This window comes from Salmo salar, chromosome ssa05, assembly GCF_905237065.1.
Source record: "Salmo salar chromosome ssa05, Ssal_v3.1, whole genome shotgun sequence".
Classification (NCBI taxonomy): domain Eukaryota; kingdom Metazoa; phylum Chordata; class Actinopteri; order Salmoniformes; family Salmonidae; genus Salmo; species Salmo salar.
The window spans coordinates 48,402,058-48,474,146 of NC_059446.1; the positions used below are offsets into that span (position 1 = coordinate 48,402,058).

General features: G+C 43.6%; 2 protein-coding genes and 1 long non-coding RNA gene across 5 annotated transcripts in view; 2 read left to right on the plus strand and 1 right to left on the minus strand.

The window, feature by feature from the left end:
- The first annotated feature begins 7,789 nt into the window (after positions 1–7,789).
- Positions 7,790–22,046, plus strand: LOC106605018 (RRP15-like protein). 3 transcript variants are annotated; one of them, XM_014200236.2, is made up of 6 exons: positions 7,790–7,908; positions 8,548–8,918; positions 9,180–9,277; positions 11,814–12,003; positions 20,647–20,823; positions 21,598–22,046. In XM_014200236.2, the coding sequence occupies exons 1-5, from the start codon at positions 7,860–7,862 to the stop codon at positions 20,803–20,805; spliced, it is 867 nt and encodes a 288-aa protein (XP_014055711.1). In that variant the 5' UTR covers positions 7,790–7,859; the 3' UTR covers positions 20,806–20,823; positions 21,598–22,046. The 3 variants fall into 3 exon arrangements, with proteins under 3 accessions (XP_014055711.1, XP_014055712.1, XP_014055710.1); XM_014200237.2 differs by lacking the exon at positions 21,598–22,046 and adding an exon at positions 20,964–21,215; XM_014200235.2 differs by having other exon boundaries at positions 20,647–22,046.
- A 1,829-nt stretch (positions 22,047–23,875) lies between these two features.
- On the plus strand, positions 23,876–54,743 carry LOC106605021 (transforming growth factor beta-2 proprotein). The gene is made up of 7 exons (XM_014200238.2): positions 23,876–25,283; positions 47,376–47,539; positions 50,464–50,596; positions 50,712–50,822; positions 51,700–51,868; positions 52,225–52,378; positions 52,662–54,743. The coding sequence occupies exons 1-7, from the start codon at positions 24,938–24,940 to the stop codon at positions 52,818–52,820; spliced, it is 1,236 nt and encodes a 411-aa protein (XP_014055713.1). The 5' UTR covers positions 23,876–24,937; the 3' UTR covers positions 52,821–54,743.
- Positions 54,744–62,826: 8,083 nt separating this feature from the next.
- The window catches only part of LOC123743115 (uncharacterized), a 13,083-nt gene continuing 3,820 nt past the window's right edge, over positions 62,827–72,089 (minus strand). Inside the window, exon 2 of the long non-coding RNA XR_006769889.1 lies at positions 62,827–63,824. This is a non-coding gene — a long non-coding RNA (uncharacterized lncRNA). The remainder of the gene's footprint in view (positions 63,825–72,089) is intronic.

Genomic DNA, 72,089 nt, shown 5'->3' on the forward strand with positions numbered 1-72,089 from the left:
ACCAGGAACAACCCTAAATCCGTAAACATGGGCACCCTCATAAATATTATCCTGACCAACTTGCCCTCCAAACCACTCTACTGTTTTCAATCAGGATCTCAGCAATCACTGCCTCATTGCCTGCATCTGCTATGAGTCCGTGGTCAAACGACCACCCCTCATCATTGTCAAACGCTCCCTGAAACACTTGTGCAAGCAGGCCTTTTAATCGACCTGGCCCGGGTATCCTGGAAGGATATTGACCTCATCCTGTCAGTCGAGGATGCCTGGTCGTTCTTTAAAAGTAATTTCCTCACCATCTTAAATAAGCATGCCCCTTTCAAAAAATGTAGAACTAAGAACAGATATAGCCCTTGGTTCACTCCAGACCTGACTGCCCTCGACCAGCACAAAAACATCCTGTGGCGGACTGCTCTAGCATCGAATAGTCCCCATGATATGCAACTTTTCAGGAAAGCCAGATACCAATACATGCAGTCAGTCAGGAAAGCAAAGACCAGCTTTTTCAAACAGAAATTTGCATCCTGTAGCTCTAACTCCAAAAGGTTTTGCGACACTTTAAAGTCCATGGAGAATAAGAGCACCTCCTCCCAGCTGCCCACTGCACTGAGGCTAGGAAACACTGTCACCACCGATAAATTTACGTTAATCGATCATTTCAATAAGCATTTTTCTACGGCTGGCCATGCTTCCATCTGGCTACCCCTACCTCGGGCCAACATCTCAGCACCCCCTGCAGCAACTTGCCCAAACCCCCACCCCTGCTTCTTCACCCAAATCCAGAAAAAACTGCAAAAGCTGGATCCCTATAAATCAGCTGGGCTAGACAATCTGGACCCTCTCTTTCTAAAATTATCCGCCAAAATTGTTGCAACCCCTATTACTAGCCTATTCAACCTCTCTTTCGTATCGTCTGAGATCCCCAAAGATTGGAAAGCTGCCGTGGTCACCCCCCTCTTCAAAGGGGAAGACACTCTAGACCCAAACTGTTATAGACCTATATCCATCCTGCCCTGCCTTTCTAAAATCTTTGAAAGCCAAGTTAATAAACAGATCACCGACCATTTCGAATCCCACCGTACCTTCTCACTATGCAATCTGGTTTCCGAGCTGGTCATGGGTGCACCTCAGCCACGCTCAAAGTCCTAAATGGTATCATAACTGTCACGGCTCCTCCTCTGCAGTGCAGGGGTGGTTCCCCCTGCAGGCAGAGGAGGGTCGTTAGTGATTGCAGCTGGTGTGATTGGAGCCACCTGGGCTCAGGGTATTTAACCAAGTGCTCCACTAACCTCTCTCTGGTCTGGCTGGTCTGGCTCCTCGCTGAGCTGCTGGCTCGCTCGCTGGGCTGCTGGCTCGCTCGCTGGGCTTTCTCCCTTTCTCCCTTTCTCCCTTTCTCCCTTTCTCCCTGCTCCTCCAGGTATGATCCGGTTTTGTTTGTTCCTTTGTAGATGTATTTAGTTTCCACTCAGTCATGTTTACACATACATATTCACGCATCCATGCACCTTACATACACCTTACATTATGACATTTCCACACCTCATTCCTTTTTCTTTGTTTATAGTTAATAGTTTATTTTTTTATAATAAAGAACGTTTTGAATTGGCCTATACCAGTTGTCGATGTCCTCTCATTTTTGCCACAGGCTATGAGCCGGCCTGTGACAAGTGGGGGCTCATCCACAAGTGGGGGCTCATCCACAAGTGGGGGCTCATCCGCAAGTTGTGACAAGTGGGGGCTCATCCGCAAGTTGTGACAAGTGGGGGCTCATCCGCAAGTTGTGACAAGTGGGGGCTCATCCGCAAGTTAAGGTTAGTTGTACTTATAGTTGGGTTAGTTTAGTTCAGATTGCCAAGTTTTTGTTTGAGGGATGTTTTGGTTGATAAAAGACAGTACTGTGCAGTCGTTTTCATCGACCTGGCCAAGGCTTTCGACTCTGTCAATCACCGTATTCTTATCGACAGACTCAATAGCCTTGGCTTCTCAAATGACTGCCTCGCCTGGTTCACCAACTACTTTTCAGATAGAGTTCAGTGTATCAAATCGGAGGGCCTGTTGTCTGGACCTCTGGCAGTCTCTATGGGGGTGCCACAGGGTTCAATTCTCAGGCCCTTTTCTCTGTATATATCAAACCAAAGTTGTGCCCCTGGTAATAACTGATAACTATACTGAACAAAACTATTAGCGCAACATGCAACAATTTCTATGATTTTACTGAGTAACAGTTCCTATAAGGAAGTTCATTAGGCCCTAATCTATGGATTTCACATGACTGGGCGTAGCCATGGATGGGCCACCCACTACGGAGCCAGGCCCAACCAATCAGAATGAGCTTTCTCCACAAAAGGGCTACATTACAGACAGAAATACTCCTCAGTTTCATCGCCTGTTCGCGTGGCTGGTCTCAGACGATCCCGCAGGTGAATAAGTCAGATGTGGAGGTCCTGGGCTGGCGTGGTTACACGTGCTCTGCGGTTGTGAGGCCGGTTGGACGTACTGCCAAATTCTCTAAAACGTCGTTGGTGTCACGTCCTGACCAGCAGATGGAGCTGTTGTTGTAGTTTTGGGGTCAGGACGTGGCAGTCTTGTGTGTGTGATTGTTCTGTGTTGGTCTTGTGACTCCTGATCAGGAACAGCTGGGGATCGTTGTTCCTGATTGGGAGTCATATATGTAGGAGTATGTTTGTCACTTGGTTTTGTGGGTAGTTGTTTTTGCACTGCATGTTGTGTGCCTGCAAAACTGTTCCTGTCTTATATATTGTTTGAATTGTTAAGTGGATGCTCTACTCCTTTATTTTAATTAAAGATGAGTATTCACATACCTGCTGCGCCTTGGTCCATTTTTACAGAAGACAGCCGTTACAGAACTACCCACCACCAAAGGACCAAGCAGCAGAAGAGGAGGAAGCCACAGGAGAAGAAAATGGAAGAATGGACCTGGCAGGACGAAAGAAAATTCTGGGCGGACAAGTTAAGGGAGCTAAGGGAACCCGAGAGGCAGCCCCAAGATTTTATTTTGGGGGGGCACACGGGTAGTTTGGCCAGGCCAGGGAAGAGCCGTAAGCCAGCTACTCGTGACTACAGGGAGGTGCGTACGAGGTGGAGGGCGTCATGTTACGCTGAGGTGCGCACCATCTCGCCTATACGGACGCACAGCCCACTTCGCCCAGTACCAGCGCCCCGCAGGTGCCAGGGCAAGGGGAGCATCGAGCCGGAAGGGGTGATGCCAACCCTGCACTCAAGACCGCCAGTGCGCCCTTTTGGTCCGGTGTTTCCCGCTAGACACACTAGCATGGAGGTGCGTGTCTCCAGGCTGGTACGTCCAATACCTGCCCCACGCATCAGGAGTCAACAGTCGTCATCAGAGCTGCCCGCCAGTCAACAGTCGTCATCAGAGCTGCCCGCCAGTCAACAGTCACCAGAGCTGCCCGCCAGTCAACAGTCGTCGGAGCTGCCCGCCAGTCAACAGTCGTCGGAGCTGCCCGCCAGTCAACAGTCGTCGGAGCTGCCCGCCAGTCAACAGTCGTCGGAGCTGCCCGCCAGTCAACAGTCGTCGGAGCTGCCCGCCAGTCAACAGTCGTCGGAGCTGCCCGCCAGTCAACAGTCGTCGGAGCTGCCCGCCAGTCAACAGTCGTCGGAGCTGCCCGCCAGTCAACAGTCGTCGGAGCTGCCCGCCAGTCAACAGTCGTCGGAGCTGCCCGGACTGCGCTGAACCAGTCGCCGGAGCTGCGCCGGACTGCGCTGTTCTGCCGGAGTGGCCGGACTGCGCTGTTCTGCCGGAGTGGCGGACTGCCCTGTTCTGCCGGAGTGGCCGGACTGCCCTGTTCTGCCGGAGTGGCCGGACTGCCCTGTTCTGCCGGAGTGGCCGGACTGCCCTGTTCTGCCGGAGTGGCCGGACTGCCCTGTTCTGCCGGAGTGGCCGGACTGCCCTGTTCTGCCGGAGTGGCCGGACTGCCCTGTTCTGCCGGAGTGGCCGGACTGCCCTGTTCTGCCAGAGTGGCCGGACTGCCCTGTTCTGCCAGAGGTGCCCGCCTGCCCTGATCTGCCAGGGTGCCCGGCCTGTCAGGATCAGCCCGAGTGGTCCTCCTGCCCTCCGGTCCAGCCCGAGTGGTCCTCCTGCCCTCCGGCCCAGCCCGAGTGGTCCTCCTGCCCTCCGGCCCAGCCCGAGTGGCCCGCATGCCCTCCGGCCCAGCCCGAGTGGCCCGCATGCCCTCCGGCCCGGCCCGAGTGGCCCGCATGCCCTCCGGCCCGGCCCGAGTGGCCCGCATGCCCTCCGGCCCGGCCCGAGTGGCCCGCATGCCTTCCGGCCCGGCCCGAGTGGCCCGCATGCCTTCCGGCCCGGCCCGAGGGGCCCTCCTGCTCTCCGGCCCGGCCGAGGGGTCCTCCTGTCCCCCGGCCCGGCCCGAGGGGCCCTCCTGTCCTCCGGCCCGGCTCGAGGGGTCCGTCTGCCTGGCGCAGCTATCGGCTCCACCGAAGTGGGCGACGCCGAGGGTGGAGCAGGGTCCACGTCCTGCACCGGAGCCACCTCCAGGATAGGTGGGTTGGGGAGGGAGGGTGTAGCACAGTGCCGTCGTTGACGGCAGCCACCCTCCCTTCCCTCCCTTATTGTTTAGGGGTTATTGTTTATGGGTTTTGTTGGGGATTTTGTTTGTTGGTGTTTTTTCGTTGTTAGGTGCATTCCGGGGTCTGCACCTTGAGGGGGGGGTACTGTCACGTCCTGACCAGCAGATGGAGCTGTTGTTGTAGTTTTGGGGTCAGGACGTGGCAGTCTTGTGTGTGTGATTGTTCTGTGTTGGTCTTGTGACTCCTGATCAGGAACAGCTGGGGATCGTTGTTCCTGATTGGGAGTCATATATGTAGGAGTATGTTTGTCACTTGGTTTTGTGGGTAGTTGTTTTTGCACTGCGTGTTGTGTGCCTGCAAAACTGTTCCTGTCTTATATATTGTTTGAATTGTTAAGTGGATGCTCTACTCCTTTATTTTAATTAAAGATGAGTATTCACATACCTGCTGCGCCTTGGTCCATTTTTACAGAAGACAGCCGTTACAGTTGGAGATGGCTTATGGCAGAGAAATGAACAATAAATTATCTGGCAACATTCCTGCAGTCAGCATGCCAATTGCACACTATCTCAAAATTTGAGACATATATGGTATTGTGTTGTGTGGCACTAACTGCACATTTTAGAGTGTCCTTTTATTGTCCCCAGCACATGGTGCACCTGTGTAATGATAATGCTTTATAATCAGCTTCTTGATATGCCACACCTTTCAAGTGGATGGATTATCAGAAATGCTCACTAACAAGGATGTAAACCATTTCTGGGATCTTTTAATTGAGCTCATGAAACATTGGACCAACACTTTACATGTTGCATTTATATTTTGGTTCAGTAATTATGAGCAGATATTAAATAATGGCTGTTGTCTCCTCCAGTCTCTGCATCTGGGGGCATAGTGTCTATCAACAGGATGCAGATATCATCAGCCTGAAGGAGAAAGAGGAGTTACTGGGTGATAAGGGATGCATGTCAAAATATATTGGGATGGGGATTGTAGTGAGTAGACTACGTCATTGTAAGTCAGACACTTAGTTGTGCAACTAGAAAGATACTATATAAATACATCCACATCTACCATTATGAGCAAAAAAACATATGAGAGCTCTCTTGCTTATGTTGAGAATCATCAGAGAATACTGACCACTTCATTAGAACTTGATCAAGAAGGCCGCAATACCCACGTGCTGTAGAGGAGATATGAGGGGAGAGGTGACAGAGAACAGGCCAGGAGAGAGAGGGAAGGAGTGAGAGATTTAACCTCATCATGACTTGTCCAAAGACTGATAACATCCAAGCTGTTCCATATCTTGGATTTTCACAAGGTCACTTTCATCACAGTGTGGGTGTTTTGACAGAAACCGGTAGTCCAATTCAGAGTTACCAGTTGGATTATTTTCTGTAGGAAAGGGACCAACAACAGTTTTTTTTAAACTTTCAGAAAAGAGTATGTTAGATTTATCGATAGCATTTTCAATAGTTTCTGTATTATACTTCTAAATCCATATGGTTATGCTTCTCATCAAAGCTCAAAATGTTTAAGCTGCACACAAGCACCATTGTCAATCAAAATGTAGAGAGTAGAATATAACATTTAATCTCTGTATTTAACCAAAGTGCTGTACCATTGAGGATCTGCTGCATGGTTTGTCGTATTGGATCCTCTGCTCAGCTGTGGGAACATCGCCTGGTGACGTCATTGGCCTGCAGCTCCACTGTAGTCAGCCAGGTATCTCTCTGGTAGAGAGGCAAGGAATCAGCAACGGTGGCATCATTGCTTAGAGACTGAAACACACAGGAGGACCTCAGGTAAGAGGCATGTGAACACAAATGGTAAATGGCACTCCTGCCAATGAACAGCACACCAGTGGCACACAATATCAGTAACAATGGAGCAGTAATCATAGTTCAATGTTCACAGTTAAATTCACAGTCAATGTACAATAACTACTCACTCAGTAATGTTAAATAGTTAGGTTGCAGCTGTGACAGTGACGACAGTCGCACCTGGATCCAATTTACTGACTGTAAATTGCTCTGAATAAAAGCGTCTGCTAAATTACCAACATGTAAATACAAAAATGAACACTTGCAAAGCACTCTGGGTATTTTTTTAATGCGCTCCAGCCTTAAACAAGACCCAATTTTGTCAGGCCGGACCAAATCGGAACCAACCCTAGGCAAGTCTATGTTTGGGCCAAATCAGGGCCGGTCCAGACCGGATCAAATCTGAACCAAACAACGTCTGTGGTTATAGTCATCTATACATTTTCTCACATATTCACAGAGTCCACCGGTTTAAGAAAGTACAAAACATAATATATGTTTACGTTATTAACCTACAGTGCCTATAGGTATTAACCCCCTTGGACTTTCACATTTCATTGTGTTACAAAGTGGATTCAAATTGATTTCATTTAGATTTTTTTCATGATCTATACAAAATATTCCAAGCAGAAACATTTTAAAGTGGAAAAGTTATTCTAACAGTGAAATTCATAAAAAGATAAAACAATAATACATATTGATTGGATAAATATGCACCCCGAGTCAAAACATGTTATAAACACCTTAATCAGTGATTATAGCTGTAAGTCTTTTTGAGTAAATCCCAAAGAGCTGTGCACATCTGGATTGTGCAATATACTTGACAAAATTGTGTGTGTGGGGGGGCAGTAAAGGACCCTCAGGGTGGCATGCAGGCAGTGTTTTTTTGTGTAGCTAAAAATATCACAGAGTCAGTCAAGTTAGCCCATAATCATTTTCAGTCAAGTTACCCCAAAGGTCGGCAGATGGCGATATTGAAGTATGCATGCAGCGGGCTATACACTAATATCCCTCGTGGACTGGTTTTGTACATAAAACATTCTCCATTCAGGCTGCATACTTTCTTTATGAAACACCATTTTCCACCACCATGCTAGAGTAGCCAATGCTACTTCCTGATGTTGCACCCCTGAACACGCGCAACATCCGGATCTAGCATTCCTAGGCATTAGCCACTAGCAAGGTGGTGGAAATGGTGTTTCATAAAGAAAGTATGTATATTTTACCCCGCTTTTTTCCCATAAAATTTAGTTAAGGAGGAAATCGACACCTTTGTAGCTGGAATGGAGAATGTTTTATGTATGAACCGGTCCACTAAGGATACAACTTTATAGCTGGCTGCATGTGTTCCCTTTGGACGGTAAGATGAAACGGCTCAATATCGCCATCTGCCCACCTTTGGACTAAGTCAAGTGGGAACTTTTTACACGGAACGGAACTTTATTCACGGAGTGGTTTCAGTGCTGCACAATAATGGCATCTGTGGAAAAGGCACATGTGGAGAACTCAGCAGGGATATTAGGTACACTAATTCTTTTTCTTAGAATTGTTCAAAAGAAGTAGCCAACTAGCTAGATGATTAACCTTGTATCGTTGGTCTCTCCCAGACCCAACAGACGGGACTCAAGCTGGTAGCTAGGCTAGCTATAGCATTGGCACTCTAGCATGATCAGATAATATATGGCTGTACGTTAGGTATAGTTGGCTAGCTAGCGTTAGGTATCTAAAAAGTTACATTTACATTAAACCCTATGAAGTTAAGTAGGCAGATCATCTAACTAGTTTAGCTACAGTACTTGCTTTCATTCGTCTTCACTCTGCATTTGAAACGTTAAATGGCATTAACGTTAGCTAGTCTATGCGACGTAACTTGGCTAGCATATGGAGCTAACTTAGATAATTGGCTAGAAAGCTGTCTGTGTAAGCCACACATTTGATCGAATCAATAGTTAATGTAGTTAATAGTTAATGAATCAATAGATTGTAGCTAGTGTTTTATAGAGAAGCATGAATAATGATAACAAAGTGTGTTAATTAAATGTCTATTAGGTTCAGCTAGATATGAAGTGGCAGAGCTAAATTGTTTTGAATTTGCAACCGATTAGGCCTAGCTATTATTTGTATAAGACAATATGATAAATGCCTTGTTTTCAAACATCAGAAGAGGACTTTGAGCCCCAGGAGGACCACAGCGCTGAGAGTGATGATTCTGACAGAGGGAGCGATGGAGAGGGGTCAGAGGATGGCGGAAACGATGGAGAGGGATCAGAGGTTGAAGGAAGTGAAGAGGATGGAGAGAGTGAAGGGGAACAGGCTGCAGATGGAGGGAGCGAAGGAGAGAAAGAAGAGGGTGAAGGCAACAGGGAAGTAGATGATGTAGACACCAACCCCAATGCTGGATGGGCGGAGGCCATGGCCAAGATTCTGCAGAAGAAGACACCGGAGAGCAAACCCAGCATCCTGCTGAAGAACAAACAGCTGGACAAGATGAAGGAGAAGCAGAAGAAGGAGAATCTGGAGAGGAAGAAACAGGTACTGAGTGTTTTTTCATGTCTGTAAATGTTTGTGTGCATAGTCCTACTTGTTTGTTTGCATGTACCTGTATGTCAATTTCTTGCTTTAATGAAAACATGTATTAAACTGATGCTGGTTATTGAAATCAGATAGATGATAGCCTGATAACAGAAATGGCCTAAGATCAGTTCACCTGAAGTTGACTTGCACCCATGACATTTATTCAGTACAGCTTGCCTGTATGTGTGTGCATAATTACTTTTTTTTCCTGGCTGACAGATTGATAAAAAGCGAGCATGGGAGATGATGTGTCGAGAGAAACCAGACTTTGTAAAAGACCGAGAGAATGAGAGGAATCTGCAGAGAGTTGCTACCAGGTACATAAACACTTGTGTGCCGCTTACAAACCAACAGTGCCTTGACTATTCACATCCCTTTACTTTTTCAAAATGTTGTGTTAAAGCCTGAATTTCAAATTGATTACATTGAGATTTTTGGTCTCTACAAAATTAATAGAAAAATGAAATGCTGAAATGTCTTGAATCAATAAGTACAGTGCATTCGGAAAGTATTCAGACACCTTGACCTTTTCCACATTTTGTTACGTTACAGCCGTATTCTAAGATGTATTAAATATAGTTTTTTCCCCCCTCAATCTACACACTACCCCATAATGACAATGCAAAAACAAGGTTTAGAATTTTCTGCTAATTTATAAAAAATAAAATGCAGAAATACCTTATTTACATAAGTATTCAGACTCTTTACTCAGTACTTTGTTGAAGCACCTTTGGCAGCGATTACAGCCTTGAGTCTTCTTTGGTAGAACGCTACAAGCTTGGCGCACCTGTATTTGGGGAGTTTCTCGCATTCTTTTATGCAGATCCTCTCAAACGCTGTCAGGTTGGCTGGGTAGCGTCGCTGCACAGCTATTTTGAAGTCTCTCCAGAGATGTTCGATCTGGTTCAAGTCGGGCTCTGCCTGGGCCACTCAAGGACATTCAGAGACTTGTCCCGAAGCCACTCCTGCGTTGTCTTGGCTGTGTGCTTAGGTTTGTTGTCTTGTTGGAAGATGAACCTTCGTCTGAGATCCTGAGTGCTCTGGAGCAGATTTTCATCAAGGATCTCTGTACTTTGCTCCATTCATCTTTCCCTCAATTCTGACTAGTCTCCCAGTCCCTGCCGCTATTTAACCTTTATTTAACTAGGCAAGTCAGTTAAGAACAAATTCTTATTTACAATGACGGCCTAGGAAAAGTGGGTTAACTGCCTTGTTCAGGGGCAGAACAATTTTTTTTTTAACCTTGTCAGCTCAGCGATTCGATCTAGCAACTTGTCGCTTACTGGCCCAACACTAACCACTAGGCTAGCTGCCGCCCCATGCTTCACCGTAGGGATGGTGCGAGGTTTCCTCCAGACGTGATGCTTGGCATTCAGGCCAAAGAAATAAATATTGGTTTCATCAGACCTTTAGGCGCCTTTTGGCAAACTAAGCGGGCTGTTTGGCCGGGCGGCCAGCTCTAGGAAGAGTCTTGGTGGTTCCAAACTTATTCCATTTAGGAATGATGGAGGCCACTGTGTTCTTGGGGGGGCCTTGAATGCTACAGAAATGTTTTGGTACCCTTCCTCAGATCTGTGCCTCGACATAATCTTCTCTCAGAGCTCTACAGACAATTCCTTCGACCTCATTGCTTGGTTTTTGCTCTGACATGCACCGTCAACTGTGGAACCTTATATAGACGGGTGTGGGCCTTTCCAAATCATGTCCAAACAATTGAATTTCCCACAGGCGGACTCCAATCAATTTGTAGAAACATCTCAAGGATGATAAATGGAAACAGGATGCACCTGAGCTCAATTTGGAGTCTCAGCAAAAGGTCTGAATACTTATCTGAATAAGGTGTTTCTGTTTTTGCTTTGTCATTATGGGGTATTGTGTGTAGATTGAGGAATTTGTATTTATTTAATCGATTTTCAAATAAGGCTGTAACATAACATGGAAAAGGTCTAGGGGTTTGAATACTTTCCGAATGCACTGTATTCAACCCCATTGTTATGGCAAGCCAAAATAAGTTTAGGAGGGAAAATGTGCGTAACGAGTCGCATGATAAGTTGCATGGACTCACTCTGTGCAATAAGTGTTTAACATAATTTTTTAATGACTATCTTATCTCTGTACTGCACACATACAATTATCTATGAGTTCCCTCAGTTGAGCAGTGAATTTCAAACACAGATACTTTTTTTTTTTTTAAGCAGACGTTTAATATCCCTTCTGGATAAAGTCGCTACAAAGATACAGGTTCCAGATTACAGATTCCTAACTCAGTTGCCAGAGAGGAAAGAAACTGCTCAGGGATTGGAGAAAACTGAGGATGGCTCAACAATGTTCAACAATCGTTAAGGACTGGGGAGTTTTTCAGGATTAAAAAATAAACAAGAATGGAGATGAGGACAGGCAAAATCCTTTCCACCAGACACTGGGAGACAAATTCAACTTTCAGCAGGACAATAACCTAAAACACAAGGCCGAATATACACTGAAGTTGCTTACCAAGAAGACAGTGAATGTTCCTGAGTGGCCGAGTTAGTTTTGACTTAAATATGCTTAAATCTATGGCAAGACCTGAAAATGGTTGTCTAGCAATGATCAACAACCACCTTGACAGAGCTTGAAGAATTTAGAAAAGTATAATGGGCAAATATTGTACAATTCATGTGTGCAAAGCTCTTAGAGACTTACACAGACAGGCTCACAGCCACAGATCTAAATTATTAGATCAGGAGAAAATCCCATGCATTATATGATTTATGCTAAATATAAGCGTCACAAAATATTGCAATTAATCTTAGTGAATTGGCTTGAAATTCTACCAGAATAACAGTGTGATGTATGTACCTCTCCTCTCCACAGGGGAGTAGTACAGCTGTTCAACGCTGTGAGGAAGCACCAGAAAACGGTGGATGAGAAGGTGAAGGAGGCGGGTGGCTCGGAGAGGAAGAAGGCCAAGCTCCTCTCCTCTGTCTCCAAGAAAGACTTCATCAACGTACTGCGGGGCACAGAGGGGGGCAGCGAGGTCGTCACCAAGACAGAGAGACAGACGGTGAGTTTCATCCCCCTCTCTCTCCAACTATTGATATGTTGTTTTCCCGAGTTGGTCTTCGGGCAGGGGTTAAAGTCGTCGTGTGTCATCGTCGCCCCCCCCCAAGAACTGTCCACATGTACTTTTTCTCAGCCAACAAGACAAGTAAACCAACATTAAAATCACTAGCCTATGTCAATTTTCTATATCCTATAGTAATAAAGTTAACCTAATCTATTGGTTAGCTTGACGTTCTGTGCGAGAAATAAACATTTGAAACAGACTCTGGGACAGTTGTGGGACAATAGATCCCAAATTCATACAACCACTACACAATTGTTTTTTAAAAAGCAACAGATCAAAAAATTTACCAGAAAATTTCGATAAACAATTTTTTACATTATAAGCAATGCGCACACGGCAGTAGGCTACGTGCGAATGTTCAAATATGTTCCGAATGTTCCAACCCAAACGTAAAGATACCTTCATAAAAAATGACTTGAGTAAAAGTCTAAAGGTTTTTGGTTTTACATCTACTTCAGTATCAAAAGTAAATGTAATTGCTAAAATATACTTAAAAGTAAAACTATGAATTATTTAAAATTCCTTATATTAAACAAACCAGGTGGCAAGATTTTCTTTTTTTTTAAATATTTATGATAGCCAGGAGCACACTCCAACCTACACATCATTTACAAACTCGGCATTTGTGTTTAGTGAATCTGCCAGATCAGAGACAGTATGGATGACCAGGCATGATCTCTTGATAAATTAGTGAATTGGACCATTTTTCTGTCCTGCTAAGCATTCAAAATGTAAGTACTTTTGGGTGTCAGGGAAAATGTATGGAGTAAAAAGTACATTTATTTTCTTTAGGAATGTAGTGAAGTAAAAGTTGTCAAATATAAATATTAAAGTACAGATATACCCCCCCCCAAAAAAAACGATTTAAGTAGTAGTTTAAAGTATTTTTACTTAAATACTTTACACCACTACCAACATGCAATTAGCAGGAAAACACAGTTCTCAACAACACAGGAGAACGGTTTCATGTGACGGAGATAAAAATGTCCGTTACAAATGTAGAAAGCGGGGAGATCTAAACATGCAACAACTTGCATGGGTTGCTAATATGACTAGGATTGTTCCTTTGGCTAATTAATAATGAAAGAAAGTTGATTTGAAAACCAATAGAACATGAGAGAAATGCTGTTTTCTGTGGCGTATGAAGAAGTGGGTCTGATTTTGGCTAGGCTTCTTTGAAACAAGTTAAGACACCTGTTGGGGCTACAGGTTAGCAATGAACCCCGAGTCGGGATTGCTAACAAGGCTGGAAATTCAAAACATCAAAAATCTAATCATTTCAATTTCTCAAACAATCAACTATTTTACACAATTTAAAAGATAAACATCTCCTTAATCTAACCACATTTTCATGTTTCATGTTCGATTTTCAAAGAGGCTTTACGGCAAAAGCATAAAGTTACATTATGTTAGGACAGTACATAGCCACAAAAGTACAAACATCCATTTTCAATTCAAGGTCAGGCGTCACCAAAAGCAGAAACCAGCTAGAATTATGTACTAACCTTTGTCAATCTCCATCAGATGACACTCCTAGGACATTATGTTATACAATACATGCATTTTTTGTTCCATCAAGTTCATATTTATATCCAAAAACAGCATTTTACAGTAGCGTGAAATTCAGATTTTTTTCTTCTCTGAAATGCTTCCGGTGAACATAACAAAATTACTATTCGAAAACATTGGTAAATTATAATATTGTCATTCAAAGAATAATATATTATCATCTCGTAATTGCTACCGAATGGCCAGATCTCAAAATAACTTTACTAGGAAATCACATTTTGCAATAAACGGGGTGTTATGCTAAGAACACTAAGCTATGCTATACAGTTAGCATCATCTAAAATCGATAATAACATTGTAAATATCCCCTTACCTTTGATTATCTCCATCAGAAGGCAGGCATCCCAGGTCCGGAAGGCATCCCAGGTCCGGAACAAATGTGGTTTCTTTTGACAAAGTTCATAATTTATGTCCAAATAACACCAAGTACTTAGCGTTCATTATGCTCCCACAAAACGTGGTGGGGGTGTGTAAAATCACGCCGAAAAGCTAAAAAACCTAGTAAATAATCTATTTATGTTCGTTCAAACATGTCAAATGTTGTTTAGCATTAATCTTTTGGTCCATTTTTAACGTTAAACATCAGTAATATTTTCACACAACCTATCCTATGTCTAGATAAACAATGATGACAAACTCACGCTTCTCAGATTTATGCGCAGGCGCAAAAAAATGAAGTGATGACATGTCAACTTCCTTGGATTCTAATTTGCTCTCTGTTTATCATAGACGCTTCAAACAACTTTATAAAGATCGTTGACATCTAGTGGAAGCCGTAGGTGTTGCGAAATGAATCCTTTCTCACTATGGTATCTATAAAACAATGACACTAAATAGTACAGTCACAAAATTCACATTTTTTTTGATCTATTTTTCACAGGTTTTTGCCTGCAATATGAGTTTTGTTATACTTACAGACACCATTCAAACTGTTTTAGAAAATTCAGAGTGTTTTCTATCCGAATGTGTTAATAATATGCATATCCTAGCTTCTGAGTTGGTGTAGGAGGCAGTTAAAAATGGGCACATATTTTTTTCAAAATGTCTCAATACTGCCCCCGAGCCCCAACAGGTTTAAGACATGCCTCATAAAATGACAAAAAACATCCGGTTTTTAAAACAATTACTTTGATGGTTAAATAGTTTAAAAATGCTAATTGACTGAAACAGTCAATGCACAGAAATTGTGGAAAAAACACTTTTGAAAGCCAAAATTATTATTTTTCAATTTAATTATGAATTATTATTATTATTATTATTATTATTATTATTAATTACAATCAGGATGTGTCCAATGGGGTAAATGCAGAAGGACAAACCCCATTCTTCAGCCTATGTATTTATATCCACTATGCTGCATCAGTTGGGTTACAGGTGATAATGCTTATTGCTAGTAGCACTTCTGATAATATAGACCTCTCATACTCAACTTGGGACCTCAAAGCCAGTTCCACAGCTTTTCTTTCATTGTTCCCCTCTAGTCGAGGACTGATTTTAGACCTGGGACACCAGGTGTGTGCAATTAATTATCAAGTAGAATAGAAAAACAGCAGTCTCTGGACCTCATAGGGTAAGAGTTGAATAACCCTGATGTAGACAATGCATGGTCCAATATAAAAATATTTTTTACTAGTATGTTATTGGGCTCATTTATTGAGGTGGAAATGATATTTTAAATGTGGTCAGCATAATTTTATTTTCATTTGTTTTGGGTAGAATTTAAAAAAGTCACCAGAACTGAGCTTCTGAGTCCTTCTACATAAAAATGATCACGGGTGAGAACACTGGACCCCCTAAACAAGGTGACTGGAATTGGTCAAACTCGCAGTTTAGTACATATACTAAATTATCCTCTTTCCCTAACAGCATGATGGTTATGACTTGTTTTTACATGAAAGGGGAAGTTAACTTGGCCCCGCAGACAATCGAGCTGAGATCGATTTATGTTTCAGTCATGGAATTTATTTTTTTCTTAAACACCTGTCTTCTGGAGTGTTTTTTGCTCTTAATCATCTATTGGTCAGGGGTCCATACTAGATAAGCATTAAAGAGTCAATGTGTCCTTTCAAATGTGTCCTTTCTCTTTCCATTAATTGGATTGCAACTAGGGCAGTCCCCGACTAAAATTAATCTTGGCCGACCAAGACTCGTCTGTTCTTTCACTCCAAATTTTAAAACGTGTATTTTTCCATATATAGTATACACACATCCTATGTGTTTTAATCAAATAAATTATATACACTGAGCTTGTCTGATGCTTTAAGCGAACATGTTTGATGAAATAATTAAAAGACACACATGATTAGAGGGAGTCCGACGGCAATTGATTTGATTGCTGGGCCTGGCTCAGACTTGCTGGACTGTGTTATAATTTTTTTTTAAGGACTGTGACTGCGTGACAAGCACCCGTTGTCTCTCTCTCCTCCCTGCTGCAGCGACCAGCACAGAACATCAATAGTGTGTATCGCACTGTCCGTGTTTCTGAAGCTGCAACATAATTACAGCCATTTCTGACTGAAGTTATGTTACCGACATCCCTAATGTGTTAAGGAAAAACATTCCCTATTCCCTCAACCCTTGCATTCTTTACGTGATACATGTATGCATTGCATGCACATGACCACTAGGGCCTGACCTATAGCGTATCATAGTAACATCAATAAATTGGTTATAACAAGCTCTGAACACCGTAACACGTGACAGCAAAATGGATGCAGAGGATGTGACAAACTCGAAACGGGGGGAATGTTTACTGATTGCTCTGGAGGTAAAAGTGAAGTCAGATGTGCGAAATAAAACCAGTTGTGGAAAATACCGGAGATCAAGCAAAAGAATGTAAGGACCAAGTGCTAGGTGCATTTTATGTGTGCCAAACAGGTGCTGTTAAATTATATTGTAATCTTTCTGACCATTTGGAACAATGTAAACAACACTAAATAAATTATAAGTGCACCAGAGTCTGTTAAGGTTGTGTTTTTTTAAACCCATTATTGCAGCAAAGACTAAAGTCGCATTAATTGTGAATACAATTTCTGAACTGAATGGTTTAGGCCTATTTATTGTTTATGCTAATTATTCAATGGTCGCTTTATTATTTTATTTTAAAACAAATGCTTGATTGCATTTCAAATCATGAATGTCTCGTATGCTGTGTGACGACATGAACGAACAGATGATTGATTGATACAGTAGCCTATATACAGTGCATTCGGAAAGTATTCAGACCCCTTCCCCTTTCCTATATTTTGTTACTTTACAGCCTTATTCTAAAATTGATTGAATTAACTTTTTCCCTCATCAATCTACACACACTACCCCATAAAGACAAGGCGAAAACATGTTTTTGAATTTTTTTGCAAGTTTCTACAAAATAAAAAACAGACCTTATTTACTTAAGTATTCAGACCTTTTGCTATGAAACTCGAAATTGAACTCGGGTGCATTTTGTTTCCGTTGATCATCCTTGAGATGTTTCTACGACTTGATTTGAGTCCACCTGTTTTAAATTCTATTGATCAGACATGATTTGGAAAGGCACACACCTGTCTACATAAGGTCCCACAGTTGACAGTGCAAATCAGTGCAAAAACCAAGCAATGTGGTCGAAGGAATTGTCCGTAGAGCTCTGAGACAAGATTGTGTCGAGGCATAGATGGGGAAGGGTACCAAAAAGGGTACCAAAAATGTCTGCAGCTTTGAAGGGCCTCAAGAACACAGTGGCCTCCATCATTCATAAATGGAAGAAGTTTAGAACCACCAAGACTTCCTAGAGCTGGCCACCCAGCCAAACTGAGTAATCGGCGGGATTGGTCAGGTAACTCGATGGTCCCGATGGAGAACCTTCCAAAAGGATGACCGTCGGACAACCATCGGGGGAACAGCACTCCACCAATCAGGCCTTTATGGTAGAGTGGCCAGACGGAAGCCACTCCTCAGTAAAAGCACATGACAGCCAACTTGGAGTTTGCCAAAAGGCACCAAAAGTACTCTCAGACCATGAGAAACAAGATTCTCTGGTCTGATGAAACCAAGATTGAACTCTTTGGCCTGAATGCCATGCATCATGTCTGTAGGAAACCTGGCAACATGCCTAGGGTGAAGCATGATGCTGGTGGTGGCAGCATCATGCTGTGGGGATGTTTTTCAGTGGCAGGGACTGGGAGACTAGTCAGGATCAAGGGAAAGATGAATGAATCAAAGTACAGAGAGAGCCTTGACGAAAACCTGCTCAGGACCTCAGACTGGGGCGAAGGTTCACCTTCCAACAGGACAACGACCCTAAGCACACAGCCAAGACAATGCCGGATTGGCTTCGGGACAAGTCTCAATGTCCTTGAGTGGCCCAGCCAGAGCCCGCCTTGAACCCGATGGAACATCTCCGGAAAGACCTGAAAATAGCTGTGTAGCTATGCTCCCCAACCAATCTGACAGAGCTTGAGAAGATCTGCAAAGAAGAATGGGAGAAACTCCCCAAATACAGGTGTGCCAAGCTTGTAGCGTCATATCCAAGAGAACTTGAGGCTGCTTCAACAAAGTACTGAATAAAGAGTCTGAATACTTAAATTAAAATTTAAAAAAAGTATTTTTTATAACTAGCAAACATTTCTAAAAACCTGTTTTACTTTGTCATTATGGGGTACTGTGTATAAATTGATGAGGGGAAAAAATGGTCAATTTTGGAATAAAGCTATAACCTAACAAAATGTGAAAAAGGAGGTCTGAATACTTGCCGAATGGCCTGTAATTATTGAAATATAGGCCTACAGTGCCTTCGGGAAGACCCCTTGACTTTATCCACATTTTGTTACGTTACAGCCTTATTCTAAAATTGATTAAATAAGATGTTTTTTCTCAGCAATCTACACACAATTCCCCATAATGACAAAGTGAAAATAGGTTTTTAGACATTTTTGCTAATTTATCTAAAAGATTAAACTGAAAAACCTTATTTACATACAGTCAAATGTTTGGACACACCTTCTCATTCAAGGGTTTTCCTATATTTTGACTGTTTTCTACATTGTAGAATAATAGTGAAGACAAACTATGAAATAACATATGGAATCATTTGGTAACCAACAAATCAAAATATATTTTAGATTCTTCAAAGTAGCCACCTTTTGCCTTGATGGCAGCTTTGCACACATTCTTTCAACCAGCTTCACCTGGAATGCTTTTCCAACAGTCTTGAAGGAGTTCCCACATATGCTGAGCACTTGTTGGTTGCTTTTCCTTCACTCTGTGGTCCAACTCCACCCAAACCATTTCAATTGGGTCGGGTTATTGTGGAGGCCAGGTCATCTGATGCAGCACTCCATCACTCTCCTTCTTGGTCAAATTTCCCTTACACAGCCTGGAGGTGTGTTGGGTCATTGTCCTGTTAAAAAAATAAATTATATTCCCACTAAGCGCAAACCAGTTGGGGTGGCGTATTGCTGCAGAATGCGGTGGTAGCCATGCTGGTTAAGTTTGCCTTGAATCCTAAATAAATCACTGACAGTGTCACCAGCAAAGAACCATCACACCACCACCTCCATGTTTCACGGTGGGAACCACACATGCAGAGATCTTCCGTTCACCTACTCTGCTTCTCACAAAGACACCGCCGTTAGAACCAAAAATCTCAGATTTGGACTCATCAGACCAACGGACAGATTTCCACCAGTCTAATGTCCATTGCTCGTGTTTCTTGGCCCAAGCAAGTCTCTTCTTATTGATGTCCTTTAGTCATGGTTTCACTATCCAACGCGGGAGAAAGCGCATTTGTTATAAGATAATATAATTTTTTATTCATGTTGCAGCATGGACTGTGCCATCCCCACAGCCTCCGCAATGGATCAGTCCACAGGTGTCTTGTACACCATGATTTTCAATGTTTTTTTGCTACTTTTCAACTAAAGAAATCTCGGTTGACCAAACAATCGACCAGTTGACTAAATGGGGTCAGCTCTCTTTGCAACCCAATTCACCTGGTAAAATAAGGAATAAATTAAGTAGAAAACCTATTTTAGCTTGGATGTAGCATGTGATAAGTAAAATTATCTAATAGACTGATTCTCAAGCAAGAGGGTACTTGACTGAAGTAGTTTGATATGGTGGTAGGTACGGTGCAGAGATCCACTGTGTTGATTGGGAATGTGAAGATGGCCGTAACGGGGAACATAGGCCAAATCCATCTCACAATGTCTGTATAAATATATAAACACAATTGCTGTTCTCATATTAACCGCAGCACCATAGGGACAGTCTGTTGACATACATGTTCATATACTAACAGGGCCTCTGAGCTTCAGGGTTAGAGGGTTAGTGTTATAGCTGGGCTGGCACTGGGGATTGAAGGGCTTAGACTGATGTCCATCCCCAAACTCTTGTGTCCAGGAAATTTTTCCCAAGCCCAAAGCCGGGATTTTTTTCTGTTGACAAACACGGGATTTTAACAATAATAAACTGCGTAATGAATAAGGCGGGTCTGTAATAATTGCCATCAAAACAGCTTATTTAATTGCATGTAATTGAATAAATATGACCATATCCTGTTGTCGTAAGTGTAGTTTCCCTTGATATCCACATGGTGGCACCGTTGGCTTTGAGATGTTGTGAAACTTTCTAGGAGACTATTGTTATGATTTTGTATTTATTTTTATTTAACCTTCATTTAACTAGGCAAGTCAGTTAAGAACAAATTCTTATTTACAATGACGGCCTATACCAGCCAAACCTGGATGACGCTGGGCCAATTGTGTGCCGCCCTATTGGATTCCCAATCACGGCCGTTTGTGATACAGCCTGGATTCAGGGTGTCTGTAGTGACGCCTCAAGCACTGAGATCCAGTGCCTTAGACCGCTGCATCTCAGTTGATGAGACTGAGGAGTTGGGAGTTATTGTGGTGGTCTATTCTTGTGTTTGATCATACACCTGAAGCGGAAATATATTTGATATAAGAAACGGATCATTTATGGATAATAAGTACCATCTTTGTAAAAAAGCGAATATATTTTGTTTGTGTATAGACTGGCAGGGAGGCAGAAGAGAAGCCAGCTTGGAGCGTGCTGAGAGACGACTTCATGATGGGAGCCTCCATGAAGGACTGGGACAAGGAGAGCGACGAGGAGGGGGGCGAGGAGGAGGCACCAGGGGGTGCAGAGGACTACAACAGCGAGTCGGACTGAGCAGACAGGCCCATCTGTGTAAGTATGTGTATGACTGAGCACACCCAGGAGTGTGTGTACACTAGACCGTGCCTTTGAGTCCACTGTGAGGAATGGAGCTGAAGGGTCCTGCATCGCTGAGATCAGCTCAACCCAGCCTCCCTCGCCTCTTCCCACAGAGGCAGCCCTACCAGGCCCAAAGACCCCTCTTTTGAATTTTCTATATGGAACCAGGAGCTGAAGAAAGACTGGGGTCAAGGTCCTGTTCTGGCGCACAATTATTTGCTGCAGGATCCCTAGTTTGTTTAATGCTGGTGCTCTCTGGCTTGTAAATGTCCAACTGAACATTTTTCTGTCTGAACTCTGTTGTGTATATAGACCTTTTTTCATAACAGTTGCATGTCCCTCAATAAAAAGCCAGTTGATAAACATTTCCTTTTTCAGTTTTGTGATTAGTTGTTTTTAGGTGAACTAAGGGCGAATGTAGCCTTTCACTGAATACTAATCTAGTTATAGTACTAGTTATAGCACTAGTTTAACTAAAGACTGTCAATGTGTTTATACCATGTGTACAAAACATGCACACCTGCTATTTCCATGACAGACTGACCAGGTGAATCCAGGTGAAAGCTATGATCCCTTATTGATGTCACTTGTTAATTCCACTTCAATCAGTAGATGAAGAGGAGGAGACAGGTTAAAGAAGGATTTTTAAGCCTTGAGACATGGACTGTGTATGTGTGCCATTCAAGGGGTGAATGGGCAAGACACAAAAGATTTAAGAACTGAAACTGGGTTTTTCCCGCTCAACAGTTTCCTGTGTGTATCAAGAATGGTCCACCGCCCAAAGGACATCCAACCAACTTGACACAACTGTGGGAAGCATTGGAGTCAACATGGGCCAGCATCCCTGTGGAACGCTTTTGGCACCTTGTGGAGGCTGTTCTGAGGTCAAAAGAGAGATTGGTGCAACTCAATATTAGGAAGTTGTACTTAATCTTTTGTACAGTGTATCTAGTTTATTTCAATTATATATACTGTATATATTTTGTATGTGTTATGGTTGTAGTTATCATATGACAAACAAAATACATGGTAGACATGCTCCCTGTCTGTCAGAGAATGTGAGATGATACCCCTCAGAGGAAATATGTGTGTGCCAGAGAGCACGGAACAGCTGGTGACATAGAGATGCTGTCCCCACTACATAAACTTGTAATGTAAATGTAAAATGTAATAAACTTCTCGTTTTGTGACGCTCACCCCGTTTTACACACTGCTTGCCTGCGTGTGTCTACTGGACAGTTGCCAAGGAGACGGCCCTCGCCTCAGAGTGACCCTGAGTGCCAAGTTGATGTGGCGACTGCCCAGTGGCAGTTCTGCTGGCTCCTCTTTTCCCTTTCTCTCCTTTTTGTTTTACTCCCTCTCTTCCTGTCTGATCCTTGCCACACACATACAAGTAGTGGAAATATTTGCAGAGCGCCCTTATCGCCGCAAGGAGAATGCCGCCACGACTCAGCCGACCTGTCTCCACCGCGTAGAACGCTCATTCGTCATGGCAACACTGCGACCTGCCACTATGGAATGCCAGGGCTCTCCTGGCTCTGTTGACACACTGCTAGAGAACCAGCCTGCTATGTCATCTCATCCTCTTCAGTCTATATGGTATTTCCCTCTTTATTAGGTCCAGCTGTCCCTTTGTTGCTCTAACCTGGGCCATGTTCATTAGGCACAGAATGGAAGAAAATGTAGGTAATCAGCAAGGTGCTACCTGAATTTGCCCAATCAGACACACTTGTTTTTGTTTTCCGTCATTTTGTCAGTATGCCTAAATGAACACGACCCAAGGGTTTTCCTGAGTCGGTGTACAGGGATTGTAGAGAAGGAGTTACTAATACAGGTTCACTGGGTGTAAAGGAATGATATAGGGGTATCTGCAGGTGCAGAAGGTGATTAAACATGACAGGGTCAACGCACTACATATGTTTAGAGGGCTTAAAGTAATAATGGTGTTCTGCCTGTGTTACTGTACTGTATACACTGACTGAGGTCATGGTGTGTTCAACACAGTGAGCAGGTGTTGGACAGGACATGCAGGAACTGCGCTCCCTGTGTGAGAAACCTACCTCTACTTCCCATGCACCTTACACACACTCACACCTCTTGTTGGCCTAAGATGTCTGTGTGGGTACTGATTTAGTGACATCTGGTTTACACCAGTAAGGCTGGGCTCTGAGAGAGTTTCTGAGAGCCTGTCACAGCTGATGAACTGCAGGCTTTGGTTTGGGTGGAGTGGTGTGGTGTGGTGTGGTGTTGGAGGTGTGGGGGCAGGGTGAGAGAGGGAGGTTTTAGCAGAGACAGGAAAAAAGCCTTGGCAAAGGATGAAAACAGTGGGATTTTCTTGGGAGCGTAAATGTAAATCAACCTGGTGCATTATGACTGTGGGAGTGAGAATACAAGAAAATAGAAAAATAGAGTGGATGCGGGAATGTCCATGGACTCTCATGGCTGACATGGTACAGTCCCCCTAAGACAGGTGCAGGGATGAAGAGAGTGCTGTAGCGTACCACTCCCTAACAAAGACCCAGGGGAGAACCATTCTAAACCTCCCCCATTTAAGAGCTGCATAAAGGGTTTAAAAAAGAATGGGCATAAAAAAATAACACCTTCACTTGTAGTGATGTTTTTATTTAAGTTATTTAAACCTATGGGAAGCCGTATTCTTGCCAACTTCTGTCATGTTATTGAGGAGGGTTGAGAAAAGGCTTACCTGGAGCCCACAAATCAAATCAGCCTATCATTTATTTATCCAGTTCATATAATTTCTCAGGAAGCTAAATTGTATATTTTTGTAATTTCGGAGTTTTCATCTGCAATATGTTTCTTTAGAGCCATCCCAACTCGAATCTTAAATATTTCTGGTCTACTTTATCCATTGCGTAATGCGGTAGCAAAATAAGTGTATGTTTTACACCGGATTTGGGGATATGGTTATTTAGCTTGTGGACGCCAAATTAATCATCTGGCGTTAGGACCCCGTGGTTGCTCGCAGGGACATTACCCGCTGTCCGGATGGGCACACTAAACACTCGTTACAATAAATCGTATCGTAACCTGAAGTTGAATGAGTCCCCCGGTCTGAAAGTGACGATCACAACATCAATTTGAAGAAGGGGGAGCACGTGGTTAAGTAAGTCTTATAAATATCCCTCTACAACCTGCCGCATGCTGTTGTGCCACTGGCAACATCAGCTCTGTGGACCGATTTTCAGCAAGAAGGGATGGAGGAACGCGTCAACGGTTTACCATTGTATTAAAAGGAATTATTATCTTTATACTTCAACGTACTTGCCATACTTTTGATTTAAAAAATCCCGCATTTTCTCCATTTATATTGACCCAACATATGCGTTATAACAACTTTAATAGGTTATATCTAATCGAGACGACACCTTGCGAGTACCCGGACGGGTTGATTTTGCACTGTTGTATGTTCTTCTGTCAAGAACCGCGATGCAACTGCTCAGCGAAGCCCATCTTGAGATAGAGAAATCAAAGACGGACTTGTGCTGAGCGCGGTACTGGCCACAGTTGGAAAGCTTGCAGCGCTCTGATGCAGTGGAGGTGTGCGCTAACCCACAGGCTACACGTCTGTTCTGTACAACTGGAGATAGCGAGCTAGCTGGTTGTAGTTTGTTTTACTTCGTTTTTGTATTAAACTTTGATTGCCATTTAATGGCCACAATTCGGTCTTTTTGTTTGGACAATTGTAACTTTACGCGCGTTTAGTATGCGTTTATTGTGAAGTGATTGGTAATATACATAGCCTACTGCTACTGTCTGCTCTCCGCTGCCCGTATAACGGATTTTACAGATTATTTCCCTTCCATGGTTGTTAAATGGATTTCCAGGCACAATTTGAAATACTGTGCTTAAACTGGGATCACAAAACTACCACGTTTCCCAATATTTAGGCTACAAGTAGTTGTGTGTAGGCCTATATTTAGTTGTAAAAAAAAATCCAATATTTGGGCTTTTTTTTCATGTTTATATTGCCTTTCGTTTATATCTAAATTCCCTTTCCAAGGCCGCTTTATCATTTTTTTTTTTCAAGATTTCAAGACGCTGCTGTAGTCTACTTTTAGAGTTCACAATGAACTACTGCGTTTTAAGTCTTCTCCTGACCTTGGATTTAGCCACTGTGGCCGTCAGTTTGTCTACATGCAGTACGCTGGACATGGATCAGTTTATGAAAAAGCGCATAGAAGCCATCCGGGGACAGATACTGAGCAAGCTGAAGCTCACGAGCCCCCCAGAGACATACCCCAAGCCCGAAGAGGTGTCGCGGGATATCATCGCCATCTATAACAGCACGAGGGACCTGTTGCAGGAGAAAGCCAACGAACGGGCGGCGACGTGTGAGCGCCAACGAAGCGAGGAGGAGTACTATGCAAAAGAGGTTCACAAAATCGACATGCAACCCCCCTACCCCTCTGAGAGTAAGTGTGTGTGTTTGTGTGCGCGCCTGAATACGTGCCAGAGCGCCTGCGCACATGTGTAACGGTTATGGTTAAATGCATAATTTAAAAGGTCCAATAACCGGTAATTACCCACTGGGCACAGAAGTCAGTTCAACGTACAGTTTTGATCTACATTTGGTTGAGTTGTCAACTAAAGTGAAATCAACAAAGTATGTCACCATGTCATTGGATTTTGGTTAAAAGTTGGATGACTGCAGTTTTCCACTGAGTTTTTGGGTTGAAATGACGTGGAGACGTTTTTGCCCAGTGGGTAGTATTATCTGCAAAGTATTAAAATATCGCCATTGCCTTTATGTATGTCATCATGTGTGTTTGTGGAAACTATATAAACTATTCCTGGCACTGTTGCATCCGGGCAGGTAAAACAACGATAATGCGGGCCTGTGCTGCTAGAGCGGTCATCGAAAAAAGTTGCCTGACATGAACTCCTCGTGAGATAGGGGGATCGATTTCATTCTAGGCTGACTCCCGGCACCGGCTTGACAATGTGTTATTGCATAGTTATGAGGTAGTAGAAGCAGACTACAATGAAACACTGATCCAAGACTTACCCCCCCCCCCCCATCTCACTTTAAAGAAGGGGTACCTTGTATTGTGTATGTGAGTAAATTTGTAATTTAACACGTGTCCTTGCCTGAGTCTCTCCAGCCTGAAGCTGCTGTGTAGATAGGGACAGGGTGAGCACCAATGGCAAATGACTCATTAACACATAGAGAGGCCTATGAGTATTTATATCACATTGAAATAGTGGATTATATCAGTGATACCATCTTATTCTCAGTGGGCCGCCTCTGAATTCCTGTTTTCCCTGACTTCTATAAAGCACCAAGAGCAGGGCAATCTAAAATATTGTCAGAACAGTTTTGAGATATCAAGTTTTATTCCTTTCATCTCCTGAGGCAGGGGGTGATATTGAGAAAATGGTGTGTGTGTGTGTGTGTGTGTGTGTGTGTGTGTGTGTGTTTTGTGTGACCTACACTCCCAAATTGGATTGGATTAATAGGGGTCTGGGACTGTTAACCCAGGGCTCCCAGAGTCACTACAATTACCTAATTTAAAGTTGTTTTTACCCCCTCACTGCTTTCAAGTAATAAACCACTGTGTTAATAACAACATTTTTACATAGGCATTCATATTTTCAAAGTTATGGTTGTCTAAACACAATTATACTATTAAACACTGCTATTGTGCCATTTATTCTGTAATATTTTTTTCTCCTCCAGATCAAATGTGAGTACACGGCATGGAGGAAAAGTTAATTAGGAGATATTTTATATGCCCCAAAGTATATTTTGCATTAAATATTATCCTTGGCCCTGCCCGTTGTATAAATACCCTAAATATGAATAGATCAGGCAATGTGCCAAGTGCAGTCAGGAAGGCATTTACAGGGTATAAATAATCCTGAGTCAACATCCAGAGAAAAAAGACAGATTATTCTTGTATTTATCCTTTTTGATTTTCACTTCTGACGCTGCTCCACTCTTTAGCTCCTGGGAGGAAAGATGACAAAGAGAGAGACGAGGGAGAGGGAGTCAAACCACCAGTTGTTAGTCCCATAGTGCACAGCCAAAGACGATACAGGTGGCTATTTTTTTAACAGTTGACTCTGTGTGTGTGTGTGTGTGTGTGTGTGTGTGTGTGTGTGTGTGTGTGTGTGTGTGTGTGTGTGTGTGTGTGTGTGATCCAGTGTCAAAGTGTGAATGTCTTTGCCAGCTAATAATGCACACAGACACACAAACACACAAGGGTATCAACCTTATTTGGTAGGGCGCCAGGAAGTCCTCAGAAGCAGCACTGCGGGGCACCACGGCACTGTAACTCGCACTAAAAGGGGGAGAGGATGGGCTGTGGAGGGGAGGAGTCGGCCGGAGCAGGGGGGAGATGGTTGTGGTTTGGGGAGGGCGTAGTGGGGGCAGAGAGAGAAGCCTGGCAGTGCACTATATAAACCAGCAAGCAGGCATTGTACATATACAGTGGGGTGAAAAAGTATTTGATCCCCTGCTGATTTTGTACGTTTGCCCACTTACAAAGAAATGATCAGTCTATAATTTTAATAGTAGGTTTATTTGAACAGTGAGAGACAGAATAACAACAAAAAAATCCTGAAAAACGCATGTCAAAAATGTTATTAAATGATTTGCATTTTAATGAGGGAAATAAGTATTTGACCCCTCTGCAAAACATGACATAGTACTTGGTGGCAGAACCCTTGTTGGCAATCACAGAGGTCAGATGTTTCTTGTAGTTGGCCACCAGGTTTGCACACATCTCAGGAGGGATTTTGTCCCACTCCTCTTTGCAGATCTTCTCCAAGTTATTAAGGTTTCGAGGCTAAACGTTTTGCAACTCGAACCTTCAGCTCCCTCCACAGATTTTCTATGGGATTAAGGTCTGGAGACTGGCTAGGCCACTCCAGGACCTTAATGTGCTTCTTCTTGAGCCACTCCTTTGTTGCCTTGGCCGTGTGTTTTGAGTCATTGTCATGCCGGAATACCCATCCACGACCCATTTTCAATGCCCTGGCTGAGGGAAGGAGGTTTTCACCCAAGATTTGACGATACATGGCCCCGTCCATCGTCCCTTTGATGCGGTGAAGTTGTCCTGTCCCCTTAGCAGAAAAACTCACCCAAAGCATAATGTTTCCATCTCCATGTTTGACGGTGGAGATGGTGTTCTTGGGGTCATAGGCAGCATTCCTCCTCCTCCAAACACGGCGAGTTGAGTTGATGTCAAAGAGCTCCAAAGAGCTTGGTCTCATCTGACCACAACACTTTGAGTCATTCAGATGTTCATTGGCAGACTTCAGACGGGCCTGTATATGTATTCTTGAGCAGGGGGACCTTGCGGGCGCTGCAGGATTTCAGTCCTTCACGGCGTAGTGTGTTACCAATTGTTTTCTTGGTGACTATGGTCCCAGCTGCCTTGAGATCATTGACAAGATCCTCCCGTGTAGTTCTGGGCTGATTCCTCACTGTTCTCATGATCATTGCAACTCCACGAGGTGAGATCTTGCATGGAGCCCCAGGCCGAGGGAGATTGACAGTTCTTTTGTGTTTCTTAATAATCGCACCAACTGTTGTCACCTTCTCACCAAGCTGTTGGCGATGGTCTTGTAGCCCATTCCAGCCTTGTGTAGGTCTACAATCTTGTCCCTGACATCCTTGGAGAGCTCTTTGGTCTTGGCCATGGTGGAGAGTTTGGAATCTGATTGATTGATTGCTTCTGTGGACAATGTCTTTTATACAGGTAACAAAATGAGATTAGGAGCACTCCTTTTAAGAGTGTGCTCCTAATCTCAGCTCGTTACCTGTATAAAAGACACCTGGGAGCCAGAAATCTTTCTGATTGAGAGTGGGTCAAATACTTATTTCCCTCATTAAAATGCAAATCAATTTATAACATTTTTGACATGCGTTTTTCTGGATATTTTTGTTGTTATTCTGTCTCTCACTGTTCAAATAAACCTACCATTAAAATTATAGACTGATCATTTCTTTGTCAGTGGGCAAACGTACAAAATCAGCAGGGGATCAAATACTTTTTTCCTCCACTGTAATACTGAATGCTGCCCTGGGCTCTGCTCTGCCACTTGCTCCATGGAAAATTCCAGCTGGAGACCCACTGTTGCTGGGCTGTGGAGTGGTTTGTAGAAAGAGAACCTATCCTTCCCCCATCCCAATCTCATCCTCTCTCTTTCTCATCTCTCCACTCATTTTTGCCCCTCATTGATACTCATTGGCCCCCAATTAAACTCTTCCCAATGCTTGCCTTCTCTCACCCCCCCCCCCCCTTTCCCAATCTCGTATGTGTGTGTGTGCATGCTACATGCATTGCCTGCGTGTGTGCTTGCTGCGTCTTTTTCAACCTTGTCACCTAGGCTATGTCATGGGACAGTCTCTCATGATGCTGCATTAGTCTCGTTCATAATGGACTGTACACGCTGATACAACATTGGCCTGTTAGCATGCCCTCATTGCCCTATACATAAATGCTTGTTTAGCATAGCCCTGCCTACTCTCTAAGTTATTGTATGTCTCCAGTGTGTTATAGCTCCCCTGTGGACTAGAGCCTTCCGAGCCTTCCAGGAACACAGTGACCCTAGTGTGTGTGTGTGTCTGTTGGGGATAGTTTTGCCATTCCCTTTACCGTGGCACATGGTTTGTGTATTACACTAAGCTGTCTTTATGATTTGTGTATGTATGTTTAAACTATATGTGTTGCTTGCTTTTATAAAATGGGATTTAGATGATGTCATCTACACAGCGTCGTTCAAAGGCAGGGGTTAAACTAATAGCCTCATAATTTAGCAGCACATTCATTCTGACTTGTCTTTCATGTGCAAACCTTTATCGATTGTGATAATAGTTGGAGAGGAGAAAGCATTATAGCCTAGACTTAGAAAGGTGGCATCGCGAGAGTAGCATCACCTATGCGGTCTTGGCCTTGTGATAAGACAGGAATGCTGGTTGGTTGATATTTATCAGTGGAGGGCAAAGTACAAATTGTCATACTTGAGTAAAAGTAAAGATACCTTAATAGAAAATAACTCAAGTAAAAGTGAGTCACCCAGTAAAATACTACTTGAGTAAAAGTGGTTGGGAGGACACATTTCAGTTGAATGCATTCAGTTGTACAATTAACTAGGTATCCCCCTTTCCCTAAAAGTCTAAAAGTATTTGGTTTTAAATATACTTAAGTATCAAAAGTAAATGTAATTGCAAAATATACTTAAGTATCAAAATAAAAGTGAAACTATAAATAATTTAAAGTCCCTTATTTTAAGCAAACCAGACGGCACCGTTTTCTTTTCTTTTTTTGTGGAATTTACGAATAGCCAGGGGCACACTCCAACACTCAGGCATAATTTACAAACAAAGCATTTGTTCTTAGTGAGTCCGCCAGATCAGAGGCAGTAGGGATGATAAATGTGTGCATTGGACCAATTTCCAGTCCTGATAAGCATTCAAAATGTAACGAGTACCTTTGGGTTTCAGGGAAAATGTATGGAGTAAAAAATACATTATTTTCTTTAGGAATGTAGTGAAGTAAAAGTAGTCAAAAAAAAAAATATATATAGTTATGTCAAGTACAGATACCCCAAAAAACGTAAGTATTTTTACTTAAGTACTTTACACCACTGAAATAAGTAACAACTTCACAATGCAAACTGTTACAGCTATACTTGAATATAGAACATTCTGCTCATTATATACTGAACAAAAATATAAACACAACATGCAACAATTTCAACGATGTTACTGAGTTACAGTTCATATGAGGAAATCAGTCAATTGAAATAAATTCATTAGGCCCTAATCTATGGATTTCACATGACTTGGGCAAGGGCGCAGCCACCCACTGGGGAGCCAGGCCCAGCCAATCAGAATGAGTTTTTCCCCACAAAAAGGGCTTTATTACAGACATGAAAACTCCTCAGCACCCCCTCAGACGATTCCGCAGGTGAAGAAGCCGGATGTAGAGGTCCTAGGCTGGCGTGGTTACACGTGGTCTGCGGTTGTGATGCCGGTTGGACGTACTGCCAAATTCTCTAAAATGATATTGGAGGTGGCTTATGGTAGAGAAATGAACATGACATTCTCTGGAAACAGCTCTGGTGAGCATTCCTGCAGTCAGGATGCCAATTGCACCCTCCCTCAAAACACGAGACATTTGTGTTGTGTGACAAAAATGCACATTTTAGAGTGGCCTTTTATTGTCCCCAACACAAGGTGCACCTGTGTAATGCTCATTTAATCAGCTTCTTGATATGCCACACCTGTCAGGTGGAGGGATTATCTTGGCCAAAGAGGGATGTAAAGAAATGTCTTCCAACAATTTGAGAGAAATACACTTTCTGTGCGTATAGAACATTTCTAGAATATTTTATTTCAGCTCATGAAACATGGGACCAACACTTTACATGTTATGTTTATATTTTTGTTCAATATAGAAGTGCAATCCTCGTTCAGAGCAGCCTACTCCTCCCATGATTTTAGTCATATCACTGTGAGTGTTTGTATTAAACTATATATGGCATTTGATTTACATTAATGTTAACTTTGGAAATGTACATTGTAGAATAGAAGAGTACATTGTACATAGTGTAGTACAATTTACAACACTATCTAAACTACACTCAATGCATTAGACATTGATATATTTTACTCACAGCAAATCACTTGACGTATTTCAAATTTATGAGATGTTGTTGGGCAAACATTTCAGTGTTTTAAGAGAAGTCAGCTGTTAAGGAGCTAACACAGTGAGTGGAAAGCATCTACCTGTTGTACCAATGTAAATAGTACATGGTGATTCTGCCTTTATTTAGTAATGTGGATTCAATGGAGCACTAATTACCTAGCCTTTCGATAACACATTACACTTTGAACAAGTTCTGAACATTAAACTTTACATGGTTAAAATAAAATGCATTATGGCAAGTTTGAATCACTTTAGATTTGGAGTGTTTCGGTGTTATTTGCTCATAAAGCCTCCTTGTTATACGCTGTAGTTTAGTATAGTTAAGTAACACTTTTTTTTGTGCAGTAACAGCTCTACTAAGGTAAATTAATTGAACATGAATGTGATAGAACAATGTCCATGTTGCTAATCTGTAACAAGCTATGATGCTGATTAATAAGTCTAGAACCAACAGGACCCTGAACAGCTTCTACCCCCAAGCCATAAGACTGCTAAATAGTAAGTGAGTTAACCGGACTATCTGCATTGACCCTTTTTGCACCAACTCTTTTGACTCATCACATACGCTTCTGCTACTGTTTTATTATCTATCCTATTGTCTTTATCCCTACCTACTTTATATGTACAGTGCATTCGGAAAGTATTCAGACCCCTTCCCCTTTTCCACATTTTATTAGGTTACAGCCTTATTCTAAAATGTATTGAATTGTTTTTTTCCCCTCATCAATCTACACACAATACCCCATAATGACGAAGCGAAAACAGGTGAATTTTTTTGTTGTTGCAAATGTATTAAAAATAAAAAACAGAAATACTTTATTTACATAAGTATTCAGACCCTTTGCTATGAGACTCGAAATTGAGCTCAGGTGCATCCTTGAGATGTTTCTACAACTTAATTGGAGTCCACCGGTGCTAAATTAAATTGAATGTACATCATTTGGAAAGGCTCACATCTGTCTATTTAAGGTCCCATAGTTGAAGGTGCATGTCAGAGCAAAAACCAAGCCATGAGGCCGAAGGAATTGTCCGTAGAGCTCCGAGACAGGATTGTGTTGAGGCACTATCCTGCATTTTCTGCTGCATTAAACATCGCAAAGAACATAGTGGCTTCCATCATTCTTCAAAGGAGGAAGTTTGGAACCAGACTCCCCTAGAGCTGGCAGCCCGACCAAACTGAGCAATCGAGGGAAAAGGGCTTAGTCAGGGAGGTGACGAAGAACCCGATGGTCACTCTGACAGAGCTCCAGAGTTCCTCTGCTCTGTGGAGATGGGAGAACCTTCCAGAAGGACAGCCATCTCTGCTGTACTCCACCAATCAGGCCTTTAAGGTAGAGAGGCCAGACGGAAGCCACTCCTCAGTAAAAGGCACATGACAGCCCGCTTGGAGTTTTCCAAAAGCCACCTGAAGGACTCTCAGATCATGAGAAACAAGATTCTCTGGTCTGATGAAACCAAAATAGAACTCTTTGGCCTGAATGCCAAGTGTCACGTTTGGGGGGGAAACCTGGCACCATACCTACGGTGAAGCATGGTGGTGGCAGCATCCTGCTGTGGGAATGTTTTTCAGCTAAAGGGACTGCTAGACTAGTCAGGATCGAGAGTAAGCTGAACGGAGCAAAATACAGAGAGATCCTTGATGAAAACCTGCTCCAGAGCACTCAGGACCTCAGACTGGGGCGAAGGTTCACCTTCCAACAGGACAACGCCCCTAAGCACACAGCCAAGATAACACAGGAGTGGCTTTGGGACAAGTCTCTGAATGTCCTTGAGTGGCCCAGCCAGAGCCCGGACTTGAACCTGATCGAACATCTCTGGAGAGATCTGAAAATAGCTGTGCAGCGATGCTCCCCATCCAACCTGACAGAGCTTGAGAGGATCTGCAGAGAAGAATGGGAGAAACTCCCCAAATACAGGTGTGCCAAGCTTGTTGCACATTACCCAAGAAGACTCAAGGCAGTAATCTCTGCCAAAGGTGCTTCAACAAAGTACTGTTTTTACTGTTTTTGCTCTGTCATTATGAGATATTGTGTGTAGATTGATGAGTGGGAAAAAAATCTATTTAATCAATTTTCGAATAATTCTGTAACATAATAAAATGTGGGAATGGCCCATAAGTAAGCATTTCACTTAGTCTACACCTGTTGTTTACAAAGCATATGACAAATACAATTGAATTTGATTTTGATTTGTTATTTTGCTTTTGTGAAGTTCTTTTCTTCTTCATAATATAACTCTCCTAAGGTGAGCTAGCTAGCTTAGCGCTGTGTGGAGCCATTCTTCTGGTGAGAGTTTGCAGAGGGTCAATATAAAAGAAAGGCCCAGTGTGTATGTGTCAAGTGTTTGAGTTACAGAATTACTTCTAATCAGCTTTTTAAACTGTCTGCAGGAAGGATGTGTCACTTGTATTATGGGAAGCAGAGAGTGTCAGACTTACATAGGACTTAAAGACAAATGCACATTTATGAATAGCACTGCTTGTATTAAGATTTAATGGTGTGTATTGTGTGCATGCATGTGTGTGTGTGTCCGCCCGTGTTTGTGTAACGTGTGCTTGTGTGCAATTCAATCATATACAATACCAGTCAAAAGTTTGGACACACCTACTCATTCAAAGGTTTTTCTTTATTTGTATCTTCTGTATACCACCCCTACCTTGTCACAACACAACTGATTGGCTCAAACACATTAAGAAGGAAAGAAATTCCACAAATTAACTTTTAACAAGGCACACCTGTTAATTGAAATACATTCCAGGTGACTATCTCATGAATCTGGTTGAGAGAATGCCAAGAGTGTGTAAAGCTGTCATCAAGGTAAAGGGTGGCTGGTTTGAAGAGTCTAAAATATAAAATATATTTTGATTTGTCTAACACTTGTTTTGTTACTACATGATTCCATATGTGTTATTTCATAGTTTTGATGTCTTCACAATTATTCTACAATGTAGAAAATTGTAAAAATAAAGAATGAGTAGGTGTGTCCAAACTTTTTACTGGTACTGTATGTGCTTGTGTTCTTGTTTGTGTGTGTACAGTATGTCTGTGGGCCTGTCTAGTATGCTAAAGGTCCAATGCAGCCGTTTTTATCTCAATATCAAATCATTTTTGGGTAACAATTAAGATTGGTTTAATTAAAAATGGTCAAAAAGAAACAAAAATAGCTTCTTTGCAAAGAGTAATTTCTCAAGCAAGATTTTCTCTAGGACTGTCTGGGAGTGGTCTGAGTGGGGAGGGTGGAAAACGAGCTGTTATTGGCAGAGAGGTTTGGAACTCTCTTATTGGTTTATTAACTAATTTAACGCCTGGTGATATCACCAGGCAGGTCAAAACTCCATCCCACCAAAACAGGCAGACATTTCAAGCAGTCTTTTGAACAGCTCTTACACTAAAAGAGCGTTATCATCATTTGCACTTTTTCACAGTATTATTCCCTCATAGTGCGGAAATATGAAGTACAGGCAAATCTAGTTTTTGACTGCATTGGGCCTTTTCTATAATATCAGCATCTTTGTTAGTTTGTGTTTGACTGCTGGTGTTTGTGTGTTCGGATGTGTTAGCTCAGTATGTTGAAAGCCTTGTATGTGTTGAGCCTGGTGTGGCTCGATGTGTGTGATGGATTGTGTTTAGTTAGTTTAAGTGAACACTCTTGCCTATCTCCCCTGAACTTCTGTAAATAACATGGTCTTGTGGCGCGTGTGTCCGTATGTGCGTTTGTGCGTGTGTTGCTGCTTCGTGAGGAGAGGGCTGTACAAACAACAGCCAAACAGATGAACACAAACACACTGTGGAGAGCGGGCCCATTTGAACTATTTGTGGGCAAGACAAAGCCTCAAGCTCACGCTGTTTTTGCCGCTATTATTAGCTGCATCTGACTTTGACCAAGCTGTTTCAAGGGAGAGGGATTTTCCTGGGTTTGGTGCCACTGTACCTCAAGCAATTGCACATCTGTCTTGAAGGGATATTGTCCGAAAGCAACTACTATAGTCAATGTGTTTCCCCTGTATCCCTGTTTCAGGTATATGGCTGTGATACGTAATCCTGTCTTTCTTTATACTGGTGGCTATGTTGTTGCTGTGTCATGGAGCTGAGTTCTATTGTAATGAAACTGTGTTTGATATGTAATCATAATGCCATGTAGCCTTGGTGTTGTGTAGTTCTTTGACTGAGGCATCTGCAGTAGGTCTTTGTCAGTGTCAGTTTCTCTGCTGTTCTGCACCATGTTGATGTCTCATTGGTGTTCTTAGAGAAGGAGAGAAAGAGACAGAGAGCCAGGAGGTATCAGCAGCAGCAGCACTGTGGGATTGTTGTTGAAAATGGGGCTCGATCCTCTGCTAAACTTACGCAAGACCTGGACGCTGCTGCCATTTGAACTGGAGGACAACCGTGGCCAAGCAGCATTGCATAACCGAGGGAAAGATAAAAAAGAAACGGGGAAAGAGAGAGAAAGAGTAAGCAAAAGAATAACAACTGTTCCTCCGACGACTTTTCGTTTTGTTTACAACAATGGGACAGGTTCCCGTGTAAGATGATACTCTAACATGAGAGTAATAGACGGGAGTGAGAGCTAGTGCTGCTGTTAGTGGAGGGCAGTTTAGTGAATGTGTCCTGCAGAGAGGCACGTTTTATGGGACTGTTGAATGTGTGATTGCGGTTTGTAATGTTACGCAATCGTCGAGCAGAGGATAGTGTATTGCAGTGTGTGTCATAGTGTTCCCGAAGGTTTATGTATTCAGCGATTAATGAGGTGAGGTATTCTCCCACTGAGTTTGGACCAGGCCACTGCTACCCAGCATGCATGCACACCCTCGCTCTCTTGCTCGCCCTCTCTCGCTCTCTTTTGCTCTCTCTCGCTCTCTCTCGCTCTCTCTCTCTCTCTCTCTCATACACACACACATTTAAACACAAACACAAACATACACGCACCGCCATGAGGTATCTCTCTCTCCTTCCCCCTTTCTCTATATATCTCTCTTACACTATTTCTCCTCATCTTTCTCCATCGCTGCTCTGTTATGCTGCTGCCTAGTTTGCTTGTTTTCTGGTTGCCATACAGCAACAGCGGAGGGGGACCATGTGTCTGACTGGTGGCTGAAGCCCAAAAGCCCCTCTCATCTGAGTCTCTCTCTCTCTCTCTCTCTCTCTCTCTCTGTGTGTTTCTGTATATGTGTGTATATACATTTATGTATGTGTGTGTTGGTCTGTTGCTGGGAAAGAGCCCTGTGGAGACTGACAGGCCTTCACGGAAGGGGCTTCAAAGCACCGGGTATTTTTAGTTCCCAGGGATTATGTGCAGAGTTGTTTTCAATTTGCTATTGGCAGGTGAGTGGCTGGGCGGAGGCGTCTGCAGGGAACGAGACAGGCGGGAGCTCTCTTCCGTCTCACATTCCCTCTCGCTCTCTCTCTCTCTCTCTCTCTCTCACTTTCTGTCGTCTTTTTCCCCCTTTACTCTCACTCTCCCCCCACTCTTTCCTCAGTGATCTCCTGTCTGTCCCTGTTTCCTTCTCGACTTCTCTCTTTATCGCTGTCCTCCTATTCCATCTGTCAAGTTTGACTTTCGCAGCCAGTCGACTTTACCTCTCCTCTCTCCTTTCCTCTCCTCTCCTTTCCTCGACCTCTTCGTTACCTTTTCTTGACAAATATTTCTCTCCTTTGTCATTGCTCGTGCCTTTTTTTATATCCTTAGATGGTCGTCTTGATTCCACACAGGATCTGTCTCTCCCTCTCTCCCGCTCACCTTTGCATTCCTCCCTTTTCTCTCCTCTCCACGTCTCCTCATCTCAAATAACATTTTATTTGTCACATGCTTCGTAAACAACAGGTGTAGACTAACAGTGAAATGGTTACTTACGGGCCCTTCCCAACAATGCAGAGAGAAAAATATAGAAGAAATAATAACACAAGGAATAAATACACAATGAGTAACAACAACTTGGCTATATCCACGGGGTACAAGTACCGAGTTGATGTGCAGGGGTACGAGGTAATTGCGGTAGATACAGTGCATGCGGAAAGTATTTAGACTGCTTCCCTTTTTCCACATTTTGTTACGTTACAGCCTTATTCTAAAATGGATTAAATAAAACATTTTCCTCATCAATCTATACACAATAGCCCATAATGACAAAGAAAATACAGGTTTTTAGATAATGTTTTAAGCAAGCCATGAGGTCAAAGGAATTCCGTAGAGCTCCAAGACAGGATTGTGTCGAGGCACAGATCTGGGGAAGGGTAAACAAAAAATGTCTGCAGCATTGAAGGTCCCCAAGAACAAAGTAGCCTCCATCATTCTTAAATGGAAGAAGTTTGGAACCACCAAGACTCTTCCGAGAGCTGGCCACCCAGCCAAACTGAGCAATTGGGGGAGATGGGCCTTGGTCAGGGAGGTGACCAAAAACCCGATGGTCACTCTGACAGAACTCCTCAGTCAAAGGCACATTACAGCCCGCTTGGAGTTTGCCAAAAGGCACCTAAAGGACTCTCAGACCATGAGAAACAAGAATCTCTGGTCTGATGAAACCAAGATTGAAATCTTTGGCCTGAATGCCAAGCTTCACGTCTGGAGGAAACCTGGCACCATTCCCACGGTGAAGCATGGTGGTGGCAGCATCATGCTGTGGGGATGTTTTTCAGCGGCAGGGACTGGGAGACTAGTCAGGATCGAGGGAAAGATGGACGGACCACAGAGAGATCTGTGATGAAAACCTGCTCCAGTCTCACGATCGTCGTAGTAAGTGGACCAAGGCGCAGCGGGTCGAGTGCTCATCTTGACTTTATTAGTGAACACTTAAATAAACAAAACAAGAAATGAACGAACTAACAGTCTTGCAGGCTAAATACAGCAGTGCTAAGAACAACCTCCCACAATTCCCAAAACAAACATACTCCTAATTATAGGACCTTCAATCAGAGGCAATGATAAACAGCTGCCTCCAATTGAAGGCCCCAATCCCAATTACCTAAACAAATATCTAAACACCCTAGAATAGACATAGAAATATACAAACATAGAACAATGACCAAAACCCCGGAATACATAAATCAAACACCCCTCTACATAAACACACTCAAAACCATATAAAACAAATACCCCCTGCCACGTCCTGACCAAACTCTAAAAACAAATAACCCCTTTACTGGTCAGGATGTGACAGTGCCCCCCCCCCCCCAAAAGGTGCAGACCCCGGATGCACCTAACAACAAAAAATATAGACAAAAATAAACCCCTAAACTAAAGGGAGGGAAGGGAGGGTGGCTGCCGTCACCGACGGCTCCCGTGCTACACCCCCCCTCCCCAAACCTCCTACAGTGGAGGTGGCTCAGGCTCAGGCCTTAGTCCCCCACCTGACCAGTCCACCCCTACTGAATACCTCGGCCTGAAGCATGTCACTGTAGACCCTGGACTGTACTCTGGGAGCTCCGGACTGTAGAACGATTCTGGGAGCTCCGGACTGTAGGACGATTCTGGGAGCTCCGGACTGTAGGGCGACTCTGGGAGCTCCGGACTTTGGGGCGACTCTGGGAGCTCCGGACTTTGGGGCGACTCGGGGAGCTCCGGACTGTAGGCCGTCTCACTCGGTTCCAGACTGTAGGCCGTCTCACTCGGTTCCGGACTGTAGGCCGTCTCACCCGGTTCCGGACTGTAGGCCGTCTCACTCGGTTCCGGACAGTGGGCCGTCTCTCTTGGTTCCGGACAGTGGGCCGTCTCTCTTGGTTCCGGACAGTGGGCCGTCTCTATGGGGCACTGGAAGCCTGATGCGTGGGGCTGGTACTGGAGGTATCAGACTGGAGACACGCACCTCAAGGCTAGTGCGAGGAGCAGGAACAGGACGTACAGGACTGGGCTGACGCACTGGAAGCCTGGTGCGTGGTGCTGGTACTGGAGGTATCAGACTGGAGACACGCACCTCAAGGCTAGTGCGAGGAGCGGGAACAGGATACACTGGGCCGTGAAGCATTACTGGCGGTCTGGAGCATACAACTCCTATGCCCTGAGTGCTCACTCGAGCATGGCACTTGCGAGGGGCTGGAATCAACTTCACCGGACTGTTCGTGCGCATAGGTGAGATCGTGCGCATTTCCGCATTGTACGGTGCTCCTCTGATCCTCTGTTCCCCATAATAAGCACGGATAGTTGGCTCAGGTCTACTGCCTGCCCTAGCCAAACTACCCGTGTGCCCCCCCCATTTTTGGGGGGAGGGCTGCCTATCCGGCTTCCTTGCCAGCCGTGTTCCCATATAATAATCCCGGTCTTCACTCCACCTTCGCTGTTCCTCCCTCGCTATTTCCACCTGTCTCCATGGGAGACGATCCCTTCCAGCCTGGATCTCCTCCCATGTGTAGGAGATGTCTTCCCAAGTCCAGTACTCCTTATAGTCCACCTGCTGCTCCTTTCTCCGCTGCTTGGTCCGTTGGAGGTGGGAGGTTCTGTCACAATCGTCGTAGTAAGTGGACCAAGGCGCAGCGGGTCGAGTGCTCATCTTGACTTTATTAGTGAACACTTAAATAAACAAAACAAGAAACTAACTAACTGTCTTGCAGGCTAAATACAGCAGTGCTAAGAACAACCTCCCACAATTCCCAAAACAAACATACTCCTAATTATAGGACCTTCAATCAGAGGCAACGATAAACAGCTGCCTCCAATTGAAGGGCCCAATCCCAATCCCAATCCCAATCCCATCCAGAGCGCTTAGGACCTCAGACTGGGGTGAAGGTTCACCTTCCAACTGGATAACGACAGGAGTGGCTTCGGGACAAGTCGCTGAATGTCCTTGAGTGGCCCAGCCAGAGCCCAGACTTGAACCTGATCGAACATCTCTGGGGAGACCTAAAAAATAGCAGTTCAGCGGCACTCCCCATCCAACCTGACAGAGCTTGAGAGGATCTGCAGAAAAGAATGGGAGAAACTCCCTAAATATAGGTGTGCCAAGCTTGTAGCGTCATATCCAAGAAGACTCAAGGCTGTAATTGCTGTCAAAGGTCCTTCAACAAAGTACTGAGTAAAGGGTCTGAATACTGATGTAAATGTGATATTTCAGTTTTTTCTTTGTAATACATTTTGGGTGTTGTGTGTAGATTGATGAGGGGAAAAAACGATTTTATCCATTTTAGAATAAGGTTCTAATGGAACAAAATTTTAAAAAAGTCAAGTGGTCTGAATTCTTTCTGAATGAAATGTATGTACTTATAGGTAGGGGTAAAATGACTAGGCAACAGGACAAATAATAAACAGTAACAGCAGCAGCGTATTTGATGAGTCAAAAGAGTTAGTGCAAAGAGGGTCAAATGCAGATACTGCAAATGCAGATACTCTATGCTGACTTTTTTTTTACAAGGAACACGTGTGTGCCTAAGTGGAAAAATGTAGGCGGACACAAAGAAATGTTGGAGCACAATGATAAATATTTAAGGCAAATAAATACAAATTATAGGTCGCACAGAAAAATGTTTGGGCACATATGTGAGTAAATGGTCGCACTGTAAAGTCCTGAGATAGTCTGGGTAGCTATTTGGTTAACTATTTAGTAGTCTTATGGCTACTCCTGGTAGAAGCTGTTCAGTGTCCTGTTGGTTCCCTACTCGGTGCAGTGGTACCACTTGCCGGTCAAGTGTGTGTGAGAGAGAACAGACTGTCCGTCCATAGAGTAAGCCTGGGGAATCTGAGAGCATGTCTTACAGAAGTGAGAAATGCTCCAAAGTAGGTCAAATAATTTTCCCTTCGGTCTGTCCCGGTATCTCAGCCACGCAAACCAATATTTGGTCTCAATTTCCATTTTCAAATGGTGAAAATTACTATGAGGTAGCAAACAGTTGCATCCGGTAATTTTACAAAGTCATAAACCAGACTTTTGGGAAATTTGAACAAACATTTTCATATTTTCTTGGTAATTCATTGCTTGTAGGACCATTCCAACAATAAAGAAAATGAATGTCTCCTCATAAAATATATACCACTTAATGTCATATTTTATTAAAGCCACATGTTATGCCATAAAGGTCTCCAGGCAACTCAAATGTTTTAATATTACACAAAACACCCTGTAATATCCGTGTGTGTGTGTGTGTGTGTGTGTGTGTGTGTGTGTGTGTGTGTGTGTGTGTGTGTGTGTGTGTGTGTGTGTGTGTGTGTGCGTGCATGCGTGTGAGACTGTGTGTGAGACTGTGTTTGCATGCAACATGCCAATTTATCTGCAAAAAACACTTGCAGGTGTTGTTATGAAATCCTAATAGCCTGTGCTAGTACCACAGGTTTTTATTGAAACCACAGTTTTTAGCCTGATCCCAGATCTGCTACCAGGCAAGTTTTCTCCAGAGCAGAACCTTTTGAGTTAGGTATTTTAACTTTTGTAGGCACTCTTCAGCTGTTTCTCAATGATTTGCACTGTTTATTATCAGGGAGTGAGGGCAGGAAAAATCAAGTTGTCTTCAGTTAAGGAGACGAAAGAGCTTGTTGAATGAGATTTTAAAATAGTGCGTAGATCCTAAGTAAAAACTGAGCAGACATTTTTATTGGCTGACCATTAGCAAAAGGAGTCAAAGTCAAGTGCTGCTGGTGCAGTGGGCTCAGCCGAAACCAGCACAGACCAACTCCAATTTAAACAGTTCGGCCTTAAATAGTTTTTTCCTTTCTCGAAGGTCAAATGTTTGCCCACTTCAGGTGTTTCACTGACCTGTGCCAAGCACCATAAAGTCCCTTTCATGTAAAAAAAACCCTCCTTAATGTCTCTCTGTAAAGTAGAAGCCAGACACAGCTTGAAACATCACTATTTGACAAACAGTCTGCAATTAAGGGCAGTTTTAGTGTCATTACAGTATAAACTGAGAGAGTTTGGGCAACACACACACCACGGTGTACTGTATAAAACCTGCATGTCTGGAGTGCATTAAAAGACAAAGATGATGCTGGTTGCAGTTCTGGAACCACTCTGGGGACAGGAAGCAAGGGGGTGGAGCCAGGATGCAGGAAGTGTGTGTAGGGTCAGTGGAGGTCAGTGACAGTGTGAGGAGTGAAGGATGCTGGGAGGGGTTGCATTAGTTGACACAGGTCCCTGTGACTCTGCTGTTTAGATAACGGCACAGCAGACATTGAGCAGTTCACAGTCCTCCCGACTCTGGAGCCGTGGGAAAGATGCATATTTAATGTAATTCCCCCAAGATAAACGCTAGTCAACATATTTTCTTTGCATTATTTGAGGTCTGACAATGCTGCATCTTTTTTGTTAATTTGACCAGTTGTCATTTTCTGCAAGTAAATGATCTAAATGACACTATTTTGGGGGGGAATTTGGGAGAAATGTTGTCAGTAGTTTATAGAATAAACCAAAAATTTTCATTTTACCCAAACACATACCTATAAATAGTAAAACCAGAGAAACTGATAATTTTGCAGTGGTCTCTTATTTGTTTTGCAGAGCTGTATATTGTGAGAGGGGTTGGACCCCCGCAACCCCTCTGCCGACGCCAGAGTTTGGGAACCACTACTCTATAGGACTCTACTTGTGAGGAGAGCATATTAATGGCCATGATTTTGGAATGAGATGTTCGGTGAGCAGGTATATACAGTGCCTTCGGAAAGTATTCAGACCCCTTGACCTTTTCCACATTTTATTAGTTTATAGCCTTATTCTAAAATGTTTTGAATTGTTTTTTCCCCTTCATCAATCTACATACAATACATCATAATGACAAAGCAAAAACTTTTAGAAGATTTAAAAAAATAATAATATCACATTTACATAAGTATTCAGACCCTTTGCTCAGTACTTTTTTGAATCACCTTTGGCAGCAATTACAGCCTTGAGTCTTCTTGGGTATGACGCTACAAGCTTGGCACACCTGTATTTGGGAGTTTTTCCCCATTCTTCGCTGCAGATACTCTCAAGCTTTGTCAGGTTGGATGGGGAGTGTTGCTGCACAGCTATTTTCAGGTCTCCAGAGATGTTCTATCGGGGTCAAGTCCAGGCTCTGGCTGGGCAACCCAAGGACATTCAGAGACTTGTCCCGAAACCACTCCTGCGTTGTCTTGTCTGTGTGCTTAGGGTCGTTGTCCTGTTGGAAGGTGAAACTTCACCCCAGTCTGAGGTCCTGAGCACTCTGGAGCAGGTTTTCTTCAAGGATCGCTCTGTACTTTGCGTCAGTATCTTTTAATCCGAACTAGTCTCCCAGTCGTTGACGCTGAAGAACACCCCCACAGCATGATGCCACCACCATCATGCTTCACCGTAGGAATGGTGCCAGGTTTCCTCCAGACGTGACGCTTGGAATTCAGGACCAAGAGTTGAATCTTGGTTTCATCAGACCATATAAACTTGATTCTCATGGTCTGAGAGTCTATACGGTGCCTTTTGGCAAACTCCAAGTGGGCTATCATGTGCCTTTTACTGAGGAGTGGTTTCCGTCTGGCCACTCTACCATAAAGGTCTAATTGGTGGAGTGCTACAGAGATGGTTGTCCTTCTGGAAGGTTCTTCCATCTCCACAGAGGAACTCTAGAGCTCTGTCAGAGTGGCCATCAGGTTCTTTGTCACCTCCCTGACCAAGGTCCTTCTCCCCCGATTGCTCAGTTTGGCCAGGTGGCCAGCTCTAGGAAGAGTCTTGGTGGTTCCAAACTTCTTCCATTTAAGAATGATGAAGACCACTGTGTTTTTGGGGACCTTTATATGCTGCAGACATTTTTTGGTACCCTTCCCCAGATTTGTGCCTCGACACAATCCTGTCTTGGAGCTCTACAGACAATTCCTTCGACAGAAAATTCCTGTTTTTGCTTTGTCATTATGGGCTATTGTGTGTAGATTGCTGATTATTATATGTTTTTTTAATCCATTTTAGAATAAGGCAAAACGTAACAAAATAATGAGGGAAAAGTCAAGGGGTCTGAATACTTTCCGGCACTATGTTTCCGAAGGTTGTTATGAATAAATGTTATAAGCTGATGTTTGAAGTATCCCAGGATAGGTTTCTTCCTCCCCGCGCAGGAAGAAATTCATGGTGTATTATTATGAAACTGTGATCCCTGAAAGATAAGCCCAGTTTTTTTCCTCCCTCAGTTGCTTGTATGTGACTTACAACATAACTGACTTGCCTGATTGAAAAATGTGATAAGAAATAAAACTATGTGCTTGTTGTTTATTTTTGAAAAGTCCATGACAATCATTGCTTGGCTTCTGAATATACATGAGGGCAGTATAGTATTTTTCTCCCAGCAGCACATGCCTGACTATTTTGTCACTGGCCTGTAATGTCATGGAAGTGATGAGTAATGAAGGGAATGATTAGAGGCATCAGGGGGGCTGTCTATTCGCTGTGTGTGACAGCTCTCATGTGACATCAGGCTCCCCTCTGGGAGGAAAGGGGGAAGAAGGGAGGCCTTGGTCTGGTTAATGAAGGTATAGTGCAGCCCCTCTAACCAAGCCCCTCACCCCCTCCCAATGAGCCTGTGCTTGGTGTGTTCCGTTCCATCTGTGACATCACCACTGCCTCCTCGTGTCTCAATTCCCTGAATGAGCCCGGGTGCAGTGCTCTACAGACAGACTACAGCGGCGCCAGTTGTGGTGGATCATTTTGGTGTCATGTTCGTATAAATCAGTGTTACTGTGGTCTGACTCTCTCTCTCTCTCTCTCTCTCTCTCTCTCTCTCTTTATCTATGCCACTGAACCTCATGTCAACCAGTGGTTGGCTTATTGAGTCACCCAGAATTCCCCAGTTGACTTGAGGGAGGATGTCTTACTGTATTGTGTGTGTCTGCTTGACTGTTTATGTTTTGTTGAGCAAAAGGACCTATTGAGCAGTAGTTGTGTGTGAGAGAGCATGCCATGTATATATAACGGATATACAGTATCTTTGTGTGTGTGTGCTTGCGTGTGTTTGGTTTAGTTTTTTACGATCCCCATTAGCTACTGTACATGCAGCAGCTACTATTCCTGGGGTCCACATAAAACGTACAAATACATAACGAAGTACAGAACAGTTATAGACAAGATACATTAAATTATACCTTTTTTTATTAAATAAGAGTTATATAGGAAAGACAGGTGGAGACAACAAAAAATACTATTTACACACAATTCATATATACATATTCATATTCTTATATACAGTACAGTTAAATTACATCTTTAGAAAGAGGAGGCGCTGTGATGCACAATGTATTTTTAATCCGTTTTTTTAAGCTAAACTTGCGTTTTGCTTAAGTTACATCTGGTGGAAGAGCATTACACGATGACATGGCTCTATACATAACTGAGCAATGCATTAAATCTGTTTTTGGTTTGGGTACCATGAAGAAACACGTTGTGGCGTGTCTGGTGGGGTATGTATGTCTGTTTGAAGTGTATGCAAATAGATTGTATGTGTGCGAATGGATATCCAGACCTGTACATTAGGTGAGTGTGTGTTCATTGTGGTTAGTCCAGCTGCACTATTTCCTGTGCCCTCGGTCAATGCGGCCAGTGTTGTGTTAAGCACAGCGGCCTCATTCATGAGGCAGCGCTGCTGTGAAGAAGTTACACACCGCCTTAAGCTGGCCCATTGGGACTTGGAAGTGTGACTTTCTCTGTTGACGGATGGGAAGGAAGTGAGCAAGAGCGTAGTTAGTCTTGGCTCATCTGACTCTCTGGTCACACAGAGAAGGGTTAGTGTTGGCGCGCCCAGACCATTGGTCACTGGTGCAACACACAGAGAGAGAGAAAAAAGATTGATAGACTGATAAAAAAAAGACAGGAACTGCTCTGAAACATGACGCTGGGACGGGTATTTGGTAGGTGCCTGTGAGAGACCTGAGTGGGGATCTCACTAAGAAGGTCAAAGGTCACATTAGACACAGTCACCTCACCCATGCTCCCTCTGACACAAGAGCATTTTCACAGCTTTGTGTTTAACACGCATACAAACCCCCCACACACACAAGCTATTATAATTCTACTAATTTATCTCAGTGTTGAGTAAAGTAAATTGTATTTTGTCTGTAGTTGTCCATTTAGGTCTGGCTCCAAGTACAACTGCTTAGCAGTTTCTCTCCCCCTTCTCTCCTCTCTCTCCCTCCTGTCTTGATGGTCGTTGCGGTTGTATACTCTCTTTAAACAAACCATGGTGGCTGGCTAATCCTGGGCTTCTGCCTAACGTTGCAGCCATCAATTTAAGGCTCCGGGCCTCCTAATACACCGTGGTGTCGAGAACTGTCAAACACACACCCACCGCACGCATGGTTCCCAGCATTACGTGTGTTGCATTACTTTCTGCGCCCAAGCACGGCTGTCAGGCGCACCACTACACACAGGGTTGTCAATGTGAAGTGTGTCACCCGGTTCCACTGTGTAAGCTTCTGTCAAACACACGCTTCCACCACACATGGTTTTGAGTTGTGTGTGAGTGTTACAGTACTACTGTGCAGATCCCATATCAGATAGTTACACAGAGCTACACACATGTTCGGGAGTATTCAGTGAGTGTTACCATAGTACCGGGTTCCTGTAGGAACCATATGAACTGCAGAATTACCCCCCAAGTGACCCTCGCGAGAGACAGGGAGATGTGTGTGTCTTAACATTTGCAAGAGAGCGAATGGCATCAATTCTAATCTGGTGTGTGAGCTATTTTGTTAACTGCTGTGGTTTCTCATAGAGAACTATGAGAATTCTTTGAAGTTGCAAAGATGAGAGTGAATGTCATTTTGCCTTTTTATGACCCCTCAACTGAACACAGTGAGTGAATTAACTGGGGAAGAGTAAAAGTAGGGAAGAATTTCCACCCTGTCAGCCATTACATTTGGATTGGTCTTGTCTTTACACACACACAAACACAATCGTCAGTCGTGTTGCTAAACTCCGTCCTCCTTCCTGTATTTCAGATGTCATCTCTCCCACGCACTACAACCCGTACTACAGACGGCTCACCTTCGACGTGACCTCAATGGAGAAGAATGCCTCTAACCTGGTCAAGGCTGAGCTACGCGTCTTCCGTCTCCAGAACACCAAGGCCCGCGTGTCTGAACAGAGGATTGAGCTGTACCAGGTAAACCTCCCTTCTGTCCTCATCTCTAACCAGGTTTCCATCCAACCTTTTTTTTTTTAAATGTATTTGATTTTTTTTTAACCCCCTTTTTCTCCACAATTTCAATCTTGTCTCATCGCTGCAACTCCCCTAACGTGCTCGGGAGGCAAATGTCCCGTCATGCGTCCTCCGAAACATGACCCGCCAAACCACAATTCTTAACACCCGCCCGCTTAACCTGGAAACCAGCTGCACCAATGTGTCAGAGGAAACACCGTTCAACTGACATCCGAAGTCAGCCTGCAGGCGCCTGGCCCGCCACAAGCAGTCGCTAGAGCATGATGAGCCAAGTAAAGCCCCCCCTCCCCCGGCCAAACCCTCCCCTAACCCGGACGACGCTGTGCGCCGCCTTATGGGACTCCCGATCACGGCCGGTTGTGATACAGCCTGGATTCGAACCTAAGTCTGTAGTGACGCCACTCCAACCTTTTTATGTGAGTGAAGTACTGTACATGTTGGATACAAAATGTAAGACAAGCCTGATGGAATCAGAACATTTGTCAGTAAACTTACCAAATGTAGACCTAAACAAAGTACACTAGACAAGTTGGCATCTTTTTCTGTCAGTATAATTAATTATGCGAGAAATGTCGGTGGAAATGCTTTCATTCACCAATATTGATATAACAACCATCATATTGAAGTAAACTTGGAGTCACACATGTTGTGTGGTACTCCCACTACGACTTGTCCAGGAAAGCATGCAATTTATTAGGCTACAGATTAAATAAATGAAGATGAACTTCACAGGTTGGTGAAAGTGCAATGTGATGAGCTTGATGCTCCTTTCCAATAAATATCGAGGGTCTTATTTTGGTGACATGATCATTGATGCTTGGCGTTTCACAAATAAAAATAATCTTGCTCTTTTGTCCATAATAATCTCATTTTGTAGGCGATAGGCCTAACTGCAGTGTATCTGCGAGCTGTTGGCTAGAGCGCATGTGTCAATACCAGAGTGGGCACACTCGCTATATAACGCAACATCTTTTGTGAGAAAACCATCGGTAGAGTTGAAAATGCATTGGAAACCCATTTTACTTTTTTATTTGGTACATGTGCACTATGTCATCAGGCACAGCTTTTTATCCACAACAAATCCATTTTATGGAAACACATCTCTGGTGGTAGAATGTGCATATTGTTTTTATGCAGATTTTAGAATATTTGCATGAAAATCTTTAGCCAATTGGATGAAAACCTAGTTGATGAACCACTCTGAGCTGGATCAAGTGTCATTTCCACTTAAGGACAAAACAGACCGTGCCAGCGAATTAAAAGCAGTGAGTGGCCATTTTATCACCTCTGACCACAGAACAACAGTTGTAATTTTCTGTTAATTTCCCGACGATTCTACATGTTCAATCGCCACCGTTCATCGACACAGCAGGTGATTTACTGTGCACGGCTGATGTACGTTATGGTGTGTATTTTCCTTTATTCTTTACTCAACCACTCCATACTATATACATACTGTGTCTCTATTAGCACATTTGACATAGCATGAATAACAATATGGTGGTATTCCACAAAGATACTATTTTTTGTTTTAATCCCCCAAGTTTTACCACTTCACACCAGCACGTAATGCTTATCGCTAAATTACTATAAACCCTACTTGAACGTACATGCGTGCACACACACACATTATGAAGCTCAGCGTGGGCCTGTTAGAAATGTGTGAGTCAGTAGTGTCGGGAGCCGGGCGGCTCATGGATCAGTCCAGCGTTATTTGTGAGTCGAGAGAGTAGTGTGGAATGCAGAGCGGTGATTTAGACCCGGTGCTGAGTCTCCGAGGGCTGCGCTCCGGCCCAGCCAGCCCAATGTCTACTGCCTCCACACAGTGTAGGACCATTGGCACCAGCCCATTCCCAGGGCGTGGTAGTGTTTATGTCCAGCCAGGGTGAATGACAGGTGGCCTAAACACAGCTCAACATGAAGGATTTTCTCACGCGAACACAGGCGATTGAAAGCGTGTGAGGGAGGACGGATAGAGCCGGTACAACCAGGGAGAGTTTCTCCAAGGAGATCAACTGACAACCTTGAGTAATTAATTCAAGTCGCGCTGTACATGAACTGGACACCCAAAACCTTACGCTGACGTGTGTAGTTCCACACACATTCAGATACAGAGTGGAATTGAGCATAATCATAATTATGTATTTTTCAGAGATACAGTGATACTATACATTAGCTACTAGGAAGGCTTTCTCTTTGCCATGACTGTTGAGGAGTAATCGGACCCTGAGATGGTTCACTCGCCAGGGCCTAGTGAAGACTAACCAGGGCCTAGAGGAAAGATAGCTAGGGCCTAGATATGTTGAAGTAAGTGACCATCCAGGTCGATGGGCCCCCCATGCCTGTTTCTCATCTCAAGAGTTTGTAAGCAATTGGCCACAGTCTCTGTAGGCTTACTTTTCAGAGATTTTGACTGGTCTCAACCTCCTTTTCTCTCTCGCTCTGCCTCTCTCTCTCTCTGCCTCTCTCTTGCCTTTCCCCTACCTCTTCTCCCTCCCTCCCTCTCTCGCTTCTCTTGTCAGGCTTCCCTGTAGCAGCAGTAGATCTCAGTGGTGTAGCAGACAGTGGTGGAGTAGAGGAGCAGTGTTTTTCACATTAAGGAGAGCATGGCCAACATAAATACATGGTTATGAAGGACAGCAGAATAACAACGCTCTGTCCGGCATCTGTTTCCGGCCCAGCTCGGCTCCTCCTAGACCTGCTCAATCGATCAGGGAGAGAGCATTCTGGGAGACTGGGGGGACAGGGGGGACCACTACTAGACCCGAGTAACTGAACCAGGAGCGACTTCTGGGACTTACCACAATTTCCCTCCAGGTTGTTCTCATACATAGGACTTGTGTTGTGCGCTTGATGTGTTTCCACAGATTTTAAGTCACAAGGACCTGGCTTCCCCAACGCAGCGCTACATCGACAGCAAGGTGGTACGCACACGCATGGAGGGGGAGTGGCTGTCTTTTGACGTGACAGAGGCAGTCAGTGAATGGTTGCTTCACAGAGGTAGGACACAGAGGTTTTGACCTCCTATACTACAGCTGAATCACTGATCAGACCGTACATGTTGCTGAAATCTCATTGGCCTGATGTATATGAACAATCCTGTTTTTCCCCCCAGACAGAAACAGTGGATTCAAGATCAGCTTGCACTGTCCGTGCTGCACGTTTGTGCCCTCAAACAACTACATCATCCCCAATAAGAGTGAGGAGCTGGAAACCCGCTTTGCAGGTATGTATTGGGAAGTATATGTGTGTTACACTACAGGTAGACAGATGCTATCTGAATTTGACCAGTTTCTCACAGCAGGAAAAGAATCCTGCAGCAACAGGAAATGTGAATTATTATGGACAGTTTTGAAGGGGTTGATACATTTTTCATTTGGGAAAATCAAGTCTGACATTTTTAAGTGGAAATTACAAACTTTAGAAGCCTTTTTAAACCTTGAAACACTACAGTGTGCATTTCCTGCTGCACAGGAAAATTCTCTGCGACATTTACGTCATTTAGCAGACGCTCTTATCCAGAGCGACTTACAGTAGTGAATGCATACATTTCTTCTCCGTACTGGTCCCCCGTGGGAATCGAACCCACAACCCTGGCGTTGCAAACACCATGCTCTACCAACTGAGCCACAGTTGCGACAACAGAGAGATCAAATAAAGATATCTGTATATTGATAAATAAGTACATTGTATTTTACTTTTATTCATATGTAGATAACTGACATGAATAGTTATGCAACAATGTGTTTGGCAAGTGTAAATAAGAAGTGCAGCAAGTAGCAGATATGCAGTTTGTGTGATTCACTGGTACAGATAATTTGGTTGCGTCCCAAGTGGCACACTAGTCACTATATAGAGCGCTACTTTTGAGCAGAGCCCTATGGGTCCTACACAGACGTTCTATCTTAATTTGATCACTCTGTTGTCGCAGAGAATTTTCCTGTGCAGCAGGAAATGCAAATTGTAATGTATTCAAGGTTTAAAAAAAAAAAATAGGAAAAAATGTGTCATTTCCACTTTAAAATGTCACACTTCATTTCCCTTAACTTGATTTGACATTGTATGAACATGATGAATATTGATGATATGTGTGTGATTGACAGGTATAGATGACAGCTTCCACCACAGCGGAGACCTGAAGGTGTATAGGAAGCGGCGCCACAGCGCCCAGGCTCCACACCTGCTCATGATGCTGCTGCCCTCCTACCGCCTGGAGTCCCAGCACAAGAGCCACCGCTCCAAACGAGCCCTGGACGCTGCCTTCTGCTCCAGGTACTGACCCATACTGATCCCTACTGACCCCACAGATCCTCACATGACCCCGACACCACTCTGCTGTCGGGAACTCAACACTCACACAAGCATGTGCGCATACACACACACACCTAATAGATACTGTACATACCTAGTAAATAGTTACCTTCTCTGTCAGCAGCTCACCATCTCAGTGACACACACACACTTGGCAATTGTTCTTATTGCAGAACTCTCTCTGCTCACAGCTATGCATGTATTCACTCTCTTACACACACACCCACACACACATACAAACACACACACACACGTGTGGCTCCCACAGAACCATATCCATCCCTCACTCCTTACTCTCTCTGTCTTCCTACACACAGAAACGTCCAGGATAACTGCTGCTTGCGGTCGCTCTACATCGACTTCAAGAAGGATCTGGGCTGGAGGTGGATCCACGAGCCCAAGGGTTACAACGCTAACTTCTGCGCCGGGGCCTGTCCCTATCTATGGAGCGCTGACACCCAGCATTCCAAGGTGAGAAGTCAAGGGTCAAAGGTTAAATAATCCACAGGATATTAATCCAAATAATCCACAGTTTAGAGCCAGCAGAGGTCAGAGTGGTAGTGTAGAGCAGTGGTGAGAGTAGCAGTGTGGCGTAGCGATCATTGTGGCAGCGTTGTGCAGTGGAGTTCTTCTGTAGATCGTCTCATTCCTCTTTTTTGTTTTTTCATAGTTTCAAGCAGCACTGGTCAAAGACCATTGCCTTTGTCAACATCAAGCCTCATACTTGACCTCTGTGTGTGATTCTTCGCTTCAGGTGCTAGGTCTGTACAACACCATCAACCCGGAGGCGTCAGCATCGCCCTGCTGTGTGTCTCAGGATCTGGAACCTCTCACCATCCTCTACTACATCGGCAAGACCCCCAAGATAGAGCAGCTCTCCAACATGATTGTCAAGTCCTGCAAGTGCAGCTAGGAACTGTTACAAGGCAACACACATTTGCATACACACACACTCAGTCACACACATTCATATACACGTTCATATTCAGTCAGTCACACACACACACACTTGGATACACACACATTCAGTCACACACACGCATACACACGTGTACCCACCCACACGTACCCACCCACATAAATACACATACTGTATATATACACATACACACATTCATCAACAAACACATACTGTACATTCACACAGTCAGTCACACTATCACTCTCCTGCACTATTGTAAAGACATATTTGATCTCCTACAAGCACAAGTGGAAAAGGTGCTGAGCAGATCTAGGTACAGAAAACATGTCTCCCGAAACAACCATGCACACACACACACACACACACACACACACACACACACACACACACACACACAGCTGTGGCTTTTGTACAGGCGTGCCTGTGTTTTTGTGTTTAGAAAGGCCCTGTTAACATGCCTCACCTCACACACTTGTCACACAAAGACGCAAGAGTACGGTAAACACTGGAAAAAAGTATGTGTCTATATGTGAAATAATACGTCTGATAAACAAAGACAACCGCCCTCGGTTTCAACATTCAAAGCAAGCCATCTTCCTGATTTTGTTTGTCTCCTTTTGCATCCTTTTGAAACTATTGTGATTTTATATTTTGTTTTGATTTTTGATAATTGTATTGCCTATTTAAAGTCAAGTGTTTTATGGTTAGCACCCAAATTGTTTTCAACTCTCTGAATCCACTTCCCAATGTCAGTTTACTAATATGTTATAACATAGTAATGTTATAATCGCATCCCATATGCTGTTTATATGTGCTGTAACAGCCACGTAAGGCAGAAAGAGGCTAGGAGACTGTAAGAGAGAGACAGAATGAAAGAAAATAAGCACACCTAGTATGCCTACCTTTTCAACAGAGACTCATCCTCACACAGGCATATTCATTAAAAAAGCACACACCCATCCCAAGCCCTGCAGCAGGCAACATATTCAGACTGCTGGAATGAACAGTTCTGACATTTTGATTAAAAAAATAATAATTAAAAAAAAGTGTCCCAAAGTACTGTTGAGCTCTGTTTACCTTGTGCATTGAATCTTGAATGCTTTAGGGAGCCCAACAGTGATTCCATTAACTACACAAGGTATGTCATCATAAACACACATTTAAGATTTCTGTGGATATGTTGGATTGTTCTTATTGGAACAGGGTTGTCCTTGTCTATATGATGCAGTGGTATGGGAATGGGGAGGTATATTAGTTAGGGAGGTGTTGTAGTGATAATTAGAGAGAAGGGATACAATAGGTGAGAATGGACAGTAGATGCGACCTGGTTCAGAGATTCTCCATGAACCTTTGAGACCATTCCATTAGGTCTGAGATTACTTTAGGTCGGAGGTCAAAAGGTCATATTTACAGGTGTGCAGTAGTTGTTATGGACACCAGCGTTGTTTATATCTGCTCATTTGCATCTGAAAAGCTTCGTCTCGCCCGCCTCCCTCAAAGTGTAAAGCCATTATTCAGTCATAGGTTTTTGTCCTTTGTAGGAATAAAAATAGTTGGATACAAAGAATTGCACTGACGCTATTTTGATTCTGTTTTTGATTTTTTATTAGTCGTTACTTCCCCCTTATTAAATGAGGAGTGTTGATGATGTGACTTAGAGCAGGAAGTGTAGGTGACACTACCCCGCCCCTAACCCCACCCCCCTTTGGGCACCCGCGCCAGTGGACTTCCTGGAAAACCAGGAAGAGGAGCGAGGCACCAATATTGTCATGATAGAGCTATTATTTTCCGTTGTTGTTGTTTATGATGATTATGTTTTTGTTGTTGTTGACCCACTATGATGTATTGTAACACATTATTGTTGTTGTACTCTAGTGGTAAATAAATTATTTAAATTACAAGGGAATAACACAATTCGCCTTTTCTTTTTTCTGTTAATCTGTATTAATCGAAGCGTGATATTACATACATTTTATCAAACCTTGAGAGAGATATTAAGAGAGAAGTTTCAAAAACAGATTTTTTTTACACTCCCATTGAGCAAAACAATAACATTATGATTTTTTTATGTGGCATGAGTGTGCTGTCATTTTCATCTCCAACACAAGCACTGAATGCATCTCTCTCTATTTCTTACTGTGAAAAGCTATGGAGGTAAGCTAGAATGGCACGTAGTTAGTACTCCATGAATATACATTTACAGTATTTGCCAGAATTGAATAACTCTCCAGAAGAGTAACTGCCAGATATTGACTAAGAAGGGAACGAAAGGGAGTCTGCAGATGAGGAGAAAAACAGAGGGAGTGTGTGCACAGATAGGGTGCAGGAAAGTAAAGAGAGATGGAAGGAGTATGAACAGTATTAAAAGTATGTGGGAGGTGTGAGTCAGTTTGTTCTGGTATGACGCTTCTCACCTTGAGAGGGAGACAGGCAGGCTGCCCAGGGAGAAATATGACATGGCAGATATCTACATAACCGCTGAGATAAATAAAGACAGTGTGGTCCCAGGCAGAGCTGGGCTTACTGTGTGGTAACTAAGGAAGACACGCACACACCCTCTAGGCCAACCTAGTGCCTGGCTCCATTCTAAAGACATCTGGCCCCTTATAAAACATGTCTCAACATCTCTGCTGGACCCAACGAGACTCTGGCATCATCTGAGCCTGAACCAATGGGGGGTCAGTTCTATTCTCAAATGATCCCGTTGGATACGACTGCAATGTTCAACACATCATTCTCAATGCGTTTTATGCACGCTTTGAAAACAACAATATCGAGCCGGGCGTGAGGGCCGTCATCGACCCAGAGGACTGGGTAAGCTCGCTCTGCAAGGACAATGTGAGAAAGGTCTTTAATCAGGTCAACACCCGCAAGGCCGCAAACCCCAGAGGTATTCCAGGGCGCATTCTCAGAGCATGCGCAGAACAGCAGGGAGGCATATAAACTCAGCAAAACAAGAAACGTCCCTTTTTCAGGACCCTGTCTTTCAAAGATAATTCGTAAAACTCCAAATAACTTCACAGATCTTCATTGTAAAGGGTTAGGGTTTAAACACTGTTTCCCATGCTTGTTCAATGAACCATACACAATTAATGAACATGCACCTGTGGAAAGGTAGACAAGCATGGGAAACAGTGTTTAAACCCTTTACAATGAAGATCTGTGAAGTTATTTAGATTTTTAGGGTCCTGAAAAAGGGACGTTTCTTTTTTTGCTGAGTTTATGTGGTAGTAGAGTGGAGGCCTGAGGGCACACACTTAATATTTTGTGAAATCTGTTATGAATGTATTGTAATGTTTTTAAAATGTACAGGTGCCTTAATTTTGCTGGACCCCAGGAAGAGTAGCTGCTGGTCCCTGCCGTCCAGGACCTCTATATCAGGTGGTGTGAAAAGAAGGCCCGGAAAATCGTCGAAGACCCCTACCTCCCAAGCCATAGACTATTTTCTCTGCTGCCGCATGGCAAGAAGTACCGGTGCATCAAGTCTGCCAACAGGCTCTTGAACAGCTTCTATCACCGAGTTTACCTTGTATCATAATTTACCTTTTATTTCAATATCTCTATGCACACTCACAGGGCCCTACACACTCACACACACTGTCACACACAAACACACAAACACTCGATCCATCACTTGCTCGCTCACACATAATATGGACATACATTTGACTGTACACACCCACACAACCCCTCACATGCAAGCTGCTTCTACTCTGTTTGTCTTATATCCTGTTGCCTAGTGTAACGGTCGTCGTTGAAGAGAGAAGGGGACCAAGGTGCAGCGGGTACGTGAATACTCATACTTTAATTATTTAATTAAAGTGAACACGAAAACAATAAACAAAGAACGCCAGTTTCACAGGCTAATGATAACAGCAGTGCAAAATACAACTACCCACAATCAACCAGGTGAAAACAAGCTCCCTATATATGACTCTCAATCAGGAACAACGATGTAGAGGTGTTCCTGATCGAGAGCCACACAGACCAACAAAGAAATATACAAACTAGAAAAACCTAGAATACCAAAACAAGAACATACACCAAAACACATAAATAAAACACCCCTCTACATACACATAACCCCCGAACCACATAAAACAAATACCCCCTGCCACGTCCTGACCAACCTACAATAACAAATAACCCCTATTACTGGTCAGGACGTGACACCTAGTGCCCTTACCCCTATACATATCTACCCCCATCACTCCAGTATCCCTGCACATGTAAATAGGCTATTGGAACTGACTTCTGAAATATTTCCTGCATATAGTATGCTTACTTACTTTATTGTGTATTTCATATTTCTTATTCTTATTTCTCATGTTTTTTTTCTAGTAATACATTGTTATTGATTATTGCATTCTTGGGTTTTTAGTTTGCAAGAATGGCATTTCATTGCACTTGTCCAAGTGACATTAAAACTTGAAATTAATAAGTTGCAATATGGGTTATGCCATTAACTATTTACATGGAACTATTTATATGCAATATGCAGCAATATATCACTAACTACAGTACGCAACGACCTTCTCACTCATAGTCAGAGATTTGCAAACCAATTCTTAGGCACGTCTATAGGATATCATCCATAGCAGCATTCTGGTCCTTTATGGAGAACACAGGCTGTTGAGAATAACAGGCACTTCCTGTGATTGAGACAGAGTTGTGCTTGGAGAGATAAATGCTCTACTAACTGATGATGTCACAGTTCTCAGCATCGAGTTTCTTCCAGCAGTCCCTCCCTGCCCACCCCAATCATTCCTAAGCATCAAGATGGCATCATAATTACTCATATGAATTATTATCAAACGGAGGACAACAGAGTGACTAACCGTTTAAGCCATTAGAAATAATTATGTTTATAAAGTATTAGATAGCATTTTGATCAAGAGCCAGGTAAGAACTTCTAACCTGTTATGGTTGGGACACTTTACCGCAACTCCCCTTATGTATACATTTATAAAGTCTTTATAACAGCTACATAAGACATTATAACATCTGTCATAGGCAGTCATAAACATTATAAACAACGGCACAAGATTACCAATGGTTGATAGGTGCAGGGCTATGGGATTCAACTGAGAAACACTAACACACAGCTCAGGGAGTATAGTGCTGTTGGGCTTCAGACAAAGACCAGCTGTGGCGGCAGGATGAGCAGTGAACAGCAGAGTCTAATTGGGTTGTCGTTTCCTCTTTGTTGTGATTCTTCACATAAGTCTTACTGTGTCCAGGTGTGGCCTGTCTCTCTCTCAGGGTCTGTAACCTAGGGGGAAGGCTGGACATTTCACATTCACTTCTGAGACACCGTTTAATGTCTTGTCTGCTTCTCAGCTTCCTCCTCGCTGGCACACACATACACAAATGTATGCACACATGCACACTTGTCTGCTCTAACACATGCGTACATGTGCACATGCACGTAGACATTCGATCTTTCTCACACCTGCGTATGCACACATGCATTATTATTCTCTCTTACACACATACACACCCATACTGCAAACACCACACACTTTTAGATGTCCACAATACCTCAGAAGTGTTCTCCCTCCTTGGCATTCATGCACAAACACACAGTGAAAGCCTGAGACTATCCAGCAGATCAGAGCGAGGGGTTTGGGGTGAAAGGGCTCCTTGTCCCGAGGGAGTAAAGCGATTTGGTGATTCAGCCGCAGCTGGCGGCACACAATAATATGAAATCAGAGAGAGGCACTCTGAACGGTGACATCAGCATGGAACAATGCACAGGCCCTGATTATCACAGAGAAAATGTCAGGCTACTTGTTAGAAAATGTATGTCTGATGACAGTTTGTGTGTGTGTGTGCGTGCGCATGCGTGCAAGCACATCTATGTGCTTGTATTGCTACCCTAATGGGTACTGGAAATCCCCGAAAGTCCCCATAAGGATAGCAAAACAAGGAAAATTCTCCCTCGTGGGTATCAAGGCACAAGGCAAGACCCAAATGCAGACACAGGAGGCAGATGGTTGGAGTCTTACAATGTTTATTAATCCAAAGGGGTAGGCAAGAGAATGGTCGTGGACAGGCAAAAAGGTCAAAACCAGATCAGAGTCCAAGAGGTACAGAGTGGCAGACAGGCTCATGGTCAAGGCAGGCAGAACGGTCAGGCAGGCGGGTACAAAGTCCAGAAACAGGCAAGAGTTAAAACTGGGAGGACTAGAAAAATGAGAATAGCAAAAGAAGGAGAACGGGAAAAATGCTGGTTGACTTGGAAACTGGCACAGAGAGACAGGAAACACAGGGATAAATATACTGGGGGAAACAAGCGACACCTGGAGAGGGTGGAGACAATAATGAGGACAGGTGAAGCTGATCAGGGTGTGACAGTGGGTTAGGGGTTAAAGGGAAACTTCACCGCTAAACACTACTATTTGGAATGTTTTTTCAGTCTCCCTACATAATTATGAGTGATGAGAGGTGTTTCAGACATAATTATGCACCATGGTAGTATTTTAGAATTCAGCCAATGACGTCATTGGTTGATTGAGCCTGCTGTCTGATCTAAAATTGAATGGAGTCATGTTTTGTAGCAATTATGCTGGCCTCTGTGTGTCGCCAATTGCACAATCACACTAGCAGTGCATCAATATGGTTGTCCGTGTTCAATAGAGCCACAACATGCAGACTGCAGCCTGATAGCTGTAAGAAGGCAGGCTTTTCAAAATGGGGCGGACAGTTCTTACTGAAGAGGGTCACAGCAGACCCTATGGATCGTGTGTCTGTGACAGACCATCAAAGTTTCGATGCAGATATGGAGAGGTGTGTTGGAGACATTCATCAGAACCTCCATGATCAACTGGCGGTGGCAGCCTAGACCAGCTTGACCAGGAGGTTAAATGACAAACGAGTAAGTTGTTTTGCTGTCAGTAGCTAGCTAGCAATATAAGCTCTCTTTTTACACAAGGCAGTGTAATTTTGGGATCGAGTCAGCCGTAACGGGGCTTGCTAGTACCATTACAAGCCAAACTAGCCAAGTTGAGCTAGGTAGCTTTATTTGCTATATCCAAAATGTACTGTAGACTAATGTTATAGCTGGCTAGATAGCTAGCTAACATTATAAGCTAGCCCAGTTACCCTCAGTGCATCTTATTAGGAGATTCTTATTAGCAAAACTGGAGAAATGTTTTGTTGATAATGATGATGACAACGAAGAATGGAATGACTTTGGTTTTATGACACATTAGTCTTTGAGTAACTATACCTATATGTTGTAGCTAGATTGCTAACGTGTTCCTGTGAGATGTGTAATATTATTCATTGTGCTGCTACAGCAGGAATACAGACTGTACACAACGATTGCTCATGAAAGTCTAATAGCGTTTGTCATTCTCGTACAGGCAATACCGTTCGGTGGCCTACGGAATCTGTTTGGAGTTAGTTCTATGTGGGGAGAAACTAGGCACAGGACACCGAATCCCCTTGCCTGTGTGTGTTGTTGGGGCCATTTATCCCTCACAAGTTGGACAGTATGTTGGACAGTATGTTGGATACAAATAAGTTGGTTGATGACTCAAGAGGAGATGTGAAATCTCCCGTTGTATCAAAGTGACTCCAAACACCTCACTGCACCTACGAAACACATCATATGCAAGTATTCCCTTTGTAGAACTGTAGTATTTATTATAGGCGTTAGTAGTATATTTGGTCATAACTGTTCCTGCATACTGCTGTGTTAATTCACCTCGGTCTCCTGAGCAAATTAACTTTATCTTGAATACAATCCATCTATTTATTTGCTACTGTTTTATTGAAATATGTTTACTTGCCAAGAAATAAAAGCTGAAATGATAAACCAACTCCCTGCATAATTTGTTTTAGCAATAAGATTGTAGCTACAGTGCCTTCAGAATGTATTCACACACCTTGACTTTTTCCACATTTTGTTGTTACAGCCTGAATTTAAAATTGAATAAATGTCATGTTTTTTCACTGGCCTACACAGAATACCGCAAAATGTCAAAGTGTAATTAGGTTTTTTGAATTGTTTACAAATGAATAAAAAATGAAAAGCGGAAATATATTGAGTCAATTAGTATTAAACCCCTTTGTTAGGGCGAGCCTAAATAAGTTCAGGAGTGTAAAACTTCTTAGTCGCATGAGTTGTATGGACTAATAGTGTTTAACGTGATTTTTTAATGACTACCTCAACTCTGTACCCCACACATGTAAGGTCCATAAGTCGACCAGTGAATTTCAACCACAAAGACCAGGGAGGTTTTCCAGTGCCTCGCGAAGAAGGGCACCTATTGGTAGATGGGTAAAAAAGAAAGAAAAAAAAGCAAGCACTGAAGTTATTAATAACGTTTTTGGATGGTGATTCAATATACCCAGTCACTACAAAGATACAGGCATGCTTCCTAACTCAGTTGTCGGAGAGGATGGAAACCGCTCAGGGATTTCACCATAAGGACAATGGTGACTTAAACAGTTACAGAGCTTAATTGCTGTGATGGATGAAAACTGAGGATAGATCAAAAACATTGCAGTTACTCAACAATATTTACCTAATTGACAGTGAAAAGAAGGAAGCATGTTCAGATTAAAAATATTACTAAACATGCATCCTGTTTGCAACAACACACTAAAGTAATACTGCAAATAGTGTGGCAAAGCAATTAACTTTTTGTTCTGAATACAAAGTGTTTGTTTGGGGCAAATCCAATCCAACACATTACTGAGTACCACTCTCCATATTTTCAAGCATAGTGATGGCTGCATCATGTTATGGGTATTCTTGTAATCGTTAAGGAATGGGGGGATAAAAAATAAACTAAATGGAGCTAAGCACAAATCCTAGAAAACCTGGTTCAGTCTGCTTTCCACCAGACACTTGGAGAAGGATTCACCTTTCAGCAGGATAATAACATAAAACCCAAGGCTAAATATACAGTGCTCACCAAGAAGACAGTGAAAGTTCCTGAGTGGCTGTTACAGTTTTGACTTTAATCTACTTGAAAATCTATGGTAAGACCTGAGAATGGTTTTCTAGCAATGATCAACAATCAATTTGACAGAGCTTCAAGAATTTTGAAAAGAATAATGGCCAAATGTTGCACAGTCCAGTTGTGAAAAGCTCTTAGAAACTTACTCAGAAAGACTCACAGCTGTAATTGCTGCCAAAGGTGCTTCTACAAAGTATTGACTCAGGGTTCTGTAATTCATTTTCAATCAGGCATTGTCAGAGGAAGGCCCGAAAAATTGCCAAAGACTAGAGCCAACCAAGCCATAGACTGTTCACTCTGCAACCGTCCGGCAAACTGTACCAGAGCATCGGCTCTCGGACCAACAGCTCCGAGACAGCTTCTACCCCCAAGCCATAAGACTGCTAAATAGTCAATTAATGGTACCCAAACTATCTACAATGACTCTGTCTTGCACTGACCCTACGCACACTCATTCAATTTTATATACACACCATCTACACACTCACTCACACACACACACTGTCAGTCCCACACAAATCTCTCACACATTCAAACACTACATATGTATACACACTCAAAACACACACACGCATACCGACACAACACAACACAAACTTACATACACACAATCACACTCACTTTTACACTTTTTGTAAAACACATCATTTGCCGCTGCTACTTTGTTCTTTATTTTGCTCTTATTACTCTCTATCCGGATGCGTAGTCACTTTACCCTGCCTTCGTGTACATATCTACCTCAAGTATCTTGTACCTCTGCACATTGATCTGGTACTGGTACTCCTTGTATATAGCTCCACATTGATCTGGTACTGGTACTCCTTGTATATAGCTCCATTCTTGTGTATTTTATTTTATTCCCCTTGTGTTAGTTACTATTTAATTGTGTATTATTAGTCTTTAAACTCTGCATTGTTGGGAAAGGTTCGTAAGCAAGCATTTCACTGTAAAGTCTACACCAGTTGTATTTGTCGCATGTGTTAGCTGTTGATGTTACTCTTCAATAACATAAACCCCAAAGCAAATCAGGGGGAGGAAAATAGGTTTGTTTATTCAAAGAGAACAAATCATGCGGGGAGGTAGATTCTCCCCATTCTCCCCTGTCCTTAGTTATTCTCTACTCAGTGATTCTCTCCACAGAACAAAGGGACAGGATGTAGTTTTATATCCCAACCCTAGCCTGTGGTTGACCAATTAAAATTCCTTGCAATTAACTGGGACAATGGCCAAATAACAAGTAGCATATTTCAGGCTCAATGTATAAACAATTTGGACCAACGAGAACTTGCCATGTAGCTATGAGTCCCGGACTGAAATTCCTCCCATGTATCTGACCCATTGATCATTAATCCCCTATTACAGAAAAAACACTATTTCCATTGATCGTTAGTACTCTATTGACTTTTAGTCCTCTTGACAGTTAGTACTCTATTGACCTCTCGTCCTCTGCATTGTGTATTTATCTTCTAAATATTCTTACACTCCCCCTAGAACATTTTCAAAATAAATATACTTAAAATGTATTTTTAGAAACAATAGAAAACATGAAAAAATAGACGGTATAAAAAACATTTGCAGTAAGCATAAAATCATTCACATTAAACACCTTGCATTTCTATAAAACACAAAGGGCATATTCTACTTGCTGTTACTATAAGAAATAGATTTCTAACAACGTTAGATAAAATAAGTATTGACATGTGTAATGATGATGTCGCTTACGATTCCTACCACATCCTGTATTAGGAGGAAGACAATAATATTCAATCGTCCAATTGGCAAGGCAATCATTCCCCAAGTCTTTTAAAAGTGACCAGCTCTTCCACACTGGTATCAGTCCCACATAGATAACTATTAGAAATTATGTTCTGACAGTCTGCTGGTAGTGAGGAATTCTTCTTCCGTTCCACTGGTTGATAAGGACTTCTCTAATGAACACTTCACCGTTGATCTTGTATCATGTCAAGTACAGTCCTTGGGTCAAGGAATATTTATTTAGCTTCAGACGGTAGATTCTCATAACCTGTAACAAAGGAAACAAAAGAGTGAAAGTAACATGTCCTTGTTTCAAGAGAAAATTATATTTCACATAGATTTCCCTAAGTAAGCATGTTCAGGAAAAAGTTGGATATTTCACCTAGAAATCCCTAATATGATGACTCCGGTGTACAACATAGAAGCTTATCAAGTTCTGATCATCTTACTATGCTTCTTCACCCGAGATTGGCCCCCGATTGCTAATCAATCAGTTCTTTATTCTCCAGGCTCCGCTTTGTCATCAAAAGGGACAACCTTGCAATGAGTGACATGTATTCATCATGATTTTCCCTGGACTTTAACTCGTTATGAGCAAAACTTGATAAGGACCTTCCCATTTTGTCCCTAATGTGTCTGTTACATATTTTATTACCATCACCCACTGTCCTGGTATTACGTCATGTCCCCCCTCGGGAGTTATTCCCCACGCCTCTTTTACTTGTCTATGATTTCTCGAATCAGACTTTTAGCTGTGTGTTGTGCAGTTCCATTCTTAGTAGGGTAGGCTTCAACCCATCGTGAGAAACGATCAACAACAAACAGCACATCTTTGTGTCCTTTACATTTGGGAGGTGTGATGTAGATGTCTGAAGGATCCTGGTGGGGCAGGCGCTGGTTGGGTAGACGATCCTGGTGGGGCAGGCGCTCGTCATGTCTGTACTTTCACTCGTCCCTTGGTGTTGTTTTCCATGCAAATGTTGCAATTCGCCACAACAGCCTCAGCCTCTTTCCGCACACCAGGATTCCACCATTTGCCCACAAAAACGATAAACTATATTGTCCACATCAATGTGTCCCAAAGAGTGGATCTGTGTCACCAAGTAGGGTAAGAGTGCATTTGGTGCTACACATCTCAGGTTGTATTTCCACACACCTTCTTGATTGAGTTTGCATCCTGCAGCCATCCATTCCCACACTTCATCTTTTGGTGCACTGCTTTGCATGTCTCTAATGTGTTGCAATATATCCAAGATCTATTTCCTAATCAGTTTAGGTGACAGAGATGTTCTCTTGACAGTCGCCTTGGCAGCCCTGTCAGCCAGATCCTTACCTTTACTCTCATCTGTAAAGATTTTTCCATGTGCTTTCATTTTGAAAATTGCAACTTGTCCTGTAACTGGAGAGCATTCAGTAGAACCATCCCCTCTGGTCCATTCTTCACAGGAGCTCCCATGAATCCTCTGTTTTTCCATATTTTTCCAAAATCATGGGTAACACCAAAAGCATACCTTGAGTCTGTGTAGATATTAGCTGTTTTTCCTTATACACCATCTGTGTATAAGATAAACTCAGGGTTTTCCAACGGATAACTCTTAATAAACCCATCAGAGAGCTGATCATAAACCAACTCACAACAGTAATGTTGTTTCTGGAGGAAGCATCAGAGTAACTGGATTACATGCTGTGCCACATTGTGTGATGATGATAGGAGCCTCCAACACAGTTGACCATTTGTTCCAACGATCAGTATGAACAACATGTCAGCAGAATGTGTCTTTTCAACTATACCCAAGTCCCATATTTTAATACCCATGTCTCATGGATGTTTCAACGGTTTTGACCATTCATCCAACTGTTTTGGAGATGCTGATTTATGTGTGATTACTGTCACCAGAGGTTTGTATTTACTTCCTTTTACAGCCTGTGTTCTGGTTGGCCTAAGACATCGTTCGTCACCTCTGTCAGTATCTGTTGACTCAAAACCAGGCAATGCTGACAAAATGCTTGAAACCCGATCTGCCTTGCGCAACTCAGTGTGAGGGTAGATTGAGGGAACAAAGGCAGCCATGTCTGTTTTTACGACCCTTGCCTGTAATTGTTGAATTTCTCCTTTCAAGGTTTTTATCTGTTTACCAAGAGCTCTCAAACTATCTTTATCTCTCTGCAATTTTAGAAAAAGCTGTTGCGCAGCAACTCACTACCTTCCTGAAAACAAACAATGTATATGAAATGCTTCAGTCTGGTTTTAGAGCCCATCATAGCACTGAGACTGCACTTGTGAAGGTGGTAAATCACCTTTTAATGGCGTCAGACCGAGGCTCTGCATCTGTCCTCGTGCTCCTAGACCTTAGTGCTGCTTTTGATACCATCGATCACCACATTCTTTTGGAGAGATTGGAAACCAAAATTGGCCTACACGGACAAGTTCTGGCCGGGTTTAGATCTCATCTGTCGGAAAGATATCAATTTGTCTCTGTGAATGGTTTGTTCTCTGACAAATCAACTGTAAATTTCGGTGTTCCTCAAGGTTCCGTTTTAGGACCACTATTGTTTTCACTATATATTTTATCTCTTGGGGATGTCATACAAAAACATAATGTTAACTTTCACTGTTATGCGGATGACACACAGCTGTACATTTCAATGAAACATAGTGAAGCCCCAAAATTGCCCTCGCTAAAAGCCTGTGTTTCAGACATAAGGAAGTGGATGGCTGCAAACTTTATATTTTTAAACTCAGACAAAACAGAGATGCTTGTTCTAGGTCCCAAGAAACAAAGGGATCTTCTGTTGAATCTGACAATTAATCTTGATGGTTGTACAGTCGTCTCAAATAAAACTGTGAAGGACCTTGGCGTGACTCTGGACCCTGATCTCTCTTTTGACGAACAGATCAAGACTGTTTCAAGGACAGCTTTTTTCCATCTATGTAACATTGTAAAAATCAGAAACTTTCTGTCCAAAAATGATGCAGAAAATGTCATCCATGCTTTTGTTACTTCTAGGTTAGACTACTGCAAAGCTCTACTTTCCGGCTACCCAGATAAAGCACTAAATAAACTTCAGTAGGTGCTAAATACGGCTGCTAGAATCCTGACTAGAACCCCAAAATTTGATCATATTACTCCAGTGCTAGCCTCCCTACACTGGCTTCCTGTTAAGGCAAGGGCTGATTTCAAGGTTTTACTGCTAACCTACAAAGCATCAGGACAGCGGAGTCAATCACCACCTTCCGGAGACACCTGAAACCCCACCTCTTTAAGGAATACCTAGGATAGGATAAAGTAATCCTTCTAACCCCCCCCCTTAAAAGATTTAGATGCACTATTGTAAAGTGGTTGTTCCACTGGATATCATAAGGTGAATGCACCAATTTGTAAGTCGCTCTGGATAAGAGCGTCTGCTAAATGACTTAAATGTAAATGTAATTACATGGGCTTGCTCCTAACTACCTTTACGATTTGGTCCTGCCGTACATACCTACACGTACGCTACGGTCACAAGACGCAGGCCTCCTAATTGTCCCTAGAATTTCTAATCAAACAGCTGGAGGGAGGCTTTCTCCTATAGAGCTCCATTTTTATGGAATGGTCTGCCTACCCATGTGAGAGATGCAGACTCGGTCTCAACTTTTAAGTCTTTATTGAAGACTCATCTCTTCAGTAGGTCCTATGATTGAGTGTAGTCTGGCCCAGGAGTGTGAAGGTGAACGGAAAGGCTCTGGAGCAACGAACCGCCCTTGCTGTCTCTGTCTGGCCGGTTTCGCTCTCTCCACTGGGATTCTCTGCCTCTAACCCTTTTACAGGGGCTGAGTCACTGGCTTACTGGTGCTCTTCCATGCCGTCCCTAGGAGGGACAGATAACACTGCTACTCCTACTGCTCTCTCCTCGTCTGACTACGTGTTCTCGCATACCCCTAGAGCATCGAGCCAGCGGGGTGGTGGCACTGGAATCCTCATCTCTCCCAAGTGGACATTCTCTCTTTCTCTCTTTCTCCCCTGACCCATCTGTCTATCTCCTCATTTGAATTCCATGCTGTCACAGTTACCAGCCCTTTCAAGCTTAACATCCTTATCATTTATCGCCCTCCAGGTTCCCTTGGAGAGTTCATCAATGAGCTTGACGCCTTGATAAGTTCCTTTCCTGAGGATGGCTCACCTCTCACAGTTCTGGGTGACTTTAACCTCCCCACGTCTACCTTTGACTCATTCCTCTCTGCCTCCTTCTTTCCACTCCTCTCCTCTTTTGACCTCACCCTCTCACCTTCCCCCCCTACTCACAAGGCAGGCAATACGCTTGACCTCATCTTTACTAGATGCTGTTCTTCCACTAATCTCATTGCAACTCCCCTCCAAGTCTCCGACCACTACCTTGTATCCTTTTCCCTCTCGCTCTCATCCAACACTTCTCACTCTGCCCCTACTCGGATGGTATTGCGCCGTCCCAACCTTCGCTCTCTCTCTCCCGCTACTCTCTCCTCTTCCATCCTATCATCTCTTCCCTCTGCTCAAACCTTCTCCAACCTATCTCCTGATTCTGCCTCCTCAACCCTCCTCTCCTCCCTCTCTGCATCCTTTGATTTCCTCTGTCCCCTATCCTCCAGGCCGGCTCGGTCCTCCCCTCCTGCTCCGTGGCTCGACGACTCACTGCGAGCTCACAGAACAGGGCTCCGGGCAGCCGAGCGGAAATGGAGGAAAACTCGCCTCCCCTGCGGACCTGGCATCCTTTCACTCCCTCCTCTCTACATTTTCCTCTTCTGTCTCTGCTGCTAAAGCCACTTTCTACCACTCTAAACTCCAAGCATCTGCCTCTAACCCTAGGAAGCTCTTTGCTACCTTCTCCTCCCTCCTGAATCCTCCTCCCCCCCCCCCCTCCTCCCTCTCTGCGGATGACTTCATCAACCATTTTGAAAAGAAGGTTGACGACATCCGATCCTCGTTTGCTAAGTCAAACGACACTGCTGGTCCTGCTCACACTGCCCTACCCTGTGCTTTGACCTCTTTCTCCCCTCTCTCTCCAGATGAAATCTCACGTCTTGTGACGGCCGGCCGCCCAACAACCTGCCCACTTGACCCTATCCCCTCCTCTCTTCTCCAGACCATTTCCGGAGACCTTCTCCCCTACCTCACCTCGCTCATCAACTCATCCTTGACCGCTGGCTACGTCCCTTCCGTCTTCAAGAGAGCGAGAGTTGCACCCCTTCTGAAAAAAACCTACACTCGATCCCTCCGATGTCAACAACTACAGACCAGTATCCCTTCTTTCCTTTCTCTCCAAAACTCTTGAACGTGCCGTCCTTGGCCAGCTCTCTTGCTATCTCTCTCAGAATGACCTTCTTGATCCTAATCAGTCAGGTTTCAAGACTGGGCATTCAACTGAGACTGCTCTTCTCTGTGTCACGGAGGCTCTCCGCACTGCTAAAGGTAACTCTCTCTCCTCTGCTCTCATCCTTCTAGACCTATCTGCTGCCTTTGATACTGTGAACCATCAGATCCTCCTCTCCACCCTCTCCGAGCTGGGCATCTCCGGCGCCGCCCACGCTTGGATTGCGTCCTACCTGACAGGTCGCTCCTACCAGGTGGCGTGGCGAGAATCTGTCTCCGCACCACGTGCTCTCACCACTGGTGTCCCCCAGGGCTCTGTTCTTGGCCCACTCCTATTCTCGCTATACACCAAGTCACTTGGCTCTGTCATATCCTCACATGGTCTCTCATATCATTGCTATGCAGATGACACACAATTAATCTTCTCCTTTCCCCCTTCTGACAACCAGGTGGCGAATCGCATCTCTGCATGTCTGGCAGACATATCAGTGTGGATGACGGATCACCACCTCAAGCTGAACCTCGGCAAGACGGAGCTGCTCTTCCTCCCGGGGAAGGACTGCCCGTTCCATGATCTCGCCATCACGGTTGACAACTCCCTTGTGTCCTCCTCCCAGAGTGCTAAGAGCCTTGGCGTGACCCTGGACAACACCCTGTCGTTCTCCACCAACATCAAGGCGGTGACCCGATCCTGTAGGTTCATGCTCTACAACATTCGCAGAGTACGACCCTGCCTCACACAGGAAGCGGCGCAGGTCCTAATCCAGGCACTTGTCATCTCCCGTCTGGATTATTGCAACTCGCTGTTGGCTGGGCTCCCTGCCTGTGCCATTAAACCCCTACAACTCATCCAGAACGCCGCAGCCCGTCTGGTGTTCAACCTTCCCAAGTTCTCTCACGTCACCCCGCTCCTCCGCTCTCTCCACTGGCTTCCAGTCGAAGCTCGCATCCGCTACAAGACCATGGTGCTTGCCTACGGAGCTGTGAGGGGAACGGCACCCCCGTACCTTCAGGCTCTGATCAGGCCCTACACCCAAACAAGGGCACTCCGTTCATCCACCTCTGGCCTGCTCGCCTCCCTACCTCTGAGGAAGCACAGTTCCCGCTCAGCCCAGTCAAAACTGTTCGCTGCTCTGGCACCCCAATGGTGGAACAAGCTCCCTCACGACGCCAGGACAGCGGAGTCAATCACCACCTTCCGGAGACACCTGAAACCCCACCTCTTCAAGGAATACCTGGGATAGGATAAAGTAATCCTTCTAACCCCCCCCCTTAAAAGATTTAGATGCACTTTTGTAAAGTGGTTGTTCCACTGGATATTATAAGGTGAATGCACCAATTTGTAAGTCGCTCTGGATAAGAGCGTCTGCTAAATGACTTAAATGTAAATGTCTTAAATGTGGGTGCGTCACTTGAGTGAGTTGAGTCGTTGACGTGGTCTTCCTGTCTGGGTTGGCGCCCCTCCCCTTGGGTTGTGCCGTGGCGGAGATCTTTGTGGGCTATACTCGGCCTTGTCTCAGGATGGTAAGTTGGCGATTGAAGATATCCCTCTATTGGTGTGGGGGCTGTGCTTTGGCAAAGTGGGTGAGGTTATATCCTGCCTGTTTGGCCCTGTCCGGGGGTATCATCGGATGGGGCCACAGTGTCTCCTGACCCCTCCTGTCTCAGCCTCCAGTATTTATGCTGCAGTTGTTTATGTGTCGGGGGGCTAGGGTCAGTCTGTTATATCTGGAGTATTTCTCCTGTCTTATCCGGTGTCCTGTGTGAACTTAAGTATGCTCTCTCTAATTCTCTTTTTCTCTCTTTCTTTCTCTCAGAGGACCTAAGCCCTAGGACCATGCCTCAGGACTACCTGGCATGATGACTCCTTGCTGTCCCCAGTCCACCTGGCCGTGCTGCTGCTCCAGATTCAACTGTTCTGCCTGCGGCTATGGAACCCTGACCTCTTCACAGGACGTACTACCTGTCCCAGACCTGCTGTTTTCAACTCTCTAGAGACAGCAGGAGCGGTAGAGATGCTCTCAATGATCGGCTATGAAAAGCCAACTGACATTTACTCCTGTGTTGCTGACTTGTTGCACCCTCGACAACTACTGTGATTATTATTATTTGACCATGCTGGTCATTTATGAACATTTGAACATCTTGGCCATGTTCTGTTATAATCTCTACCCGGCACAGCCAGAAGAGGACTGGCCACCCCTCATAGCCTGGTTCCTCTCTAGGTTTCTTCCTAGGTTTTGGCCTTTCTAGGGAGTTTTTCCTAGCCACCGTGCTTCTACACCTACATTGCTTGTTGTTTGGGGTTTTAGGCTGGGTTTCTGTACAGCACTTTGATATATCAGCTGATGTAAGAAGGGCTATATAAATACATTTGATTTGATTTGATTTGCAATGTCCGGTCATGATTCTCCAGAAATAATTTCTCATCCCGTTTTCTTACTTTGGCTAAAGCAGTTAAAGACCATCGTGTCTTTGTCAAGGAGTTAGACATTCTCTGTATTTTTTCCCCAAATCGCTTGCCTACACTTCTCTACTTTAAAATGGTTCTTCATATCACTAGACAGTGAATTTAAAATCTGTTTCATGCTCACATCCAGAGAAGCTGTTCCGCCCTTCTCCAGAGTGGTTTTCTCACTTAACAATGGCATTGCATTAACTTCAAAAGTTGTATAATATATATCTCTATGTTTATATACAAAACACTACCGTTGAAAACTTTGGGGTCACTTAGAAATGTCCTTGTTTTTGAAAAAAAAAGCACATGTTTTGTCCATTAAAATAACACCAAATAGATCAGAAACACAGTGTAGATATTGTTAATGTTGTAAATCACTATTGTAGCTGGAAACGGCAGATTTGATAGGGAATATCTACATAGGCGTACAAAGGCCCGTTATCAGCAACCATCACTCCTGTGTTCCAATGGCACGTTGTGTTAGCCTTTTAAAATGATAAACTTGGATTAACTAATTGATCATTAGAAAACCATTCTGCAATTATGTTAGCACAGCTGAAAACTGTTGTTCTCATTAAAGAAGCAATAAAACTGTCCTTCTTTAGACTAGTTGAGTATCTGGAGCATCAGCATTTGTGGGTTTGATTACAGGCTCAAAATGGCCAGAAACAAAGTACTTTCTTCTGAAACTCCTCAGCCTATTCTTGTTCTGAAAAATGAAGGCTATTCCATGCGAGAAATTGCCAAG

What these genes read in the sequence shown, in the direction of transcription:
- LOC106605018 (XM_014200235.2), top strand. Translation starts at nt 7,860, where the DNA reads ATGGCATCTGTGGAAAAGGCACATGTGGAGAACTCAGCAGGGATATTA. An exon ending in GAACTCAGCAGGGATATTAG is followed by an intron (nt 7,909 to 8,547) that starts GTACACTAATTC and finishes TTCAAACATCAG; the next exon opens with AAGAGGACTTTGAGCCCCAG. An exon ending in CTGCAGAGAGTTGCTACCAG is followed by an intron (nt 9,278 to 11,813) that starts GTACATAAACAC and finishes TCCTCTCCACAG; the next exon opens with GGGAGTAGTACAGCTGTTCA.
- LOC106605021 (XM_014200238.2), top strand. Translation starts at nt 24,938, where the DNA reads ATGAACTACTGCGTTTTAAGTCTTCTCCTGACCTTGGATTTAGCCACT. An exon ending in GCTGGAAACCCGCTTTGCAG is followed by an intron (nt 50,823 to 51,699) that starts GTATGTATTGGG and finishes TGTGATTGACAG; the next exon opens with GTATAGATGACAGCTTCCAC. An exon ending in GACGCTGCCTTCTGCTCCAG is followed by an intron (nt 51,869 to 52,224) that starts GTACTGACCCAT and finishes TCCTACACACAG; the next exon opens with AAACGTCCAGGATAACTGCT.